Source organism: Rhododendron vialii, chromosome 11a, assembly GCF_030253575.1.
Source record: "Rhododendron vialii isolate Sample 1 chromosome 11a, ASM3025357v1".
NCBI lineage: Eukaryota > Viridiplantae > Streptophyta > Magnoliopsida > Ericales > Ericaceae > Rhododendron > Rhododendron vialii.
The window spans coordinates 8767060-8839148 of NC_080567.1; the positions used below are offsets into that span (position 1 = coordinate 8767060).

General features: G+C 44.3%; 3 protein-coding genes across 3 annotated transcripts; 2 read left to right on the forward strand and 1 right to left on the reverse strand.

Annotated features, from left to right (window-relative positions):
- The first annotated feature begins 32211 nt into the window (after positions 1-32211).
- Positions 32212-33875, forward strand: LOC131307582 (FCS-Like Zinc finger 2-like). The gene is made up of 2 exons (XM_058334175.1): positions 32212-32607; positions 33292-33875. The coding sequence occupies exons 1-2, from the start codon at positions 32282-32284 to the stop codon at positions 33482-33484; spliced, it is 519 nt and encodes a 172-aa protein (XP_058190158.1). The 5' UTR covers positions 32212-32281; the 3' UTR covers positions 33485-33875.
- A 5827-nt stretch (positions 33876-39702) lies between these two features.
- Positions 39703-40689, forward strand: LOC131306830 (uncharacterized). Its single transcript, XM_058333260.1, has 2 exons — positions 39703-39955; positions 40033-40689. Exons 1-2 carry the CDS (start codon positions 39821-39823, stop codon positions 40687-40689), a joined length of 792 nt encoding a protein of 263 aa, XP_058189243.1. The 5' UTR covers positions 39703-39820.
- A 2460-nt stretch (positions 40690-43149) lies between these two features.
- LOC131306832 (uncharacterized) lies at positions 43150-46348 on the reverse strand. The gene is made up of 3 exons (XM_058333261.1): positions 46049-46348; positions 43757-45580; positions 43150-43650 (listed from the first exon to the last, which is right to left on the reverse strand). The coding sequence occupies exons 1-3, from the start codon at positions 46346-46348 to the stop codon at positions 43150-43152; spliced, it is 2625 nt and encodes an 874-aa protein (XP_058189244.1).
- Between the last annotated feature and the right edge of the window lie 25741 nt (positions 46349-72089).

The following is a 72089-nucleotide window of genomic DNA, read 5'->3' on the forward strand; positions in this document are numbered from 1 at the left end:
ACTCGTACGGTATTGAACCGTTTTGGTGTGGTTTGGTACCGTATGGATGTACTCGTACGGTATTGCACCGTTTTGGTGTGGTTTGGTACCTTATGGATGTACTCCTACGGTATTGCACTGTTTTGGTGTGGTTTGGTACCGTATGGATGTACTCGTACGGTATTGCACCCTTTTGGTGTGGTTTGGTACCGTATGGATGTACTCGTACGGTATACTACCGTTTTTGTGTGGTTTTGTACCGTATGGATGTACTCGTACGGTATTGCACCGTTTTGGTGTGGTTTGGAACCGTAACGAAATACTCGTAATGTATTGTACCGTTTTTTTGTGGTTTGGTACTGTATGGATGTACTCGTACGGTATTGCACCGTTTTGGTGTGGTTTGGTACCGTATGGATGTACTCGTACGGTATTGCACGGTTTTGGTGTGGTTTGGTACCGTATGGATGTACTCGTACGGTATAGAACCGTTTTGGTGTGGTTTGGTGGTTTGGTACCGTATGGATGTACTCGTACGGTATTGCACTGTTTCGGTGTGGTTTGGAACCGTAACGAAGTACTCGTAAGGTATTGTACCGTTTTGGTGTGGTTTGGTACCGTATGGATGTACTCGTACGGTATTGCACCCTTTTGGTGTGGTTCGGTACCGTATGGATTTACTCGGACGGTATTGGACCGTTTTGGTGTGGTTTGGTACCGGATGGATGTACTCATACGGTATTGCACCGTTTTGGTGTGGTTTGGTACCGTATGGATGTACTCGTACGGTATTGCACCGTTTTGGTGTGGTTTGGTACCGTATGGATGTACTCGTACGGTATTGCACCGTTTTGGTGTGGTTTGGTACCGTATGGATGTACTCGTACGGTATTGAACCGTTTTGGTGTGGTTTGGTACCGTATGGATGTACTCGTACGGTATTGCACCGTTTTGGTGTGGTTTGGTACCTTATGGATGTACTCGGACGGTATTGGACCGTTTTGGTGTGGTTTGGTACCGGATGGATGTACTCGTACGGTATTGCACCGTTTTGGTGTGGTTTGGTACCTTATGGATGTACTCGGACGGTATTGGACCGTTTTGGTGTGGTTTGGTACCGGATGGATGTACTCGTACGGTATTGCACCGTTTTGGTGTGGTTTGGTACCGTATGGATGTACTCGTACGGTATTGCACCGTTTTGGTGTGGTTTGGTACCTTATGGATGTACTCCTACGGTATTGCACCGTTTTGGTGTGGTTTGGTACCGTATGGATGTACTCGGACGGTATTGGACCGTTTTGGTGTGGTTTGGTACCGGATGGATGTACTCGTACGGTATTGCACCGTTTTGGTGTGGTTAGGTACCGTATGGATGTACTCGTACGGTATTGAACCGTTTTCGTGTGGTTTGGTACCGTATGGATGTACTCGTACGGTATTGCACCGTTTTGGTGTGGTTTGGTACCTTATGGATGTACTCCTACGGTATTGCACCGTTTTGGTGTGGTTTGGTACCGTATGGATGTACTCGTACGGTATTGCACCCTTTTGGTGTGGTTTGGTACCGTATGGATGTACTCGTACGGTATTGCACCGTTTTGGTGTGGTTAGGTACCGTATGGATGTACTCGTACGGTATTGAACCGTTTTCGTGTGGTTTGGTACCGTATGGATGTACTCGTACGGTATTGCACCGTTTTGGTGTGGTTTGGTACCTTATGGATGTACTCCTACGGTATTGCACGGTTTTGGTGTGGTTTGGTACCGTATGGATGTACTCGTACGGTATTGAACCGTTTTGCTGTGGTTTGGTACCGGATGGATGTACTCATACGGTATTGCACCGTTTTGGTGTGGTTTGGAACCGTAACGAAGTACTCGTAAGGTATTGTACCGTTTTGGTGTGATTTGGTACCGTATGGATGTACTCGTACGGTATTGCACCGTTTTGGTGTGGTTTGGTACCTTATGGATGTACTCCTACGGTATTGCACCGTTTTCGTGTGGTTTGGTACCGTATGGATGTACTCGGACGGTATTGGACCGTTTTGGTGTGGTTTGGTACCGGATGGATGTACTCGTACGATATTGCACCGTTTCGGTGTGGTTTGGTACCGTATGGATGTACTCGTACGGTATTGCACCGTTTCGGTGTGGTTTGGAACCGTAACGAAGTGCTCGTGAGGTATTGAACCGTTTTGGTGTGGTTTGGTACCGTATGGATGTACTCGTACGGTATTGCACCGTTTTGGTGTGGTTTGGTACCTTATGGATGTACTCGTACGGTATTGAACCGTTTTGGTGTGGTTTGGTACCGTATGGATGTACTCGTACGGTATTGCACCGTTTTGGAGTGGTTTGGTACCTTATGGATGAACTCGGACGGTATTGGACTAATTTGGTGTGGTTTTGTACCGGATGGATGTACTCGTACGGTATTGCACCGTTTTGGTGTGGTTTGGTACCGTATGGATGTACTCGTACGGTATTGCACCGTTTTGGTGTGGTTTGGTACCTTATGGATGTACTCGTACGGTATTGAACCGTTTTGGTGTGGTTTGGTACCGTATGGATGTACTCGTACGGTATTGCACCGTTTTGGAGTGGTTTGGTACCTTATGGATGAACTCGGACGGTATTGGACTAATTTGGTGTGGTTTTGTACCGGATGGATGTACTCGTACGGTATTGCACCGTTTTGGTGTGGTTTGGTACCGTATGGATGTACTCGTACGGTATTGCACCGTTTTGGTGTGGTTTGGTACCTTATGGATGTACTCCTACGGTATTGCACCGTTTTGGTGTGGTTTGGTACCGGATGGATGTACTCGTACCGTATTGCACCGTTTTGGTGTGGTTTGGTACCGTATGGATGTACTCGTACGGTATTGCACCGTTTTGGTGTGGTTTGGTACCGTATGGATGTACTCGTACGGTATTGAACCGTTTTGGTGTGGTTTGGTACCGTATGGATGTACTCGTACGGTATTGCACCGTTTTGGTGTGGTTTGGTACCTTATGGATGTACTCGGACGGTATTGGACCGTTTTGGTGTGGTTTGGTACCGGATGGATGTACTCGTACGGTATTGCACCGTTTTGGTGTGGTTTGGTACCGTATGGATGTACTCGTACGGTATTGCACCGTTTTGGTGTAGTTTGGTACCTTATGGATGTACTCCTACGGTATTGCACCGTTTTGGTGTGGTTTGGTACCGTATGGATGTACTCGGACGGTATTGGACCGTTTTGGTCTGGTTTGGTACCGGATGGATGTACTCGTACGGTATTGCACCGTTTTGCTGTGGTTTGGTACCGTATGGATGTACTCGTACGGTATTGCACCGTTTTGGTGTGGTTTGGTACCGTATGGATGTACTCGTACGGTATTGAACCGTTTTGGTGTGGTTTGGTACCGTATGGATGTACTCGTACGGTATTGCACCGTTTTGGTGTGGTTTGGTACCTTATGGATGTACTCCTACGGTATTGCACCGTTTTGGTGTGGTTTGGTACCGTATGGATGTACTCGTACGGTATTGCACCGTTTTGGTGTGGTTTGGTACCGTATGGATGTACTCGTACGGTATTGCACCCTTTTGGTGTGGTTTGGTACCGTATGGATGTACTCGTACGGTATACTACCGTTTTTGTGTGGTTTTGTACCGTATGGATGTACTCGTACGGTATTGCACCGTTTTGGTGTGGTTTGGAACCGTAACGAAGTACTCGTAAGGTATTGTACCGTTTTGGTGTGGTTTGGTACCGGATGGATGTACTCGTACGGTATTGCACCGTTTTGGTGTGGTTTGGTACCGTATGGATGTACTCGTACGGTATTGCACCGTTTTGGTGTGGTTTGTTACCTTATGGATGTACTCCTACGGTATTGCACCGTTTTGGTGTGGTTTGGTACCATATGGATGTACTCGTACGGTATTGAACCGTTTTGGTGTGGTTTGGTGGTTTGGTACCGTATGGATGTACTCGTACGGTATTGCACCGTTTCGGTGTGGTTTGGAACCGTAACTAAGTACTCGTAAGGTATTGTACCGTTTTGGTGTGGTTTGGTACCGTATGGATGTACTCCTACGGTATTGCACCATTTCGGTGTGGTTTGGAACCGTAACGAAGTACTCGTAAGGTATTGTACCGTGTTGGTGTGATTTGGTACCGTATGGATGTACTCGTACGGTATTGCACCGTTTTGGTGTGGTTTGGTACCTTATGGATGTACTCCTACTGTATTGCACCGTTTTCGTGTGGTTTGGTACCGTATGGATGTACTTGGACGGTATTGGACCGTTTTGGTGTGGTTTGGTACCGGATGGATGTACTCGTACGATATTGCACCGTTTCGGTGTGGTTTGGTACCGTATGGATGTACTCGTACGGTATTGCACCGTTTCGGTGTGGTTTGGAACCGTAACGAAGTGCTCGTGAGGTATTGCACCGTTTTGGTGTGGTTTAGTACCTTATGGATGTACTCGTACGGTATTGCACCGTTTTGGTGTGGTTTGGTACCTTATGGATGTACTCGTACGGTATTGCACCGTTTTGGTGTGGTTTGGAACCGTAACGAAGTACTCGTAAGGTATTGTACCGTTTTGGTGTGGTTTGGTACCGTATGGATGTACTCGTACGGTATTGCACCCTTTTGGTGTGGTTTGGTACCGTATGGATGTACTCGTACGGTATTGAACCGTTTTGGTGTGGTTTGGTACCTTATGGATGAACTAGGACGGTATTGGACTAATTTGGTGTGGTTTTGTACCGGATGGATGTACTCGTACGGTATTGCACCGTTTTGGTGTGGTTTGGTACCGTATGGATGTACTCGTACGGTATTGCACCGTTTTGTTGTGGTTTGGTACCTTATGGATGTACTCCTACGGTATTGCACCGTTTTGGTGTGGTTTGGTACCATATGGATGTACTCGTACGGTATTGAACCGTTTTGGTGTGGTTTGGTGGTTTGGTACCGTATGGATGTACTCGTACGGTATTGCACCGTTTCGGTGTGGTTTGGAACCGTAACTAAGTACTCGTAAGGTATTGTACCGTTTTGGTGTGGTTTGGTACCGTATGGATGTACTCCTACGGTATTGCACCATTTCGGTGTGGTTTGGAACCGTAACGAAGTACTCGTAAGGTATTGTACCGTTTTGGTGTGATTTGGTACCGTATGGATGTACTCGTACGGTATTGCACCGTTTTGGTGTGGTTTGGTACCGTATGGATGTACTCGTACGGTATTGAACCGTTTTGGTGTGGTTTGGTACCGTATGGATGTACTCGTGCGGTATTGAACCGTTTTGGTGTGGTTTGGTACCGTATGGATGTACTCGTACGGTATTGCACCGTTTTGGTGTGGTTTGGTACCTTATGGATGAACTCGGACGGTATTGGACTAATTTGGTGTGGTTTTGTACCGGATGGATGTACTCGTACGGTATTGCACCGTTTTGGTGTGGTTTGGTACCGTATGGAGGTACTCGTACGGTGTTGCACCGTTTTGGTGTGGTTTGTTACCTTATGGATGTACTCCTACGGTATTGCACCGTTTTGGTGTGGTTTGGTACCGGATGGATGTACTCGTACGGTATTGCACCGTTTTGGTGTGGTTTGGTACCGTATGGATGTACTCGTACGGTATTGCACCGTTTTGGTGTGGTTTGGTACCGTATGGATGTACTCGTACGGTATTGAACCGTTTTGGTGTGGTTTGGTACCGTATGGATGTACTCGTACGGTATTGCACCGTTTTGGTGTGGTTTGGTACCTTATGGATTTACTCGGACGGTATTGGACCGTTTTGGTGTGGTTTGGTACCGGATGGATGTACTCGTACGGTAGTGCACCGTTTTGGTGTGGTTTGGTACCGTATGGATGTACTCGTACGGTATTGCACCGTTTTGGTGTGGTTTGGTACCTTATGGATGTACTCCTACGGTATTGCACCGTTTTGGTGTGGTTTGGTACCGTATGGATGTACTCGTTTGGTATTGCACCCTTTTGGTGTGGTTTGGTACCGTATGGATATACTCGTACGGTATACTACCGTTTTTGTGTGGTTTTGTACCGTATGGATGTACTCGTACGGTATTGCACCGTTTTGGTGTGGTTTGGAACCGTAACGAAGTACTCGTAATGTATTGTACCGTTTTTGTGTGGTTTGGTACTGTATGGATGTACTCGTACGGTATTGCACCGTTTTGGTGTGGTTTGGTACCGTATGGATGTACTCGTACGGTATTGCACGGTTTTGGTGTGGTTTGGTACCGTATGGATGTACTCGTACGGTATTGAACCGTTTTGGTGTGGTTTGGTGGTTTGGTATCGTATGGATGTACTCGTACGGTATTGCACCGTTTCGGTGTGGTTTGGAACCGTAACTAAGTACTCGTAAGGTATTGTACCGTTTTGGTGTGGTTTGGTACCGTATGGATGTACTCCTACGGTATTGCACCATTTCGGTGTGGTTTGGAACCGTAACGAAGTACTCGTAAGGTATTGTACCGTTTTGGTGTGATTTGGTACCGTATGGATGTACTCGTACGGTATTGCACCGTTTTGGTGTGGTTTGGTACCTTATGGATGTACTCCTACGGTATTGCACCGTTTTCGTGTGGTTTGGTACCGTATGGATGTACTTGGACGGTATTGGACCGTTTTGGTGTGGTTTGGTACCGGATGGATGTACTCGTACGATATTGCACCGTTTCGGTGTGGTTTGGTACCGTATGGATGTACTCGAACGGTACTGCACCGTTTCGGTGTGGTTTGGAACCGTAACGAAGTGCTCGTGAGGTATTGCACCGTTTTGGTGTGGTTTGGTACCTTATGGATGTACTCGTACGGTATTGAACCGTTTTGGTGTGGTTTGGTACCTTATGGATGTACTCGTACGGTATTGCACCGTTTTGGTGTGGTTTGGAACCGTAACGAAGTACTCGTAAGGTATTGTACCGTTTTGGTGTGGTTTGGTACCGTATGGATGTACTCGTACGGTATTGCACCCTTTTGGTGTGATTTGGTACCGTATGGATGTACTCGGACGGTATTGGACCGTTTTGGTGTGGTTTGGTACCGGATGGATGTACTCGTACGGTATTGCACCGTTTTGGTGTGGTTTGGTACCGTATGGATGTACTCGTACGGTATTGCACCGTTTTGGTGTGGTTTGGTACCTTATGGATGTACTCCTACGGTATTGCACCGTTTTGGTGTTGTTTGGTACCGGATGGATGTACTCCTACGGTATTGCACCGTTTTGGTGTGGTTTGGTACCGTATGGATGTACTCGTACGGTATTGCACCGTTTTGGTGTGGTTTGGTACCTTATGGATGTACTCCTACGGTATTGCACCGTTTTGGTGTGGTTTGGTACCGTATGGATGTACTCGTACGGTATTGCACCCTTTTGGTGTGGTTTGGTACCGTATGGATATACTCGTACGGTATACTACCGTTTTTGTGTGGTTTTGTACCGTATGGATGTACTCGTACGGTATTGCACCGTTTTGGTGTGGTTTGGAACCGTAACGAAGTACTCGTAATGTATTGTACCGTTTTTGTGTGGTTTGGTACTGTATGGACGTACTCGTACGGTATTGCACCGTTTTGGTGTGGTTTGGTACCGTATGGATGTACTCGTACGGTATTGCACGGTTTTGGTGTGGTTTGGTACCGTATGGATGTACTCGTACGGTATTGAACCGTTTTGGTGTGGTTTGGTGGTTTGGTATCGTATGGATGTACTCGTACGGTATTGCACTGTTTCGGTGTGGTTTTGAACCGTAACTAAGTACTCGTAAGGTATTGTACCGTTTTGGTGTGGTTTGGTACCGTATGGATGTACTCCTACGGTATTGCACCATTTCGGTGTGGTTTGGAACCGTAACGAAGTACTCGTAAGGTATTGTACCGTTTTGGTGTGATTTGGTACCGTATGGATGTACTCGTACGGTATTGCACCGTTTTGGTGTGGTTTGGTACCTTATGGATGTACTCCTACGGTATTGCACCGTTTTCGTGTGGTTTGGTACCGTATGGATGTACTTGGACGGTATTGGACCGTTTTGGTGTGGTTTGGTACCGGATGGATGTACTCGTACGATATTGCACCGTTTCGCTGTGGTTTGGTACCGTATGGATGTACTCGAACGGTACTGCACCGTTTCGGTGTGGTTTGGAACCATAACGAAGTGCTCGTGAGGTATTGCACCGTTTTGGTGTGGTTTGGTACCTTATGGATGTACTCGTACGGTATTGCACCGTTTTGGTGTGGTTTGGTACCTTATGGATGTACTCGTACGGTATTGCACCGTTTTGGTGTGGTTTGGAACCGTAACGAAGTACTCGTAAGGTATTGTACCGTTTTGGTGTGGTTTGGTACCGTATGGATGTACTCGTACGGTATTGCACCCTTTTGGTGTGGTTTGGTACCGTATGGATGTACTCGGACGGTATTGGACCGTTTTGGTGTGGTTTTGTACCGGATGGATGTACTCGTACGGTATTGCACCGTTTTGGTGTGGTTTGGTACCGTATGGATGTACTCGTACGGTATTGCACCGTTTTGGTGTGGTTTGGTACCGTATGGATGTACTCGTACGGTATTGCACCGTTTTGGTGTGGTTTGGTACCTTATGGATGAAGTCGGACGGTATTGGACTAATTTGGTGTGGTTTTGTACCGGATGGATGTACTCGTACGGTATTGCACCGTTTTGGTGTGGTTTGGTACCGTATGGATGTACTCGTACGGTATTGCACCGTTTTGGTGTGGTTTGGTACCTTATGGATGTACTCCTACGGTATTGCACCGTTTTGGTGTGGTTTGGTACCGGATGGATGTACTCGTACGGTATTGCACCGTTTTGGTGTGGTTTGGTACCGTATGGATGTACTCGTACGGTATTGCACCGTTTTGGTGTGGTTTGGTACCGTATGGATGTACTCGTACGGTATTGAACCGTTTTGGTGTGGTTTGGTACCGTATGGATGTACTCGTACGGTATTGCACCGTTTTGGTGTGGTTTGGTACCTTATGGATGTACTCGGACGGTATTGGACCGTTTTGGTGTGGTTTGGTACCGGATGGATGTACTCGTACGGTAGAGCACCGTTTTGGTGTGGTTTGGTACCGTATGGATGTACTCGTACGGTATTGCACCGTTTTGGTGTGGTTTGGTACCTTATGGATGTACTCCTACGGTATTGCACCGTTTTGGTGTGGTTTGGTACCGTATGGATGTACTCGTACGGTATTGCAACCTTTTGGTGTGGTTTGGTACCGTATGGATATACTCGTACGGTATACTACCGTTTTTGTGTGGTTTTGTACCGTATGGATGTACTCGTACGGTATTGCACCGTTTTGGTGTGGTTTGGAACCGTAACGAAGTACTCGTAATGTATTGTACCGTTTTTGTGTGGTTTGGTACCGTATGGATGTACTCGTACGGTATTGCACCGTTTTGGTGTGGTTTGGTACCGTATGGATGTACTCGTACGGTATTGAACCGTTTTGGTGTGGTTTGGTACCGTATGGATGTACTCGTACGGTATTGCACGGTTTTGGTGTGGTTTGGTACCGTATGGATGTACTCGTACGGTATTGCACGGTTTTGGTGTGGTTTGGTACCGTATGGATGTACTCGAACGGTACTGCACCGTTTCGGTGTGGTTTGGAACCGTAACGAAGTGCTCGTGAGGTATTGCACCGTTTTGGTGTGGTTTGGTACCTTATGGATGTACTCGTACGGTATTGCACCGTTTTGGTGTGGTTTGGTACCTTATGGATGTACTCGTACGGTATTGCACCGTTTTGGTGTGGTTTGGTACCGTATGGATGTACTCGTACGGTATTGCACCGTTTTGGTGTGGTTTGGTACCGTATGGATGTACTCGTACGGTATTGCACCGTTTTGGTGTGGTTTGGTACCTTATGGATGTATTCCTACGGTATTGCACCGTTTTGGTGTGGTTTGGTACCGTATGGATGTACTCGTACGGTATTGCACCGTTTTGGTGTGGTTTGGTACCTTATGGATGTACTCCTACGGTATTGTACCGTTTTGGTGTGGTTTGGTACCGTATGGATGTACTCGTACGGTATTGCACCCTTTTGGTGTGGTTTGGTACCGTATGGATGTATTCGGACGGTATTGGACCGTTTTGGTGTGGTTTGGTACCGGATGGATGTACTCGTACGGTATTGCACCGTTTTGGTGTGGTTTGGTACCGTATGGATGTACTCGTACGGTATTGCACCGTTTTGGTGTGGTTTGGTACCGTATGGATGTACTCGTACGGTATTGCACCGTTTTGGTGTGGTTTGGTACCTTATGGATGAAGTCGGACGGTATTGGACTAATTTGGTGTGGTTTTGTACCGGATGGATGTACTCGTACGGTATTGCACCGTTTTGGTGTGGTTTGGTACCGTATGGATGTACTCGTACGGTATTGAACCGTTTTGGTGTGCTTTGGTACCGTATGGATGTACTCGTACGGTATTGCACCGTTTTGGTGTGGTTTGGTACCTTATGGATGTACTCGGACGGTATTGGACCGTTTTGGTGTGGTTTGGTACCGGATGGATGTACTCGTACGGTATTGCACCGTTTTGGTGTGGTTTGGTACCGTATGGATGTACTCGTACGGTATTGCACCGTTTTGGTGTGGTTTGGTACCTTATGGATGTACTCCTACGGTATTTCACCGTTTTGGTGTGGTTTGGTACCGTATGGATGTACTCGGACGGTATTGGACCGTTTTGGTGTGGTTTGGTACCGGATGGATGTACTCGTACGGTATTGCACCGTTTTGTTGTGGTTTGGTACCGTATGGATGTACTCGTACGGTATTGCACCGTTTTGGTGTGGTTTGGTACCGTATGGATGTACTCGTACGGTATTGAACCGTTTTGGTGTGGTTTGGTACCGTATGGATGTACTCGTACGGTATTGCACCGTTTTGGTGTGGTTTGGTACCTTATGGATGTACTCCTACGGTATTGCACCGTTTTGGTGTGGTTTGGTACTGTATGGATGTACTCGTACGGTATTGCACCCTTTTGGTGTGGTTTGGTACCGTATGGATGTACTCGTACGGTATACTACCGTTTTTGTGTGGTTTTGTACCGTATGGATGTACTCGTACGGTATTGCACCGTTTTGGTGTGGTTTGGAACCGTAACGAAGTACTCGTAACGTATTGTACCGTTTTTATGTGGTTTGGTACTGTATGGAAGTACTCGTACGGTATTGCACCGTTTTGGTGTGGTTTGATACCGTATGGATGTACTCGTACGGTATTGCACGGTTTTGGTGTGGTTTGGTACCGTATGGATGTACTCGTACGGTATTGAACCGTTTTGGTGTGGTTTGGTGGTTTGGTACCGTATGGATGTACTCGTACGGTATTGCACCGTTTCGGTGTGGTTTGGAACCGTAACGAAGTACTCGTAAGGTATTGTACCGTTTTGGTGTGGTTTGGTACCGTATGGATGTACTCGTACGGTATTGCACCGTTTTGGTGTGGTTTGGTATCGTATGGATGTACTCGTACGGTATTGCACCGTTTCGGTGTGGTTTGGTACCGTATGGATGTACTCGTACGGTATACTACCGTTTTTGTGTGGTTTTGTACCGTATGGATGTACTCGTACGGTATTGCACCGTTTTGGTGTGGTTTGGTATCGTATGGATGTACTCGTACGGTATTGCACCGTTTCGGTGTGGTTTGGTACCGTATGGATGTACTCGTACGGTATTGCACCGTTTCGGTGTGGTTTGGAACCGTAACGAAGTGCTCGTAAGGTATTGTACGGTTTTGGTGTGGTTTGGTACCGTATGGATGTACTCGTACGGTATTGCACCGTTTTGGTGTGGTTTGGTACGTTATGGATGTACTCGGACGGTATTGGACCAATTTGGTGTGGTTTTGTACCGGATGGATGTACTCGTACGGTATTGCACTGTTTTGGTGTGGTTTTGTACCGTATGGATGTACTCATACGGTATTGCACCGTTTTGGTGTGGTTTGGTACCGTATGGATGTACTCGTACGGTATTTGCACCCTTTTGGTGTGGTTTGGTACCGTATGGATGTACTCGTACGGTATTGCACAGTTTTGGTGTGGTTTGGTACCGTATGGATGTACTCGTACGGTATTGAACCGTTTTGGTGTGGTTCGGTGGTTTGGTACCGTATTGATGTACTCGTACGGTATTGCACCGTTTCAATGTGGTTTGGAACCGTAACGAAGTACTCGTAAGGTATTGTACCGTTTTGGCGTGGTTTGGTACCGTATGGATGTACTCGTACGGTATTGCACCGTTTTGGTGTGGTTTGGTATCGTATGGATGTACTCGTACGGTATAGCACCGTTTTTGTGTGGTTTGGTACCTTATGGATGTACTAGTACGGTATTGCACCGTTTCGGTGTGGTTTGGTACCGTATGGATGTACTCGTACGGTATTGCACCGTTTCGGTGTGGTTTGGAACCGTAACGAAGTGCTCGTAAGGTATTGTACGGTTTTGGTGTGGTTTGGTACCGTATGGATGTACTCGTACGGTATTGCACCGTTTTGGTGTGGTTTGGTACGTTATGGATGTACTCGGACGGTATTGGACCAATTTGGTGTGGTTTTGTACCGGATGGATGTACTCGTACGGTATTGCACCGTTTTGGTGTGGTTTGGTACCGTATGGATGTACTCGTACGGTATTGCACCGTTTTGGTGTGGTTTGGTACCGTATGGATGTACTCGTACGGTATTGCACAGTTTTGGTGTGGTTTGGTACCGTATGGATGTACTCGTACGGTATTGAACCGTTTTGGTGTGTTTGGTGGTTTGGTACCGTATGGATGTACTCGTACGGTATTGCACCATTTCAATGTGGTTTGGAACCGTAACGAAGTACTCGTAAGGTATTGTATCGTTTTGGCGTGGTTTGGTACCGTATGGATGTACTCGTACGGTATTGCACCGTTTTGGTGTGGTTTGGTATCGTATGGATGTACTCGTACGGTATAGCACCGTTTTTGTGTGGTTTGGTACCTTATGGATGTACTCGTACGGTATTGCACCGTTTCGGTGTGGTTTGGTACCGTATGGATGTACTCGTACGGTATTGCACCGTTTCGGTGTGGTTTGGAACCGTAACGAAGTGCTCGTAAGGTATTGTACCGTTTTGGTGTGGTTTGGTACCGTATAGATGTACTCGTACGGTATTGCACCGTTTTGGTGTGGTTTGGTACCGTATGAATGTACTCCTACGGTATTGAACCGTTTTGGTGTGGTTTGGTACCTTATGGATGTACTCGTACGGTATTGCACCGTTTTGGTGTCGTTTGGTACCGTATGGATGTACTCGTACGGTATTGCACCATTTTGGTGTGGTTTGGAACCGTAACGAAGTACTCGTAAGGTATTGTACCGTTTTGGTGTGGTTTGGTACCGTATGGATATCATCGTACGGTATTGCACCCTTTTGGTGTGGTTTGGAACCGCAACGAAGTACTCGTAAAGTATTAAACCGTTTTGGTGTGGTTTGGTACCGTATGGATGTACTCGTACGGTATTGCACCATTTTGGTGTGGTTTGGTACCGTATGGATGAACTCGTACGCTATTGCACCGTTTCGGTGTGGTTTGGAACCGTAACGAAGTACTCGTAAGGTATTGTACCGTTTTGGTGTGGTTTGGTACCGTATGGATGTACTCGTACGGTATTGCACCGTTTCGGTGTGGTTTGGAACCGTAACGAGGTACTCGTAAGGTATTGTACCGTTTTGGTGTGGTTTGGTACCGTATGGATGTACTCGTACGGTATTGCACCGTTTCGGTGTGGTTTGGAACCGTAACGAGGTACACGTAAGGTATTGTACCGTTTTGGTGTGGTTTGGTACCGTATGGATGTACTCCTTCGGTATTGCACCATTTCGGATTGGTTTGGAACCGTAACGAAGTACTCGTAAGGTATTGTACCGTTTTTGTGTGATTTGGTACCGTATGGATGTACTCGTACGGTATTGCACCGTTTTGGTGTGGTTTGGTACCTTATGGATGTACTCCTACGGTATTGCACCGTTTTCGTGTGGTTTGGTACCGTATGGATGTACTCGGACGGTATTGGACCGTTTTGGTGTGGTTTGGTACCGGATGGATGTACTCGTAAGATATTTCACCGTTTCGGAGTGGTTTGGTACCGTATGGATGTACTCGTACGGTATTGCACCCTTTTGGTGTGGTTTGGTACCGTATGGATGTACTCGGACGGTATTGGACCGTTTTGGTGTGGTTTGGTACCGGATGGATGTACTCGTACGGTATTGCACCGTTTTGGTGTGGTTTGGTACCGTATGGATGTACTCGTACGGTATTGCACCGTTTTGGTGTGGTTTGGTACCGTATGGATGTACTCGTACGGTATTGAACCGTTTTGGTGTGGTTTGGTACCGTATGGATGTACTCGTACGGTATTGCACCGTTTTGGTGTGGTTTGGTACCTTATGGATGTACTCGGACGGTATTGGACCAATTTGGTGTGGTTTTGTACCGGATGGATGTACTCGTACGGTATTGCACCGTTTTGGTGTGGTTTGGTACCGTATGGATGTACTCGTACGGTATTGCACCGTTTTGGTGTGGTTTGGTACCTTATGGATGTACTCCTACGGTATTGCACCGTTTTGGTGTGGTTTGGTACCGGATGGATAAACTCGTACGGTATTGCACCGTTTTGGTGTGGTTTGGTACCGTATGGATGTACTCGTACGGTATTGCACCGTTTTGGTGTGGTTTGGTACCTTATGGATGTACTCGGACGGTATTGGACCGTTTTGGTGTTGTTTGGTACCGGATGGATGTACTCGTACGGTATTGCACCGTTTTGGTGTGGTTTGGTACCGTATGGATGTACTCGTACGGTATTGCACCGTTTTGGTGTGGTTTGGTACCTTATGGATGTACTCCTACGGTATTGCACCGTTTTGGTGTGGTTTGGTACCGTATGGATGTACTCGGACGGTATTGGACCGTTTTGGTGTGGTTTGGTACCGGATGGATGTACTCGTACGGTATTGCACCGTTTTGCTGTGGTTTGGTACCGTATGGATGTACTCGTACGGTATTGCACCGTTTTGGTGTGGTTTGGTACCGTATGGATGTACTCGTACGGTATTGCACCGTTTTGGTGTGGTTTGGTACCATATGGATGTACTCGTACGGTATTGCACCGTTTTGGTGTGGTTTGGTACCTTAAGGATGTACTCCTACGGTATTGCACCGTTTTGGTGTGGTTTGGTACCGTATGGATGTACTCGTACGGTATTGCACCCTTTTGGTGTGGTTTGGTACCGTATGGATGTACTCGTACGGTATACTACCGTTTTTGTGTGGTTTTGTATCGTATGGATGTACTCGTACGGTATTGCACCGTTTTGGTGTGGTTTGGAACCGTAACGAAGTACTCGTAATGTATTGTACCGTTTTTGTGTGGTTTGGTACTGTATGGATGTACTCGTACGGTATTGCACCGTTTTGGTGTGGTTTGGTACCGTATGGATGTACTCGTACGGTATTGAATGGTTTTGGTGTGGTTTGGTACCGTATGGATGTACTCGTACGGTATTGAACCGTTTTGGTGTGGTTTGGTGGTTTGGTACCGTATGGATGTACTCGTACGGTATTGCAACGTTTCGGTGTGGTTTGGAACCGTAACGAAGTACTCGTAAGGTATTGTACCGTTTTGGTGTGGTTTGGTACCGTATGGATGTACTCGTACGGTATTGCACCGTTTCGGTGTGGTTTGGTATCGTATGGATGTACTCGTACGGTATTGCACCGTTTCGGTGTGGTTTGGTACCGTATGGATGTACTCGTACGGTATTGCACCGTTTCGGTGTGGTTTGGAACCGTAACGAAGTGCTCGTAAGGTATTGTACTGTTTTGGTGTGGTTTGGTACCGTATGGATGTACTCGTACGGTATTGCACCGTTTTGGTGTGGTTTGGTACCGTATGGATGTACTCGTACGGTATTGCACCGTTTTGGTGTGGTTTCGTACCTTATGGATGTACTCGTACGGTATTGCACCGTTTTGGTGTGGTTTGGTACCTTATGGATGTACTCGTACGGTATTGCACCGTTTTGGTGTGGTTTGGAACCGTAACGAAGTACTCGTAAGGTATTGTACCGTTTTGGTGTGGTTTGGTACCGTATGGATGTACTCGTACGGTATTGCACCCTTTTGGTGTGGTTTGGTACCATATGGATGTACTCGGACGGTATTGGATCGTTTTGGTGTGGTTTGGTACCGGATGGATGTACTCGTACGGTATTGCACCGTTTTGGTGTGGTTTGGTACCGTATGGATGTACTCGTACGGTATTGCACCGTTTTGGTGTGGTTTGGTACCGTATGGATTTACTCGTACGGTATTGAACCGTTTTGGGGTGGTTTGGTACCGTATGGATGTACTCGTATGGTATTGCACCGTTTTGGTGTGGTTTGGTACCTTATGGATGTACTCGGACGGTATTGGACCGTTTTGGTGTGGTTTGGTACCGGATGGATGTACTCGTACGTTATTGCACCGTTTTGGTGTGGTTTGGTACCGTATGGATGTACTCGTACGGTATTGCACCGTTTTGGTGTGGTTTGGTACCTTATGGATGTACTCCTACGGTATTGCACCGTTTTGGTGTGGTTTGGTACCGTATGGATGTACTCGGACGGTATTGGACCGTTTTGGGGTGGTTTGTTACCGGATGGATGTACTCGTATGGTATTGCACCGTTTTGCTGTGGTTTGGTACCGTATGGATGTACTCGTACGGTATTGCACCGTTTTGGTGTGGTTTGGTACCGTATGGATGTACTCGTACGGTATTGCACCGTTTTGGTGTGGTTTGGTACCTTATGGATGTACTCCTACGGTATTGCACCGTTTTGGTGTGGTTTGGTACCGTATGGATGTACTCGTACGGTATTGCACCCTTTTGGTGTGGTTTGGTACCGCATGGATGTACTCGTACGGTATACTACCGTTTTTGTGTGGTTTTGTACCGTATGGATGTACTCGTACGGTATTGCACCGTTTTGGTGTGGTTTGGAACCGTAACGAAGTACTCGTAATCTATTGTACCGTTTTTGTGTGGTTTGGTACCGTATGGATGTACTCGTACGGTATTGCACCCTTTTGGTGTGGTTTGGTACCTTATGGATCTACTCGGACGGTATTGGACCGTTTTGGTGTGGTTTGGTACCGGATGGATGTACTCGTACGTTATTGCACCGTTTTGGTGTGGTTTGGTACCGTATGGATGTACTCGTACGGTATTGCACCGTTTTGGTGTGGTTTGGTACCTTATGGATGTACTCGTACGGTATTGCACCGTTTTGGTGTGGTTTGGTACCTTATGGATGTACTCGTACGGTATTGCACCGTTTTTGTGTGGTTTGGAACCGTAACAAAGTACTCGTAAGGTATTGTACCGTTTTGGTGTGGTTTGGTACCGTATGGATGTACTCGTACGGTATTGCACCCTTTTGGTGTGGTTTGGTACCATATGGATGTACTCGGACGGTATTGGATCGTTTTGGTGTGGTTTGGTACCGGATGGATGTACTCGTACGGTATTGCACCGTTTTGGTGTGGTTTGGTACCGTATGGATGTACTCGTACGGTATTGCACCGTTTTGGTGTGGTTTGGTACCGTATGGATGTACTCGTACGGTATTGAACCGTTTTGGGGTGGTTTGGTACCGTATGGATGTACTCGTATGGTATTGCACCGTTTTGGTGTGGTTTGGTACCTTATGGATGTACTCGGACGGTATTGGACCGTTTTGGTGTGGTTTGGTACCGGATGGATGTACTCGTACGTTATTGCACCGTTTTGGTGTGGTTTGGTACCGTATGGATGTACTCGTACGGTATTGCACCGTTTTGGTGTCGTTTGGTACCTTATGGATGTACTCCTACGGTATTGCACCGTTTTGGTGTGGTTTGGTACCGTATGGATGTACTCGGACGGTATTGGACCGTTTTGGTGTGGTTTGTTACCGGATGGATGTACTCGTATGGTATTGCACCGTTTTGCTGTGGTTTGGTACCGTATGGATGTACTCGTACGGTATTGCACCGTTTTGGTGTGGTTTGGTACCGTATGGATGTACTCGTACGGTATTGCACCGTTTTGGTGTGGTTTGGTACCTTATGGATGTACTCCTACGGTATTGCACCGTTTTGGTGTGGTTTGGTACCGTATGGATGTACTCGTACGGTATTGCACCCTTTTGGTGTGGTTTGGTATCGCATGGATGTACTCGTACGGTATACTACCGTTTTTGTGTGGTTTTGTACCGTATGGATGTACTCGTACGGTATTGCACCGTTTTGGTGTGGTTTGGAACCGTAACGAAGTACTCGTAATCTATTGTACCGTTTTTGTGTGGTTTGGTACCGTATGGATGTACTCGTACGGTATTGCACCCTTTTGGTGTGGTTTGGTACCTTATGGATCTACTCGGACGGTATTGGACCGTTTTTGTGTGGTTTGGTACCGGATGGATGTACTCGTACGTTATTGCACCGTTTTGGTGTGGTTTGGTACCGTATGGATGTACTCGTACGGTATTGCACCGTTTTGGTGTGGTTTGGTACCGTATGGATGTACTCGTACGGTATTGCACCCTTTTGGTGTGGTTTGGTACCGTATGGATGTACTCGTACGGTATTGCACCGTTTTGGTGAGGTTTGGTACCGTATGGATGTACTCGTACGGTATTGAACCGTTTTGGTGTGGTTTGGTGGTTTGGTACCGTATGGATGTACTCGTACGGTATTGCACCGTTTCAATGTGGTTTGGAACCGTAACGAAGTACTCGTAAGGTATTGTACCGTTTTGGTGTGGTTTGGTACTGTATGGATGTACTCGTACGGTATTGCACCGTTTTTGTGTGGTTTGGTATCGTATGGATGTACTCGTACGGTATAGCACCGTTTTTGTGTGGTTTGGTACCTTATGGATGTACTCGTACGGTATTGCACCGTTTCGGTGTGGTTTGGTACCGTATGGATGTACTCGTATGGTATTGCACCGTTTCGGTGTGGTTTGGAGCCGTAACGAAGTGCTCGTAAGGTATTGTACCGTTTTGGTGTTGTTTGGTACCGTATGGATGTACTCGCACGGTATTGCACCGTTTTGGTGTGGTTTGGTGGTTTGGATCTAACGTCGGAGTGATTGAGGCATTCAGGAGCCCTAAGCATGGGTGCGATTACGTGTCGTGGTTGTTAGCCCAATAAAGCTTTGGCCATGATCCTGTGTGACTAGCTATGGTTCCGTTGGAAGAGCTGAAGGAGTCGACCTTGGAAGCCGTTCAAATGACGAAAAGAGCCGGTGACGCAAAAACCTCCAACTTGGTCGAGGTATAAGGGGGTTGACATTCTCCCGTTGGTACGATTTTTGTTCTCTTTCTCCTTACTGTTGTTCTCCATGGTCTGAGGGCATAGCATATTTTAAATTGGTGGGAAGGATACATATATTTTTATATATATGTTTTATTTTTATGAGTTTTATGCTTTTTGTAAAAAATTTCGTATTTAGTAGATCAGTTCTTCCGTTATTACAAAATTAGTGGATTAAAACAATTTGGCACATGCTCATGAAGTGTTATTCGCAAAAGTTCGTTAACGCAAATTTTGTATTTCGCAACTTGCATGAATGGATTAAGGTGGAATTCACGACGTTTGAGTATGTTTTGGTCAAGTTTTGCCCATATCCCGTATTTGTTCTCCTTACGTTCGTAGGTAGATCATCTCATGTTCATACCTAAGTGTGTTTATTGTTTATTTTGAATCAATTTGGAATCTATGGTGCACTTAGAATATGATACAGGGCCTTTTTGTATGATAAAACCACATATGAGTGTTATTGTCCTTATTAAAAAACCAAGTCCGAGTCATTCCTACTCTTAACCATAGGAAGCCGGATGTTTGGTTGGATTGGATTGCTTCTCAACGGCTGATTGGCAAGTTCTCAAGGCTCCGAGTGACGTTTCGGGTGTGTGTGAGGTGCATATGGGTATTGGCATTGGCAAAAAGGGTCGGAAATGGAGGAATGTAGGGGAAACAGAACCGTATCGATACGGTTCATGGCGTATCGATACTTCATTAAAACAATGGGTTTTGCATTTGCAGGCTTCAGCGTATCGATACGAATTTCAGGAGTATCGATACGGGTAACTTATAGAGTTCAGGGGAAACAGCCTCGGTATCGATACGGTGTTTGCGTATCGATACGGTTCTTAAATCTGGGTTTTTAAAGCAGATCGAGGTCAGCCTTTTCCACTTCCATACATCTCTCCATCTCTCCTCACCTCCATAACCGCCCCCTTTCTTCAAAACCCTAGTCCCAAAACCTCAAATCCATCGCCAAATCACATGAATCCTTCACCAAAACCACTCCAAATCACTTTCTCTCCAAGTTTCAAGCACCAATCCGTGGGCTCAAGTACCAATCCCCAAATCCAAGGTAAATCTGACTCTCCCTTTCTCTCTTTTCGTTTTTCTTGTCTCACCCACCAAGAACCCATAAAACTCTCATTTTTTCCACCACATAAACCCTCTCAAACCAATTCCTAACATCAATTTCACCCCCACTCATCCAAAATCTGAACCCTAACTTTTCCCCTTCCAAATCCAAAAAATTTTAGAAAATTTTCCCCAAATTCATAATGCCAAGGCTCAAGCGTGCTGCAAACAAATCCCCGAGGGCCCGAGGTCAGAATGTGGCCTCTTCCTCATGTCAACCTGAAGTTGAGGAGGGGGATGAGGTTCTTCGTGACATTGAGGAGGAAGAAGAAATGATGGAGAATCCGGAACAAGCGGCCCAGGTCGGTTCTAGGAGGAAACGGACGTCGGAAGAGGTTAAAGCTGATAAACAGGCTAGGTGGGAGAAGAGTTTTGTGAAGAGGGGAGTTAAAAACGAATGCCACGTCGACGTGGAGAGCATTGGGCCAAACCACATTTGTGTCCAGCAAATCACTGCTCAAGGTTTGGCTTATTTCTTTAGCGAAAATCTTGGGTATATTAAGGGTTTAGTGGCTGATTTTTATAAAAACATGAAAGTTCCCGAGTTGGGGAAAATAGAGGAAAAGGCGGCGAGAATTACTTCAAAAATTAGTCGGGTCAATATTGTGGTAGACCCCGATGTGGTTGCTCAGGCTTTGAACTATGAGCGACCCCCTGCTGCGTCTGTAAATGTGCCAAGAGAAAATTTTGTCTCGAGAGATGAGGTTAATCAGGCTTTATATACGAATCCGGCGAAAGCTAAGCGTCCTCATATTCCGGGAAAATTTAAGGATGAGTACCGTTTGATTAATCAGTTTGTGCATCATAATTTGAACCCGAGGGGTACCAAGAATAAGCCGACAAGGATTGAGGGTGAAATGCTGTATTTTTTCATGGAACCAGGGAATGTGTTTGATTGGGCTAAATATATTTTCCGTCAAATGGTTGAGTTTAAAGTCAATGTACCAACTTATACAAGGATGCCATATCCGTGCATGGTTACCAAAATTTGTTTGGAGAAGGGTGTTCCGAGAGATGCATACAAGGAGTGGGGTAAACTCGAGCGAAGAATTCTTAATAGTAGCATCCTAACTAGGAGTGCTTCACAGTCTCGAGGGGCTTTGGGAGATGAGGGTGTTCGCGGTGGTAGCTATCTCACTACAATGCCGCCTAAACGTGCTAACCAATCGGTGTGGCAAAAGCTACTTTTCTGCCAGGGCGTGGCAACTATGAACAGCCATCGCAAGCTTAAAAAGGAGATTCAAGAGAATGCTAGGAGGCAGGAGAGAATCAATCACAAGTTGGACTATATGTTGAGGAGGCAAGAGGGGTCTACAAGTGAGCCTTATGCACCGTTGCCCATTGACAAAGCTGAGGACAGTGATGACTTTGCCGGAGAGGAGCCGGAGTCGGGTGATGAGGAGTAGTCGGTGGTTTAGTTTGAAATCCCTATACTTGGTCAGGGTGCTTGGTGGTTGGCAGCCCATCTATCCTATCTTGTTTTTACTTTCATTAGTGAACTCATAATTAGTAGTTTAAAAAGTTTTCTTCGTTTTGGCCGGCATGTGGCCGTTGACTTGGTAGTTTAGTATTGGTGGCGGCCAAGGGTAGATAAACCGAGCCAGTATATAGCCACCACCCTTTTTGCTAACCGTTCTTTGTTAACCAAGGTCAATATAAGCTTAATGAAGTCCTTAGTTGATCCATAGTGTGCATTTATTCCGTTTTGATTCATTTGTTGATGATGTGCATATTTAGTTATGGCATGCTTTCTTTTGGTACTTTAGTCTATGGTTTGTAGCTCCCGATTCTGTTTAAAGGTGCTCTCCTCATATAAGGCATGGTTTTTGTTTTTTCTCCATTGCCTAGTTTTGAGCCCTTTCCTTGGGATATGGTTTGTAGCGTGCAATTGCATTTGTGTTGCCTTTATCCTCCTTTTCGTTAAGGATACAGATTTTTGTACTTGGCTTGGAATGTGCTCAATGCTAGGTGAACCATTTCAGTTTTCAGCTGTTAGTTGCGAGTGTGGAATAAATTTGTTTTTAGAACTCTTGCTAGCTATAAAAAAAAATACATGAGGCTAAGTTGTTTTGTCGGAAGGATTGCATAGTTAGTTAGTTTTAGTATTATGTTTTGTTGCTCGGGACTTGCAACGTTTAAGTTGGGGGGTGTGTTAAGCACCCCATATTGTAGATATTTGGTGCGCCTAGTTCCGTGTTTATATCGTTTATTTACTGTTTATTTGCCGTTTTTAGTGATTTTGCGCTTAAGGTTTTCTGTTGAGCATTTCAGGCAATACGTAAGTTTATGGCGTGTTTTGATGTCACAGGCAACCCTTGAGGGAATCCGAGAGGCAAGACCTCATCCGAGAGCAGCCGTCGGTCTTTGGGGATGAATGAACGGAAAGCCCGAGCATGCCGAGGGCCATCGGGTGTCAAGACAGGGCTTGGGAGGTGTGATTTTCCCAGAAGCATCTCGGTATCGATACGGTGATGCGCGTATCGATACTTCATTAAAATAGAGAGCATCGAGAAATTCAGCTAACAGGGTATCGATACGCTGTTATCCGTATCGATACGGTTCATAGAGTATTGATACGGTCCTTCTACGGGGGAACCTGGAAATCAGAGCAAGGCTGCTCGGTATCGATACGGTTAGGGAGTATCGATACGAATAACTCATCGACATGCTTTTTGACAGATTTCAACTTTCCATTTGGGGCGTGTTTCCACTTTTTGGATATTTTCTGATATTTTTGAGGAGAGAGAATGCCTTTTTTGTATAAATAGTCATCACTTTCTCCCCCTCCTTTATCATCAAGTCCATTACTTTCTTAATGGGAACTCCATTAATGTCTTTTTAAGCTTTCTTAGTTAATTTCCTTGAGAACTCAAGTAAGTCTTTCTCGTTTATTGTTTTGTCATGTATTAATGTTGTAGCTACGAATTAGATCTTTCTTAATCTCAAGTTTATTTTCGTTTCTATCGGTTAAATATCATGTCACATTTTTATACTTTCTTTTGTACTTTAGCTATGGTTGAGTAGTTGCTAGGTTGAGTCTCGGGATACTCTTTCCCAATGAATTAGGTGGTTATTTGGTTCTCGAACCCTCGAGCTTAAAATCATGGTTTTCAGAATTGAACTAACCTAGCCATTTCGGTCTAAGCGAGGGGTGTTAACTCCTTAATATGTCGTTTAGTCAAGCGGTCTTGGCAAGCGGCATATTGAGGGCTTGTGGCCTCCTACGTGTTAGATACATTAGCAAAAAAAAAAAAAGGGTTTGTTTAGCTCCGCTTAATCATATCTTTATTTAAACATAATCGTTAAAGCTAAATCTTTCGGGCATGAGCACGCGGTCGTGACTCTTGCTTGAGTTATATTGAGAACCGGTAACGGCCTAAGTCAAGGGTTAGACGATTCCTAGACTTGCCTCTTTTAGTTTATAAAGCTCTTTTCTGGTCTGTTGCTTTAGCCTTTCCACCATTCAAAGCAAAACCAAGTTGGCCGTCTTAAACGCAACAAACCACTATATAAAACCTACAATCCGATTAAGTTATATTCGAATTCTTTGTGGTACGATCCCGGTCTTGCCAGTTTATTATGCTACCGACGATCTAGCCCTACGCTTGGGGTTTTCCAACCTTATATTTGAAGGCGAGGTTCGGAGCCTAAGCAGAGGCAGTTCATGCGCCTCAAGGTGGAGTGAAAAAGCCTGCGGGTAAGTGTTTTCACTGCAAGCAGAAAGGACGCTGGAAGAAGGAATGTCTGGTTTTTCTCAATAAAGTGAACAAACAAGGTAAATCTTTTTCACTAGTTGTTGAATCATGTTTAGCAATGTTAGCTACTAGTACCTGGTGTGTAGATACGGGAGCCACTAATCATGTTTGCAATTCATTGCAGGGGTTCCAAGCAACCAGAAGACTCAGTGATGGGGAGATTTATTGACACATGGGAAATGCTACGAGAGTGCCAGCAGTTGCAGTAGGAAATGTTTTTTTAAATTTTAGTAGTAATAGGAGTTTAATTTTGAGAGATTGTCTTTATGTTTCTACTATTAGAAGAAACTTGGTTTCAGTTTCTAAGTTAATAAAGGATGGATATTTGGTTTATTTTAGTGACTCTATGGTTATTAAGTTAAATAAACGTTTTATCTATTCTGGTTCATTGGTGGATGATCTCTACATTATTAATCCTATATTTCCTACAGTGCAACTGCATGAATTGAATAACACTAATAATTTACCATGTAAGAGAAAAGAGCCTTCTAAATTAAACCAAACGTATCTTTGGCACTTATGTCTTGGTCATATAAATCTGAATAGGATTTCTAGATTGGTTAGAGATGGATCTTTAGGTTCATTAGAAGTTAAGGAACTTCCAGTCTGTGAATCCTATTTGGAAGGTAAGATGACCAAAAGGCCTTTTTTCAGCAAAAGGATATAGAGCCAAAGAGCCGTTGGTATTGCTTCACTCTGATTTGTGTGGGCCTATGAATGTCAAAGCTAGAGGTGGTTTTGAGTACTTTGTCACTTTTATTGACGATTACTCAAGGTATGGATACATTTATTTGATGCGTCGTAAGTCCAAATGCTTTGAGAAATTCAGGGAGTATAGGGCAGAAATGGAAAAGCGTTTGGGTAAATGTCTCAAGACACTACGATCTGATCGTGGTGGTGAATAACGCTTGGGAGAGTTTAGGGACTACTTGTCAGCTGAAGGGATTACATCCCAGTTGTCAACTCCAGGTATTCCACAACAAAATGGTGTAGCAGAGAGGAGGAATAGGACTCTTATGGATATGGTAAGATCAATGATGAGTTATTCAGATTTACCAATTTCGTTTTGGGGACATGCACTAGAAACACCTGCGTATATTCTTAACTTGGTACCATCTAAGTCAGTACCATCTACACCCACAGAACTATGGACTGGGCGCAAACCTAGTCTGCAGCATGTTCGGGTTTGGGGTAGTCCAGCACATGTGCTGAATGGGAACGCAGATAAATTGGAATCGAGGATAGAAGTTTGCTTGTTTGTAGGGTACCCTAGAGGAACGAGAGGTGGACTATTTTATAGTCCTACGGATAAGAAGGTCATTGTTAGCACTAATGCTCGGTTCTTAGAAGAGGACTATGTGATAGACCACAAGCCTAGAAGTAAAATTGTTCTAGAGGAATTGAGAGGAGAGAGACCGGCACAAACTTCTTTACCACCAATAGTGCAGGAGAAAATGCCACAAGAGACATCTGTAGAGGCACCTATTGACACACTAGTACCTCGTCATAGTGGGAGGGTTATTGTTCCACCCAGTCAGTATACATTGTTAGGAGAGTCTTTTGACATGATCCCTAATGATCAACATGCCGAACCTTGTAACTACAATAAGGCACTTCAAGATAAAGATGTGGAACTTTGGCAAAAGGCTATGAAATCAGAGATGGAGTCTATGTACTCTAATCAGGTCTGGGATCTTGTAGAGCCACCAGAAGGGATTAAGCCCATTGGATGCAAGTGGATCTACAAGAAGAAGAGAGGGGCGGACGGGAAGGTGCATACCTTTAAAGCTAGGCTTGTTGTGAAAGGGTATACTCAAAAAGAAGGGATCGACTATGAGGAAACTTTTTCGCCAGTAGCCATGCTTAAGTCCATCTGGATTCTCTTATCCATTGCGGCTCATCTCGATTACGAGATTTGGCATGTGGATGTCAAGACCGCGATCCTTAATGGAAATTTGGATGAGTGTATCTATATGGTGCAACCAGATGGATTCATAGCAAAAGGTTAGGAGCACATGTTGTGCAAGCTCACGAAGTCTATTTATGGGCTTAAGCAGTCATCTAAATCTTGGAACATTCGTTTTGATCAAGCAATCAAGTCTTTTGGTTTTGATCAATGTCCGGATGAGTCATGTGTGTACAAGAAGCGCAACGGAAAAGTTGTAGTGTTTCTACTACTATATGTCGATGATATCCTGCTCATCGGAAACAATGTGAGAATGTTATCTTCAGTGAAAGTGTGGTTATCCGACCAATTCGAAATGAAGGACTTGGGAGAAGCTGGTCACATCCTAAGGATTAAGCTTATATGATATCACAAGAATAGGATGTTGGGCTTATCACAAGCTACTTATATCGATGTCATTCTAGCCCGTTTTAGCATGCAAGATTCCAAGAAAGGGCATCCCTTTTAGACATGGAATCAACCTATCCAAGGATCAGTGTCCTAAAACACCTGAGGAAATGGAGAAAATGAAGGCAGTTCCTTATGCCTTGGCAGTAGGAAGCCTTATGTACGTTATGTTGTGTACTAGACCTGATATTTGCTTTGTTGTTGGCATGGTTAGCAGATTTCAGTCTAATCCAGAGCAAGAACATTGGAGTGCAGTGAAACATATACTCAAGTTTCTTAAAAGAACTAGAGATCATATGTTGGTGTTCCAATCAGATAGTTTGGTACCTCATGGGTATACAGACTCAGACTTTATGTCAAATAGGGATTCCTGAAAGTCTACCTCGGGATATGTGTTTACCTTGGGAGGTGGAGCCATAAGTTGGAGGAGTATCAAACAATCTTGCATTGGTGATTCTACCATGGAGGCAGAGTATGTGGCAGCGTCTGAAGCAGCCAAAGAGGTTATTTGGCTCAGAAACTTTTTGTTGGATCTGGAAGTGATCCCTTCAGTGCAATCAGTCATTACACTCTACTGTGACAATAACGGTGCAGTTGCTAATTCAAAGGAGCCAAGGACTCACAAGAAGGGCAAACACATCGAGCGTAAGTATCATCTGATTCGAAAGATCGTGTAGAGAGGTGATGTTGTTGTGACCAAGATTGCATCGACGAACAACCTAGCAAATCCTTTTACGAAGAGCTTACCGGCTAAGACTTTTGATAGTCACGTAGAGGGAATGGGAGTGAGATGCATGACAGTATGGTTTTGAGTCTTAGTGGGAGTTTGTTAGGAGGTAATGTAAAAGTTATGTTTTTATATAATGAATTAATATTAATTATTACTAAGTTTTATCCCTTTTTTATGAGAATCTTTTATGGGCAATATTTACATGATATTTTTGTATGTTGTGCATGTGTGTCTTTTATTCTACATAGTAGATAATCCAGTGTGCAGAGTATGACTTACACACAGAAGATTGGATTATCGGTTCTTGTGGAATATAAGTTATGGTTCACAATCTTAGATGAAATTTGACACACCATCGATAGGACTGTATCACAATATTTTTGTAGGTTTGTCTTGACTACAGAGAGTGGTACTAATTACAACTCATTGTGCTAGTATACTTCGTGTGTACTGAACAGGACCGCATTAAGGTAATTGTCTTTGTACTGACTTTATAGGACAATTGGAACCTCATGATTATTATGAATGCTTATGCTCTTAATCCAAAGATAATTATTAGAGGTATATATTTAATGTTGTTAATTTTGATTCATTAAAGAGTGAGATCTTTATACAGACAATAGTCTCGGTGAGTTGGGTTGCAACATTATATATATGACAACTATTAATTATTAATGGAATTCACGTCCCGATAGGGATTGATGATACCCCTTGAGTAAGCTTATAAGTTTCGAATATGTCAAACCCTGCAGGTGGATTTTGTATCTGACATATCGAATAAGTTAAGCGGATAGTCTCAAAATAAGATATTGATTAAGTGGGAAATTGTTAGTAATTTATTTTAATTAACGGATTTCTGTAATCTTAACGTGAGAAGATTAATAAGTATTTAATATCATGGAGCTCGTAATATAATTGAGATAAGAACGGGAGTGCAATTATAATTCTGTAGTAATGTGAATTATAATTAGTGAAATAAGAAATAGAATCCTGGCAGGATTAGGTTTTCTTATTTACACTGGGAGCCTAGACTTATTACTCTTTAGGTCCCTATCGTAGCCTTATATATATACTTTATGCTCTTTAGGTCAAAATGACGTTTTTTAATTCACAAAATAGAGGCAGGCTTAGAGAGAGCTAATAGATCACTAAAGAGTCCACACTTGGTTCGTGTTCTAGATGTGCAGGGAATACGATAGAAGATCGTAAGGTACGGTCGAACAGTATTTGTGGTTTATAACAAGGCGTGCTATAACAAGTTCAACTAGTGTTCGTGTCGCAAGGAGTTAAGGTAGTACCCTAATTCCGCCTTGTAGGGTTTTACAATTTTTATTGTCTAATCTGTACGCATCATTAATGGGTTTTGGGGATTCAGTTTCCCAACACAAAAAACCTATTCTAAGGGATTTTTTGGTTTGATACATCAATTTTGCCCCCATAAAGTTCCCATCTTTCTGATGTGTAGACATTTGCCGCCCAGACAAATCTTCTCTCTTTTGATTAAAAAAAAAAGAGAGCCAAAATATCCCTTGTAGGGACATAGGAGCGAGGACTTTTTAGGGCAATGAGGTCCCAAGGACGGTGACAATAGTAAAGCGACGCGGATCAATGGAGCGTGGGACCATCTTTGTAGAATTGACGGTTCTAGAACCTATTGAGCTCTTTAAAAAGGACGCGGGGCTCTGCTGCCCAGGGTGGGCAGCAGCCCCTACCCACACTCACACACACTCATACACGGCACCGTTTTATCAAATGAAAAAAAAAAAAATTCTTCCGCTTGCAATCCTATGGAACGGAAACATGATTATGAGAGCCTTAGAGTTAAAATTTAATTATGGCTCTTTAGAATAATATGATCAGAATAATAAGATCTTCACGTCAATTCAAACGGATTGAAAATTGGAGCACTTAATTTTTTAATCTTATTTTTTAATATATAAACGGTCTAAAAAATTAAGTGTGCCACTTTTTAATTCGTTTGAACAAGTACGAATATCTTATTATTCTAATTATATTATTCTAAAGCATCATAATTAATTTTTGTCTCTAGGACTCTCATAATTAAGTATCTGCTCTTTATTTAGGATCCTGTAGATCAGAAACGTGATTATGAGAGTCCTATAGACAAAAGTTAATTATATCTCTTTAAAATAATATGATTAGAATAATAAGATATTCGTACTTGTTCAAACGAATTAAAAAGTGGCACACTTAATTTTTTAGACCGTTTATATATTAAAAAATATGATTAAAAAATTAAGTGCTCCAATTTTCAATCCGTTTGAATTGACGTGAAGATCTTATTATTCTGATCATATTATTCTAAAGAGACATAATTAAATTTTAACTCTAAGGCTCTCATAATCACGTTTCTGCTCCATAGGATTGCAAGCGGAAGAGTTTTTTTTTTTTCTTTGATGAAACGGTGCCGTGTGTGAGTGTGGGTAGGGGCTGCTGCCCACCCTGGGCAGCAGAGCCCCCGCATCCCTTTAAAATAAGCCCAGAAAAGGAAACAAAGCCAAGCATCTCATGTGCGGGGTGTCAACCGCAGTGAAAAAATTGTAGATTTTTATTTGTGATTGAAAAATTGTTAGGTATTTTAAGTAGTGAATAAGTTGTTAAGAAATGTCAAATTATTTTTGATAGTGAATAAGTTGCTGATCATTTCTGAATAGAGTTAATGTAGCAAAAATAGTGACTGTCGACAATTTTTTTATTAGTTGAAATGAGATAATAAAATGCTGAAAGTTTTTTGCTAGTAAAAATAAAATGATAAAATACGTTAAAGGTTTTGTGATTTTTGTTAATTGAAATGGGGCTGCAGCTAAGGTCGAGGGTTAACTACCCGACCCGACCCACGCTAAAGAACACCGATTCCTAGTTCCAGGCTTCAGGGGTTTACCTACATCCTAGTATTATATGCCCCCAGATTTGAAGTTAAATTAGGTAATCACAATACAAAAACTGTTTTTGTTGGTTTCAAAATTTTAGTGCACAAAAGACTTATACCATATGTAATGTTGAAGACTTTTATACATTGAAGTTTTAGCAACAAAAAAATAATTTTAGCATTATCATTGCTATTAGTAATAGAAAATAGCCATCCCATTTGACCAGGTCTATTTCTTTTCTTTTTTTCCTTGACAGTTAGAGGTGTTAAAGTCAGCTTTAGTGCACTTCAATTATCTCATTAATTTGGTATATTGTCTACAAAATAAATCACTAAATTTCGACAATTCTTTCTTCTTCTCTTTTGAAGAATAACTATATTTTTTGATCATGCTACGCATATGTGATCAACCTTATTATGTACATATCAATAATCATACGACATGAACGGTTTAAACAAGACTTACCCTTCTTTAACCTCAAGGAATTTGGTTAAGTGGACATGAGAAATCAAATATTTAAGTGATTGTCTTCAAAGAAGTTGCATGTTCATTCTATGAAAGACAAGCATTCTAAACCTTGGCATTACTAGAGAGTTTGTTCGGTCACTAACCTTTTTTTACCAAATGAAGTAGATTATAGCCCTGACTTACATAACAGAGTTCATTTCGAATATTTTAGACATGCAAAGCCCAACTAATAATCTAACTAATGTAAAATGAGAAAACACAAGGTAATCTATGTTTTTTCACCCCAACTCAAACATTGAGTTTAACGCAAATAACGACACTCACAATAAGTGAACTCCTAAAACTAGTTCGGTTATTAATTTAAAGACTAAAAAATTAGTCGATGTGTGGACAAGTTGATCCGAAAATACTGTATGGTCTTAAAAAGTACTACGTACTTTTACTCTTCTTAAAACAGCACGATGCAATTCGGATTTGGAACAACAGAGAATCCGAGTCCTCCTCGAACCCCGCAATGGTTTTGCCCTTTTTTGAGTGAAGCTACAGTTACCGACAGGGAGTTCCCGACCAAAATCCCGACCGTCCGCAGGGCCCACTCCGGCCACCAGACGGCCGATCCGAGCCGTCCAAAAATTTAAAAAAAAAATCGAGTGGGCCCACGCGTGAATTAATAGCATCCGACGTGTGTAGGTGGCTGATCCAAACATTCCATTTTTTTTGTTTGGATCAGCCACCTACACACGTCGGATGCTATTAATTCACGCGAGGGCCCACTCGGTTTTTTTTTCTAGAATTTTTGGACGGCTCGGATCGGCCGTCCGGTGGCCAGAGTGGGCCCTGCGGGCAGTCGGGAGCTCCCCGTCGGTATCCTCAGACTTTCTGTTGCCCTTTGCGGAGTCAGATCCTGTCCAGTATGGGGTTACCCTCCAGTCCGGTCCAGTTCGGCCTTTTGTGGGCCTTTTTTGGGTCCACAACAATGATCGGAACCGTTCACATTTTAGAGCTCGTTGAGACCAACGATCATACCAAAAATCACGTTGATCTAATACCGTTTGGTATCATTTCAAAATGTATTAAGTTTCGAAAAATTTTGTTGAAGGGTTGTAATCCTGTGTTTCTCACCTTCTTTTTAGACAACATTAATGCATTTTGAAATGATACCAAACGGTATTTGATCAACGTGATTTTTGGTATGATCGTTGGTCTCGACAAGCTCTAAAATATGAACAGTTCTGATCATTATTGTGGGCCCGAAAAAGGTCCACAAAAGGCCTAACTGGACGGGACTGGAGGGTAACATACTGGACGGAATCTGAACCCGCCCTTTGCTATGTGCCTACTGCCTAGCCTAGTGCCTACCTTTCTCTCTCCTCTTTCCTTTCTCGTTTCCCTTTTACCCCACCACCAGCACTTCTTTATAACCCACCTCTCCCCTACCACCTTCCCCCAGTCTCTCGCTCTCTCTCTAAAACTCCAGACCCACGCTAGTGAGAAATGGACTCCACAGTCGCAAGAAGGTTCTGTTTCATAGAAGAGGACGACGGCCATGCCTCTCTAGCAGAGGCTAGTTTCTCAGGAAACCAACACCACCACCCTTTCTTCCTCTCCAGGCCTCTCTATTACAATACTCTCTCCTCTCAGTCCAAAAATAGCCTCAGAAACCTCTCGTTTTCTTCTTCTTCTTCTCCGAGATCTGGGAGATTTCAGGATTCTGGTAAATTCTACTTTGAGGAAGTAGTAGTACACCAGCCCTATTTCTTGGAGGCTTGTTCCCTTTGCAAAAAGCCCCTCGCCGATAACAAAGACATCTTCATGTACAGGTTTGTTGTTTCTCCCCTTCCTTTTTCTCTCTCTCCCTCCTAATTCTTCTCTCTCTGTAACTGATTCAGAATACCCAGATTCAGATTTTCTTGTTTTCTCTGCTTGTAACAATTTCACTTGAGGCTAATAAAATGGATTGAATCTGGAGTGAATACTTTCTGGGTATTTTCTATTTTGGCTTCAGGAAATGAGAAAGAAAGGTGTCCTCCCAAATCTGGGAAATTTTTAAAAACTGGTAACTTTGATCTGTTTCAGTTTTCCTTCGATTTTCATGATTGCTAAATCGGGGAAATTTTTCTCTTTTGGACTGGAAAACATGATTTTATGATCGTGGCATATTGATTTGTCACTTTTCTTCAGTTAAAATGGACAATACAGATTATTCTTTAAATAAAATATCTTTTGTTTTTTTAAGTATATGTTGAAACCTTGTGCTACAATTATCAAACCACTTAAGTATTTTCTCTGATGATATGCTCTACAATCAGTTATTTTCGACAATAATTGATTTATGCACTTAAATCCACAAAATAAACGAACCAAATAATCAAAAAGAGACTCTACAATCGCAGTCTTTGGAGATGTTTACTGTTAATTTGGATTTTCGTTGTTTTTGTTTATTCATGATATGATTTGGTACTGATTAAATTATGATGTCCTTGAATTTTTCGATAAATTTGCAGAGGGGACACTCCATTCTGTAGTGAAGAGTGCAGGGAAGAGGAGATAGAGATAGACGAAGCCAGAGAGAAGAAATGGAACCTCTCTGCTACAATGAAAGCATTGAGAAAAGACAAGAAGAAGAAATCAAAATCCACCTCTCCAAACAAGGCCCAAGGCTACCCTTATCGCTCTGGCACTGTGGCAGCCGCTTAAATCAAATGAAAAAGGAAAAAACAAACGAACAAACTTCCTGGTTACTTTTCCACCCCCATTAAATCAGTGGAAATGGAGAATCCATGGTTTTTGTGATTCTGTTCTTTAAAGAGGAAGGGCCATCGGAGAGGAGGAGATCTAATGAGGAAGACCCATTTTGAAGATTTTTTGTTTTTATTTTTAGTCAGTGTAGTAAAATGTAAATTGCTATATGAAGCTTGGTTTTTGTTTCCTTGTGAACATCTTGGTTATGGCTCTTTTTGGTGGTGTGTTTTCTAAGGTTCCTTTTTTGGGCATATATCGGTACAGAGAAAAAACTGATGCATGAAAATTTCATGCCTCAAAACATGAGTGCTTATATATGAGGCTGAGGCTTGGTTATTTTTGTTTCTGTTTCGTATGGCTGTTTTTTTGTGGTGAGCATCTCCGGTCCTTGCTTCAAAGTTCAAACCTTTGAATCCAATTAGAAAATGGAGTAAAATCGAACCCAAATCCAGCTCCAGTCATTTACCTAAAAGCATACCAAATTGAGTTTTACTCAAATTTTTTATCCAAATCAAGGGAGAACCAAATCTAGATCAAATGTGCAATGGCTAGTTTTTGGGTCGAAGAAAATTTGGTCAACCATGGTAGTAGCTGGTGGTGGTGAGACTTAGAGCCTGTTTGGATGAAGAGATGAAGGGGGATTTGGGACGAGGGGTGATTTCTTCTCCAGCTTTCCCTCTTCTCCGGTGTTTGGGAGTGAAAATGGGACGGGGGATTTGTGTGGGCAACGTGCCTTTTAAAAATTCCGGTTTTAAAGAGGGCCGGATCGAGGGAGCGCTAGCGGGACGAACGCTCAATTCAGAGTCGCCACTTGGGTTTGAAAGTCCAACACCCAAGGAACCGAATTTGAAATGCTGTATACACAATTTGATTTGAAAAAGTGAAACTACCAGTCCGTCATAAGCGTATCTGGGTTCGGGAGTCAAGTTACGAGAGAGGAAGGATTTTAAGGCATCTCTCTCGCCCAATTCGGAGATTAGTCTCTAATTAGGCATTTTGTGAAAATATTAAGATTCTTCTTTATTAATCATTTTTTAGTCAGTTAGGGTAGGAAAACAGTTAAAACGAGGATTAAAATTGTAATAACTTGCAGGATGTGATCAATGGCATGGAAAACATAATACAATAAGCAATAAATGAGATAAAGGTCAAATACTGCTAAAATAAGCCAAAACAGTGCCTTAATTAGAAAATTGGTATGAACATGGACCACCTTGCATGCAATGATCTACGTGCATGCAAGGGGACCTGCGCGTGCCAACTTCGAACCAACGCGCGTGAGTTAGCCTATCTTAACAGGTTTGATTTTATCTCCTTTCTGGGCTCTGGAATGACCAGTGCTCACCAAAAACCAAACCAATCAGTTTATATGTACAGGGGACTATATAATTACAAATAGGACGAATATAATTAAAATAGTGTATTCAGGAAATTGGGAAGAGTATAAATTATATACGGAGTGCCTGTGTAGAATGAAATGAGCGCCAAACAAATACAGATAGGTTTTTATTTACCATAAGGGATCCAGTTGTCATAAAAATCCAAATAAGTTTCATTTACAAACAGCAAACAAGGAAATTTCTTTCCCAACCACATACTGCACGTAAATACGAACATATCATTAGGCATAGTGTGCGAATCAGTAAAAGGACCATTCCAGTTACTGCACGTAAATACGAACAACATAGCATTATCTCAGGGTCCCTTAGCTCAGTGATTTGGTTCCAAACATGTCCCATACATATTACATCAACGGACATACGTAACGTAACAAACATAATTCATAACCCAAAACATCGACGAAGACATCAACCGTACGAACTGCAAAGGCCCCAAAATTAGTCAATGGATAATTACAAATATGACCACAATTGCAGCCAGCAAACACCAAACCAATCCATTAGTTATACTTTTCATAAACCGAGCATGTTGTTCGAGCAGCTCAACCTTCGTTTGAAGAACAGCAACATGTGATCCGTCGTTCGTACTAACTTCATGGTATCCATCATCGAATGAAGGCCGAGAATTAGTTTGCCAGGTTATGGGCTAACACCACCAAAAGAATTTACACCTTCCTACTGTTTTTGAGCAAGAAAAGTACAAACTCCCCGAGTGTTTCGACTTATGCCCTGCAATCCGCAAGTCTGCCCACATCCCACTATCACAGTTTGGCGTTGTTGGGTCATAAAGAGGACTGTCAGGGTTGTCCCCATCATCACCCCTGTTATTAGTGCTCGAAGAAGACATTTGGGCACTACAATTGTAACAGAAATGGATAAATTTTCACCAAATGCAAACTTTTCACTAAATGCAACGGCGAATGCTCAATCTTTCATAACAGAGATAGTTCACAGAAAATAACTTAATTTTGACGAGAGAAGGCAAAAGTGTTTCAAAGTATTACACCCAGTAGATAACAATACATATGGGTTTCATACCTGGTTAAGGTAGATGCGGTGGTGGATGGCGGCGAAGGATAGACGGACAGAGGAAGGGTGGAACTGAAACTGTCTTCTTAAGAGAGAGAGAGAGAGAGAGAGAGAGAGAGAGGAGGAGTAGGAGAAGAAGAAGAAGAAGAAGAAGAAGAACAGGAGTAATTAATAAATAGGGGGGAGATTTTTAAAAATTTGGACCTCGGCGGGAATTTAAAAAACTATTTTGGAGGGAGTTTTTAGTGGGAGTAGTAGTACAACGCAAGTTTCCACTTTATTGGTCCCCTTTAATTTACTATGCAGTACAACAAATGGATTTACAAATGTTTTCTTCCGAAAATACTTATTTACTGGGAATTAAATTAATAAATACATATAAATTTGAACTGATAATTACTTTTAATTAATTTTTTCGTGAGTTTGTCACACACTTGTTGTACTCGACGAGGTCTACGAAGTGAACGTTTCCGATAGTCGAAGCAAGACCAGAGCGGTGGCGTTTTACCATGCACAGCACGCCGAGCACCAAAAGGCTGCACAACACCTTCCCCAGTCCGTATTTACGTAGTAAGGACATTCAAATGATTAGTTTCCCTTATGTAAGTTTACATCAATGGGTCCTACGGGCAGTACGTTGTCCAATGCATGGTTACAAAATTGAATCACATGCTTACGTGTAGTGCTGCGAATTTGGTCGTCCATCTCTGCAATGGACGGCTCGGAGGAATTATGCAAATAATCTTCTGTGTGGCCCGTGATATCTGGTTCCAGTCCTTCCTCCGCTGGTTCAGTGGCTTTCTAGCCTTCTCCGCCTAACCTGCACAGGGAGCGCACGACTAAGACTTGGCTGGGGGTTGCCTGGCAAGGCCCTCCGGCGAGAGGATAAGTATGTGAAGGAAGAAAGGGAAGAGACTAGGGTTTTGAATGGGTATTCGCGTGTATTAGTGCATACCTTTCCAGAGGCGTTATCCTTCAGTATTTATAGAGTCTCCCTGACTTGCTCTCCAAGCACAGCCACGTGCCTTGCGCGGGCTAGGCGATGTCACCGTGACGTCACAAAACAGATCTGGTAACCACTTTTGGGGGTGAGCTGGCATGATCCATGTGCGCTCATGATTATCCCTGGCGTAACTGTCTCCGCACGTGGGTGGGCGCGTGGCCGCGCGGGTGGCCGAGCCTAGAAGAACCTGTCGGTTGCCTAACTTGAAGGGAAGCCGAGCCCGAAGGGAATTCGGGCTAGGCGACATAGTCCGCGGGGCCGCCCCCAAATGGTGGCCGAGCTTGGCGTAGATCCTCTCCGTCGCCGGACGCAAGGCAAAAGCAAAGCCGACGACTGGTATGCCTCGGCTCAGGCCGAGCCCAGATGGAGTGGGTTAGCTGCCCTTGCGGCGGCCGGCGGTGGCAGAGGAGTAGAGGTGGTCCATGGTGGAATCACAATTAAGTTCGGCCTGCTACAATAGCTCCTCAATCTCAGCCGTCGCCGAGTGCGCGGTTGGGATTGATGTTAAACTTTGGTCGAGTCTTCTTAACGCCGAGCATGGATCACGGTTACTGGACAGAACTTGGCCGAGCCCAAACCTTTTTCAACAAATCGTCATGGACATGGACCAATGGAGGCGCGCCAGGTGTCCATCTCTCGCTGGGTACGGCTGACAGGGGGATGGTTGGCATGCGTAGGGTTCTGCCAAGCCGTCTCATCAGGCCACGCATCAGGTGCTCAATGGCTGTAAGTTCGGCGGTGCAATGATTTGGGCGGGAAACTCGAATTCCCAAACCCTACCTCTATATAAAGAGCTGGGGGTAGAGAGAGAAGTCATGATCACTTTCTCTCTCTAAACCTCCATTGCCAGAGCTCCGCTCCTTGCTCATTCATCTTCCAGTCTTGATTCCCAACAGATTCTTCACCAAATCTCGTCGAAATCCCCAGGTATGCGTTCAATACATAGTTCTCTCTTCTTTCCTGTATCTTTCATGCTCTTTTTCGTCATTTTTTTTGGGTTTTTTGGGGGTTTTCTGTTCTGTGTGAACAGTACGAGGGTTGAGATGAACGACTGTTCATCTTCGCCTTCATCTTGTTCTTCCGAGCCCCAACTCCACTATTTGTTGGGTTTGGCTGACGCCGAGCCCCATAGTTAGGGTCCTAAATTCTCCCGAGATTGAATCCCTATAGGACGAAGATAGGGTGGGCCAGTAGGGTAGCCGAGCGTAGGGAGATCCTCATCCGTCGCCGACGATAAGGTTTCTCATCATTTTCTTTGTGTTGATAGGTCTGGCTCACCCAGCCATAGTCATTTCTTCCGACTCTGAAAGCTCGGGGGAAGATTCTGGAGACTCGATAATCTGCGGGTGCTTGGAAAAACATAGACGCCGACACCAAATATCGTCCATCGCCTCAAACATGTCTACCGACTCCAATGACTCGAATGCCGAACGTGTTTTCGAGTACGGTGCCGACGAGTTCGATACTGAGCCTGAGATATCGTTCACAACATCAACACACTCTGAGGCCGAGCCTCACCTGGGGCCGGAGGCCGAATCTAGATTCGTCCCACAGGCCGACGCCCCCACCTCTGTACGTTCCGGGCACAGTGAATCCCAATCCGGGGGTAGAGGGGTCGCCGATCTCTATGAGAGGGGTCAGGTTTGCCCTCACGCTCATTTCTTCAGCGGAGACCCTAGGGAGTGCCAAAATTTTTGCCGAGAATACAGTATTCCCGACGATGTTGTAATCAGTCAAGTGGCGAGCAACAGAATAAAGGACACGAGGGGAGACCATCCCGAGCACATCACCGTCCCTTTGATGGCGATATGTGAGGCTGGGTTGAGGTTCCCTCTCCACCCTTTCTTGAGGGAACTTCTGGCTCGGTTCAGCATCGTCCCACATTACTTTGCTATCAACAGCTACCGAATAGTAATGTCGGTGATCAAGTTGAAAGAGCTGCACGACCTTGAGTTCACCGTCGCCGACCTTTTCCACACCTACATTATGTCTAGGCACGGCCAGATCTAGCGTCGATACTTGTCGACACACAGCAAGAAACAACCACTAGTGGATGGCTTGCCCGACACTGACAAATGGGCCAATTTTTATGTCGAAGTGAGCGGTAACTTTGAGTTCGGCAACCAGTCTAACCGTAGATTCATCGTTCCAAAGATCAAAGACTTCAGAGGTAGCTCGACCACCTTTGTTGCAGCCGAGCCAGGACATTTTTTTTTTCCCGACCGTTGACTGTTGTTTTTTCTTGTAGATCACCGGGCCATCACAAAGACTCAACAGCCTCTGTCCGTCGAGGCGCACATCGATATCCTCTTGTCACAAGCTTGTAGAGACGCGCCGACGCTCCTCGGTTACGAGCCGTCCTACAAGGGAAAGCTCAGGAGACGGGGAAAGGAAGCGGGGCCGAGCACAGAAGGTCAGAGCCGAGGGAAGAAGGCGGGGCCGTCAGGGGGCAGCAAGCAGCTGAGGGTTAAGTTGCCAACGTTCAGGAAGCCAGCAGAGTTCTGGTTCAAAGAGAGTCGGCAAGCCGAGCTCCCGGGTATTCATATTCCGCTTCAAACACTCGTGACCAAACATACCGGCGAGATGGGCCGACGTAACGTTGTCCGCGTGAATATTAAGGACGGCAAAGCCATCCATCAGGAGTCTGGTTTGGCCGAGCCTGCTGAAAAGAGGCAGAAGCTCACTCATGACTTTTTCCCAACAAAACCACCGACTCCCTGTCCGAGCGTGTAGGAGAGGACCGAGTCATCGGCCGCTGGTGGCTCAAAAGCAGTCCAAAAGCCTTTAGGTTTGGCTGATGCCATCGCTGCTCAGGAGTTCTCTCCCTCTTACGCCTTGGCCGAAGGCAGGGTCATCACCATGGAAGATTCTGTCAAGGTTGAACCGAGGCTAGCCACTGCGGTGCTCCAAGGTTTAGCTTTGCCGAAGGATATGGACAAAATTCCCGAAGGCCTCCAGCCGAGCTTAGTTCATGCAAGTGCTTACCTTGTCCAGGTTTGATCCGAACCCAGTCCTCTTTTATTTACCATCATTCTGCCGTTGAGTAAGCTAACGTTCTCTCTGTTTAATAGGCCGGACAAGCCTTGCTCCGCTCATCCATAAATGCCGAGCTCGTTCTTGCCGAGCGCACTCGCTTTCACGAGGACTTGAAGGTCGAGCATGAGAAGGTGAGGAGCTACAAGGGAAGCCTTAAAATGGCGAAAGCTCAGATCGCCGAGCTGGAGAAGGAAAGAGATGAGATGGAGGAGAGGATGAAGAAGGCCGAGCACGAGGTGGCCAAGGTTTTGAGAAGAGAGAAGTGGAAGATGAAGGAGGTAGACAGTGCGGCGTATCATGCTGGTTTTGATCGAGCTGGGGCCGAGTACATGCAGGAGGCTCGGTCCATGGTAAATGACGCCATCAAGATGAGGGTCCCCATCGCCTACCGAACGGGATATAAGGACGGCGTGAAGGCCGCTTGTGGAGTTATGCAGCTGGAAGCTGATATGAATTTGACGAAGTCAATTCCAGCTCCTGTTACACCCGAGCTCGTCCTTCCGTATACCGAAGAAGAGTGCGCACCCCTCCCACCTGAGGAATTTCCCGAGAGCGAAGATGATGTTGAAGACCTAACCGACGCCGACGTCGCTGCAGAAGACTTGACAGGCTTGGAGAAAGATGGTGATGGTGGCAAGAAAGCTGTCGTTCATGCCGAGCAGGAGCCTGTGAACGTTGATAAGGATGCTTAGGCTGAAGCTGCCGCTGCCAGTGGTGGTGCTGATGTCGACGCAGACGCAGCTGGAACTGGAGTTAATGTTGTAGAGGCTGCCCAAGGTTGAGGAAAGTTGCCCGCAGGTGCCGGTTTCAGGCTAGTCGGTCACCGTAGTTAACTGCCTTTTATTTTTCGTACTTGTTAATTTTGTGTTTGTTGAACTCTTGGACTGGGCGGATCCGAGTTTGGATTTTGCCGTTCCAGATGTAATGGTTGTTGGCTATGAACGTTCTGCCGAACTTGAATGCATGATGTTCTCTTTTTAATGGATGACTTATCTTTTGCAATGCTTGCTTGAATTTGACATACTTGCTCGTTTGAAATTGTTTGAGTTTATAGTTATTCGTAGCCCCCACTTTGGTCTGGGTTCGGCTTAATAGTAGGTATGTTGGCCATTGTAGAAGTGGCTAGCTGTAGGTGATTGCCGAGCCTTGACCAAAGTATAGTAGAATGGAGTGGAGAGTGTGCCGAGCGTGGTGTTGTGCTCGACTATTTTGCTAGTTTAGTGGGTGATGCTTAGGTTAGCCGCCGAGGTTTGTGGAGTGTCCGTACCTGTGGTTTAGGGCTCGGCCAAGGTGCCAGCCCCTAGGAGAGGTTATGAGGTGTTGTAATGTTTGTGGGTGGGTGTAACCGGGCTGTGGCCGACCTCATTGTCTTGCCAAGCCAAACCGAAGCCCAAATTCCAGCCATATTGTGTGTCTTTGGGCTCGGTGGACCTGATGTCCGTTTTGCTTCTTTGGGCAGTAATAGTGGCCGAAGCAGAGGCGTAGGAGCCGTTTGTGGGTGTGAGCGAGGTCAACGTTTGTGGTTGGCCAAGTAAGCCGAGGTAAAATATAAAGTAAGGAAAAGGGATTTGGAATTGCAAATGACAACTGCCAGATAAAATTTTGTTGACTTCCACAAACATGAAGTACAGGTTGAAATGTAAAGACTTGGGCTGAAGCCAATAAAGAAAAATAGGATAGGCAGTGGCCGAACATGAGGCACACTGTTGGGATTTCGGCTACATGTATGCCTTCTTGAGGTTCTGTGCATTCCATGGGTTAGTTAGAAATTTCCCATTCATGTCCTCCAGCACGTAGGCACCTTCACCAGCAATCTTGATGATACGAAAAGGTCCTTCCCAGTTGGGCTTGAATTTTGTTTCCTTGCTGGCTTGCACAACTTTTCGCTAAACCAAATCGTCGGGCTTGAACTTTTTGACTCGCACGCTGCGGTTGTATCCCTTGGCCACCTACTGCTGGTATTCAGCGAGGTGCAGGCGAGCGTCATCACGCTTCTCTTCTGCCAAAATCAGCTCTTGTGCCATAGTGTCGTCGTTTGTTTTGGGGTCAAATGTTTCTTTTCTGAGAGTTGGAAACTTGGACTCCAACGGGATCACGGCTTCCATGCCGAACGCCATTGAAAATGGTGTCTGGCCAGTTGAACGCCTTGGTGTAGACCAGTAGGCCCACAGAACGCATGGCAATTCTTCAGCCCATTTTCCTCTTTTGGAGTTCAGCCGACGTTTGATGCCGGCGCAGACGGTTTTGTTTGTGGCCTCTGCCTGGCCATTTCCCTGGGGGTAGGCTGGTGTGGAGTTGAAGAAACGTATCCCAAACTCGGCACAAAGGTTGGTGAGGTCTTTGCCGACAAACTGAGTTCCGTTGTCAGAGACAATGGCGTATGGGACGCCGAACCTGGTAACAATGTTTCGCCATACGAATCTTCGGACATCAGCCTCAGTTATCGTTATGAGGGGTTCAGCTTCAACCCATTTGGAGAAGTAGTCCGTTGCTGTAATCAGAAACTTGAAGCCTCTAGGAGCCGTTGGCAGCTTTCCCACGATATCAAGCCCCCATTGGGCAAAGGGCCAAGGGCTAGTGATGGGGGAAAGGTTCTGGGCAGGCTATTTCGGGATAGGTGAAAATAGCTGGCACGGTCGGCATCTGCGGACAACTTCTTCACAGTCTTTCTTCATGTTCTTCCAAAAGTAACGTTGACAAAGGGAGCGGCCGCCGGAGTGGCAGCCGCAGCTGCCTGAGTGAAGTTCTGTCAGAATTTCAGATACTTGGGCAGGGTGGACAACGAGGAGATACGGTCCAGAGATGGATTTCTTGTATAGCTGGCCGCTTTCAGAAAGCCAGTAGTAAGCGGCCTTGTTTCTCACACGGTAAGCCTCCTTTTTGTCTGTGGGTAGGGTGTCGTGCTGTAGGAATGCAACGATCTCATCCATCCAGTTGGGACCGAGTTCGACATTGAGTACCTCTGGAGTGGGCTCAAAAGAAGGGCGGTCAATGCTACCGAAGTTGATGGTTCTGAATTCTGAGGCTGTGGATGCTGACGCGAGGCCTGCAAGTGCGTCCGCGTGTGCGTTGTGCTCGCGGTTGATCTGTTCGATGCTGAAATTGCGAAACTGAGAGATGAGCTCAGCTGTCGTGGCTTGGTATTTCAACATTCAAGGGTCCCGAGCTTCATAGTCACCGAGTACTTGGTTAACGATGAGTCGGGAGTCGCAGTAGACAATGAGGTTGGTGACTTTCATCGCGATGGCTGAGCGTAAGCCAGCGAGGAGGGCTTCATATTCAGCTTCATTGTTGGTGGCTGGGAAGTCGATGGTGAGGGAGCTTTCAGGAAGTGTTCCACAAGGTGAGACCAAGACTACCCCCGCTCCGGCTCCGTTGCTGTTGGAAGCCCCGTCGACGTTAAGTCGCCAAGTCTCGCCTTGAAAAAGGTGCCATGGCATGGTCACGGAGCTATGTTCGGCAACGTCTGGTGGGGTTGGAGCATTGAGTGCCGCTGTGTCTGCTGGAGTGAGTTCTGCTATGAAGTCGGCCAACACCTGGCCTTTAATTGCCGTTCGTGGCTCAAAGCTGATGTCGAAGTTCGCAAGTTCAACAGCCCATTTTGATACCCGGTTGGAGATCTGCCTTCCGAAAGAGAGCTTTGAGGGGGTGTTCTGTTAAGATGGTGATTGGGTGAGACTGGAAGTAGTGCAATAGTTTCCTCGCCGCCGAGACGAGAGCAAGGGCTAGTTTCTCCAGCAGAAGATAACGTGTTTATGCCGGAAGAAGAGTTTTGCTTGTGAAGTATATCGGCTTCTCTTCAGCCCCTTCCCGGCGAACGAGTGCAGAACTGACCGCATGGGCGGAGACAGCAAGATACAAATATAGGGTCTCGAATTCTTTTGGCTTTACCAGTAGTGGGCCCGAGCTGAGGTACTCTTTGAGTTCAGCCAAAGAGGAGTCACACTCTGGTGTCCATTCGAAGCTGCGTCGGCTCTTGCCTTTCAATGCATTGAAGAAGGCATGGCACTTGTCGGAGGACTTGCTAATGAACCGGTTCAAAGCGGCTGCCATTCCAGTGAGCTGTTGTACTTCCTTGATTGTTCTTGGTGGCCGCAAATCTGTGATGGCTTTAATCTGGTTGGGGTCGGCTTCAATACCGCGCCTGGTGACCAAATGTCCGAGAAATTTCCCAGCACTTATGCCGAACGCACACTTCTCGGGGTTTAGGCGGAGCTTGTATAATTTAAGAATGTCGAATATTTCCTTCAGCTCCTGGAGATGGTTGCTCTCCTTCTGGCTTTTGACGACAAGGTCGTCGACATAGGCTTCCAAAGTGTGGCCAATTTTGGCATGCATCATCTTGAATATGGCACGGTTGAATGTGGCGCATGAGTTTTTGAGGCCGAATGGCATGACGCGGTAACAAAAAATGCCGTAAGGGGTAATAAAGGCTGTTTTTTCCATGTCATCTGGGTCCATGGCTATCTGATGGTAGCCACGGTAAGCGTCGAGGAAGCTTAGCCGAGCATGTCCTACTGTTGCGTCAACCAGTTGATTGATCTTGGGAAGTGGGAACCAATCCTTTGGACAAGCGTAGTTAAGGTTGGTGTAGTCGACGCAAACTCGCCATTTGCCATTTTTCTTCTTAACAACCACCGTGTTTGAAAGCCAAGTTGGGTACTCCACTTCTTGGATGGCATTAGCTTCCAGTAGGCGCTTTACCTGTTCTACGACAGCATCGGCATGTTCGGTGGCCGAACGTCGCGCTTTCTGGACTACTGGCTTTGCGTCCTTTCTGACGTTGAGAGAGTGGCAGATAAAATCTGGGTCGACCCCTGGCATTTCGTTGGGGGTCCATGCGAAGACTTCTATGTTGTCCTTTAGGTAGCGGAATGTTTCTTCTCGATCGTCATCGCTGAGTGAGGATGCGATTAAGAAGAAACGTGAACCGTCTTCATTGAGGGGCAATGGAATTAGGTCCTCTTCGGTTTTGTCTTCAGCTCTCTGGCCGACGTCGTCTATCACGGCCATGTCGGGGACTTCAACCCATTGTACTTGTTTAGCCTTGGCAGAGTTGTGGACAGCCGAGATGTAGCACTTTTTGGAGGCTACTTGGTCACCTCGCAGATCTTCCTGTCGTCCATTGGAGCCGATGAAGCGGACAACCTGGTGGTAGGTCGAAGCGATTGCTTGCATGTCATGAAGCCAGGCTCGGCCAAGAATTGCGTTATACAGGCTCGGCACGTTGACGACGATGAACTCAACGGTCAACGTTTTCGAACTTGCGACGACCGGAAGGAAGATTCGACCTAGTGGCCAAACCGGTGTTCCGTTGAATCCGATGAGAGGGACCTCGGCGGGTTGTAGGGCTGATTCTGGGAGGTCAAGCTTTTTGAACAAATCATAGTACATCACCTCTGCTGAGCTTCCCTGGTCGATGAGGATTCTCTTGACATCGTGGACTCCGATTTGAACGGTAACGACGAGAGCATCGGAGTGTGGAGTATGTACGAACTCAAGGTCGCGCTCAGTGAAAGTTATGGTCCACTTGGGCGTTTCTTCTGGACGCGGGCGCTTTGACCCGGGTCCTACCACAAGTACCTGTTTAGAAGTGGAGGCGCGATCGAGGTCGGCTCAGAGGTGTGCTTCAGATTCTTTTGTCACTAGGCCGTGGATGACATGTATCGTCGGTTGTGGTTCATTGAGGTTGGGATTTCCGACAGGTGGGCGGGCGGGTGTTTTTGCTCGATCAATGTATTGGTCGAGATGTCCTTGGGCCGCCAAACGTTCCAACAATGCCTTGTATGGAGCACATGCCGTTGTGTAGTGGCCGAGCTCATTGTGATACGAGCACTTCTTCCTCGGGTTCTGATCCGCTTGGCCGTTGTCCGTGCCGAGCTTGCCTTGCGGCCACTCGAACCATGGTTGCCTCATGATTTCCTTTAGGAAGGACCAGATGGGTTCTTTAAAGTGGGTGGTTTCGGCCACGTAGTCGTGCTCTTTTGGCTGGCGTTTCTTCCCTTCTTTGATGTTGTTGACGTGTTTCTTTGGCTGGGATTGTTGAGTTACGATTGGTGTCTGCAGCTGAGGGGTTGTTGTCGGCAGGCAGGTTGTTGAACTGGGGATCCCTTGAGCGGCTCGGTCCGCGTAGAACTCTTCAAGGGCACAAAATTGTTCTACGACACGCATCAATTCTCCCATGCCGTGCGGAGGTCGAATAGCCAGTTCGTCGAGTATTTTGCTGCCAGATTCCAACCCATTTTTGAAGGTGCGCGCGGCCCAGTACTCGTCGATTCCAGGAATTTCATTGAAAAGTTGCCAGTAACGCTCGGCGTAGTGTCTGAGTGTTTCGTTTGGGAGCTTCCTCATCTGGGACAAGGACTCAGGCTCCTTGGCTGTCCTGTTACTGGTGATGAAACGAGTGTTGAAGGCGCGTTCAAGGTCGGCCAGGTTCCGTATGGATCCAGCGGGCAATTTGTTGAACCACTGGAGTCCAAGGGAGCCGAGGCTGGATGGGAACGCTTTGCATTTGATTTCGTCCTTTGTGGTGCATAGCTCAATGGTTTGACGGAAGTGGATAAGATGGGTGTAGGCTTCGCATGTGGTAGGATAGAACTTTGTAAACTTTGGTAGGTGGAAGTTGGGTTCGGCCGTAGTGTTGATTATGTGGGGTGTGAAGGGAGAAACACCAAGATCCTTCAGCTGCCGCTCAAAACCGGGGTGCAGTGGTTTGCCATGCTCATCCGTCTTTGTCCTCTTGGAGTCTCTATCCGGAGACTTTTCATGGTTTCGATGCCGGAGTTTGTCTCGTAAATCTGCTGTCACCCGGCGATGTTCGTCAACCGTTTTTCCTCTGTCCTTACGGGATTGGTTTCGTTGTTCGGCTCGTCAATACGCATGCCCTTTCCGTTCCGTTGAGCCTGGTTACTGTTGTCGAACTTTTCTGCAGGGATTTCCCCGAGTCGTTCAGATACATGGCGTCTGGTCCCCACGGAATCTCGGCCATGGTGGGAAAACGTTGTGCGAGAGAATTCTGCGCGACCAGTCGAGTATGTGCTTGTAAACGACTCGGTATCCCTAGTGTTGGTTCGATCGTGGTGGCCCTTTGAGCGGTGTGTTCCAGATGTCGTGTTTCGCTTGTAGAGTATGATCTCCCTCGCATCACCTGGATCTGGTGGGATACCAAGGCGGTCCTTGACGGAGCCGAGGTGGGAGGTTTCGTGAGGACGTTCTTGTGGCGGTGGTGGGGGTGGTGTTTGCTTTCGTCGCCTCCCGCTTTTGCCTCCCGTCGATCTAGATGTAGCGGGAGCGGCGTCTTGCTGCATTTGTTGTTTCATTTGAGCAACTTCCGCTCTCAGAGCTGCCAACTCGTTGTCCCTATCTTCGTCGCGACGTTGTAACAAACGAATGTAGGCCGTTGTTACGTCGTCCGCCACTGGGGAGAGGCCTGAACTAGGGGGAAGTGAAATGGACATGTGCCTCTCTGAAAACGGTGTAAGGATTGTGTTTCCATTGGCGTCTTTGGCCCCTGAGACGGTGACGTCTGCTAGATCTCCGCCCATGGTAATCGAAGCCGTAGTGGTTGTTTAAAGGAGGAGAGGATGGGCTGAAGGAGGTTCGAGCCGTTTTCGTCAGAAGTTAATGGTTCACGTCGGGTTCACCAATTGTGTGGCCCGTGATATCTGGTTCCAGTCCTTCCTCCGCTGGTTCAGTGGCTTTCTAGCCTTCTCCGCTTAACCTGCACAGGGAGCGCACAACTAAGACCTGGCCAAGGGTTGCCCGGCAAGGCCCTCCGGCGAGAGGATAAGTATGTGCAGGAAGAAAGGGAAGAGACTAGGGTTTTGAATGGGTATTCGCGTGTATTAGTGCATACCTTTCCAGAGGCGTTATCCTTTAGTATTTATAGAGTCTCCCTGACTTGCTCTTCAAGCACAAGCTCGTGCCTTGCGCGGGCCAGGCGATGTCACCGTGACATCACCGAACAGATCTGGTAACTGCTTTTGGGGGTGAGCTGGCATGATCCATGTGCGCTCATGATTATCCCATGGCGTAACTGTCTCCGCACGTGGGTGGGCGGGTGGCCGCACAGGTGGCCGAGCCCAGAAGAACCTGTCAGTTGCCTAACTTGAAGGGAAGCCGAGCCCGAAGGGAATTCGGGCTAGGCGACATAGTCCGCGGGGCTGCCCCCAAATGGTGGCCGAGCTTGGCGTAGATCCTCTCCGTCGCCGGACGCAAGGCAAAAGCAAAGCCGACGACTGGTATGCCTCGGCTCAGGCCGAGCCCAGATGGAGTGGGTTAGCTGCCCTTGCGGCGGCTGGCGGTGGCAGAGGAGTAGAGGTGGTCCATGGTGGAATCACAATTAAGCTCGGCCCGCTACATCTCTTGTTATTTATTTTCGTACATTATAATCTTGTCAAATATGCTCAAACCGCCCATAGGGATCCTCCGAAACCCCATCCAAACCAAATTGAAGAGTAATTGGGCCCAAGCTTTATTAAATGGGTTGCAGGCCGTTACCTATTTGATTTAATTCAAGTGGGCTTATTTCACTTTCGCATAGCCCAGTGAATTTTTATCTCAACAATTCTTCATTTGATAGCCCAATTTAATTAAATATTAACGGGAATGGTCTTCCATCACTTGTCTACGACTAGGTGACAAAAATGTGTGTAAAACAAAAGTATGATGCACAAATTGTACCAAGTAAATCAAAGATGAATCTGACCGAGCTATAGACCACGTCGATGGCGTTTAGAATACTTACACAAGGGGTATCCCTATTTAATTACATCATACCAAGTGCCTACAATTACAAAGATATTTTGTACGATACAATCCAAATCCGGTCCCAACAATTACAAGTTCCTGTCATTTTTGTACACATTTGCAAAATGGTTTTTTGCATGAAGTTATCAAAACTACAAAAACCCCCGTATGCTTAAACAAATGAATATGGTAACCCCTTGAAGAGAAGTGCTACAATACACACCCCTTATTTGGGTGTGTATCATATGCACCCTCTTTGATTACCATTAGATGCTTGAAAAATGATCTGAACCCTTTAAAATGTTACGATAGGTTACTAACAAAAAACTTATTACCAGTGCAACAGGTAAACCCTGTGAATTAATAGTTGGGCCATAAGTTTGGGCTGAAAGAAAAATTAAGCCCAATTGTATTTTTGATAATTAATTTATGTTAAAAATAATAATTTTATTTTTTATAAACTTTGAAGCTAAAATTATTTCAAGTGAAAATAATTCACTTCTTTAAAATAGGTTCTCAATAATTACTAAAGGAAAAAGATATTATCATTATCATAATGTAATAAAAAGTCAAGTTAAGGCATTTTTTATTGGATTTTTAAAGTGTTTCATATTTGTAGCCAATTTTTTTTAAATTTTTTTGAAATATTATGATGTTTAATATTTTTCACAATATCTTTGATTGCATAGTGAACTTTCACATAAATGATCCAACTAAAAGGAATAACGAAGTCAATCATCTGTATTAATAAGTAGGAAACACTAACAAAAAAAGTTAATGGGTGATCAAGAGAGTGATAGTGACGAGATAAATTTACCAATACATTTTAGGTTATGTGTAAAAGATAACAATATTTAGGACGTGCTATTTATTTTTTGGTCAGTAGACGTACTACTAGTGTTTTGTGAATTAGTGCAAGCATCCGAATTACAAATAACTAATACTCGTATTTGATAATGTAATCGATTACAAGTGTTATCGATCAATACCAATCAATTACGTAATTGAAACCGCAAAGAAATATAATCTATCATGTAATCAATTATTTGTGTTATTTAGAACAATTGATTTTTAAATCTATTGCAATGTTTTTTTTAAACTTATTTCGCAATTGATTAGAGGACTTACTAAGGCCCATCAATTAGCAAATCGATTGAGTAATCGACTTCACATTGTTACCCAATCGTACTCAATTCAATTACAAAATCGATTATATTGTCTAATCGATTACATAATAGAATTGATTACATATTCGATTATGATGTCTAATCGAATATGTAATCAGTTTCAAAATCAATTACTATATATTTGATTATAATGTCTAATCAATTGAAAAATCAATTATAAAGTCTAATCGATTATGGAATTGAACATTCACATAATAGATTACATATTTGATTAACTACCGTTCAAAAAAAAATTAATTAATTAATCGATTGCACAATTGATTATAGAAAAGTTATGAAATGGACTAAAATGTTACGATTCCGTAGTGAAAATGTTACGAACTAAAAATGTTACGATTTTTTTTATAAAGTTATGAAACACACAAAAATACTATGATTCTAAAAATGTTATGAATCTGTTGCTAAAAAGTTATGATTCATTCGTAAAAGTTACGATATGCACAAAAATGTTATGATTTGTAAGAAAAATGTTATGAATCAAAAGTTACAAATTTTTGTATAAAAGTTACGATAGACATAAAATGTTATGAATGACCGGTTCAGCAGGTAATTTTTTATGAGGTGGCACAATATAGACCATACAATAAGTGCATATGATATGCACCTTAAAGGGATGTGAATTGAAGATTTCTCCCCCCTGAAATGATACCACTTCAAAAGAATTGCTAACCACTTAACTGTTTCATAGCACATCAGAGTTGGATTGGTACTTTAGATACCTCTTTTTTGCCCCTTCCAGTGGCACCTCCTCTACCAACTCCTCTTGCAACAACAACTCCCCTACCACCTCCTCTTCCTCTACCAGGTCCTCTTCCTATGGCAGCTCCTATTCCCATGCCCTTGCCTATCATTACATCACCACCTGTACCTTGCCCTCGTCCTCTTCCCATGCCCTGAGAATTGGATATCTCGATTTTAATGACTGAGTTAATTGTAAACGAATGAATATATTTATGATAGACATCAAAATATATAATACCTCAGCACTTCCCTTGCCTTCACCAGTTATGCTTTGACTACCCCTTCCCCTTCGTTCACCAGTTGTGCCTAGTCCACTTATGTTTAAACACATCTCCCTTTCCCTCTCATTGTCACTATCATCTGACCATAACGGGTCATCAAGATAAATATGTATTTCAGCCCCTAATCCATACATGTCAAACATTTCAGCCATAGCCACATCTTCTTCAATTTGAACTAACCTTGTCTCTCCATTATTTTCTGTGAGTTTGTGGAACACCCTTACTAGATTGGAACATCGAATTTCATTGATTACATCTCGGAGATCAAAAAAGGACATTCTACCAGTAATAGGCCTACATTCTGCTACCTGTCCACCAATATAACTGAAAGGTGTTTCCACTAGTTTCCCCCCAAAATGAGTAAGCAAGGTTGTAGACACCCCAATCTGGGCTTTCAGATTAGTTTACTTTCGATTTTTGATTCCCCAATGATGAAACGGATCAAGAATACCTCGGGAATGTCGAGTGTTTGAGCTTTGAGTGTTTGCAAAACCCTTGAACCTAATATAGCCAAAGCCACTTCAAAAGCCAAAAAATCTATTGGCATGTGTTGGTTGAGAACCTGCGACGCGGAGATCAACTTGACAAGTGTTGGTCAATGGTCAAAGCTTGACCGCTGACCAACGCGTGAGTAGTTGGTACACACGCGTGCTACTCCCAAACCCGCGCGCGGGGGTCAAGCTGCCAAGTGTGGTCAACAGTCAAAGCTTGACCGTTGACCCACGCGCGCCAGGGTGCAACCAACGCGCATCAGTCAAAACCTGTCCCCATCACCTTTATGGGTTGGTAAGCTTAACCACCAAGTAACTCTTAGCCAGCCTCGTGGACTGGCTGAGCTCCTCTCTTTGCACCATATCTACCTTCCTCTCTCCCTATATATACCTCCCATGGTTCTTCCATTAAAAGCGTTCCAAAAAAATATTCAAAGGGTTACAAATTCAAAGGGTTCCAAGTTTTCAAAAGGGTTAGAAAAATCCATACACCTTGGGTTCCAAATTTTCAAAAGGTTACAAACTTCTAAAGGTTTTCAGAGTTCCAAGGGTTTAAAGGGTTCAAAGTCTTAAAGCCTTAAGTTTCAATCACTCAAGAACATAGCTTGTTCTTTGCTTCTACCATTCAAACACCCCAATCAACCTCAAAGCTCAAACACCTTTCAAACTCAAAAACCAAAGGTATAGCATACCTACAATTTTTCTGTTCTGATCCCGGAGGGGGGCTGGCAGGGCCAAAGCTGGTAATCAGTACCAGTCCTGACCCTAAAGCTGGCAAGGTTTCAAAAACCGTTGTGGTTGGAATCAACGCGCGTCGGTCGTTTATTTGCGCGCGCCACTCTGTGTGTAACGGCCCCAATTTTGGGTACGTTAAATAAACATTTTATTGATAAAACCATATGGAGTCTAGCTCATTATTACAACAAAACTCCCACAAGAGTTCAATAAATACACAAATGAAGAGGGTTCTAGGGTTCCTAACTACAGCTCCACCTGCTCCTCCATCCTAGCCAGCTCCTCAACTCCAAAAGCCTCTAAGGTGTACTGTTCATCTTGATCATCTACAAGGTCTGACACATTATACCGGCGTCGCCACCAATATAATATGTCAGGGTCACCAAAAGGTAATACCGTGAGCTACAAAAGCTCAATAGAGTAACCCATACTCACTAACCCTTAACTTACAAATAATACATCATAAAGTCAACAAATTCCACATAACACATGTTAAACTAGCCCAAATAATTAACAATGACACATCCGCATTCGATATTCAGTCATCGTTGGTGTCCAAGAGTTATGAGTTTCTCCTACGCGACATCTCGTAAACTGTGTCTCGTCTTCCTTATTTTATAACCCATTCATTATTTCAAAAACTCATTTTTAACACGCCCAACCTCGGTTCAGCCGTTCGGGTTCCCGAGTATCCTCACAATGGTTCCGCCGTCCCGGGTTCCCATTGGCACACAATTGCATTGGCTCCTCTCCACGGATAACCAAGCCATACCTCACCATGGTTCCGCTGCTCCGGGTTCCCATGGGAACGCACACAACCTCACAATGGTTCCGTTGATCCGAAATCCCATTGGAACACACACAACCTCACTATGGTTTCGCTTTTTCTGGATTCCCATTGGAACACACACAAGCTCACTATGGTTCCGCTTTTCCGGATTCCCATTGGAACACACATAACCTCACAATGGTTCCGCTTTTCCCAGATTCCCATTGGAACACACACAACCTCACAATGGTTCCGCTTTTCCGGATCTCCATTGGAACACACACAACCTCACAATAGTTCCGCTTTTCCCGGATTCCCATTGGAACACACACACACACATTCCCACAATGGGCAAGTCCGGCCACATTGGGGTTTCAAAACTTTTTCTCCTTTTCAAAACACACCTTGTCATTAACACACCCTAGGCGTCATGTTTCTACTTTCTTGATTTCCGTGTCTCGTTCTCATGCATAGACTCCGTGGTAGGACTTTTTCACAATAGTAAACTTAAATCATTCATTGAAATCTTGAAACGCAACTAGCAAGATCATCCAATTCTATATTAGTAATCATGCTCATAACCATCCTAAAGATCAAAATACGAATACTTCTATCAACGATAAAGTCTTATCTTTCGAAAACCGTTCTTTCTTCCTTTATGGAAAAATTCAAAACAACATATGTTTATTGTAGTAAAAGTCAATTTATTCAACATGTTCATACCACCATTAGCAAAATGAGTTTGTTAACCATCATGCATTCTAAACATAATAAACGATAGATAACCTTATCTTCTTTAAAAATACTTCAAGTTATACTTTGAACTAAAAAGTAGGGACATCCTATTTCTTAACATATGGATCTACACTATACTTGGGTTTAATGGACGAGGGACTCTACATATACTTAGAGATAGTGTATATGGGACTCTACCTTACTTCTTGGCGGTAGGGCGGCTACAGAAAGTAAGTCAGTGATCGAGCGGAGTAACTTCCTACGGAATGCTTATGGTAGCTTCGAAAGAGAAAGGTTTCTCTTGAAACTAGATCTTGACTACTACTACTACTACTACTACTACTACTTTTGGATCGAGAGGGTGGTCGGGTGGCGGTTTAGTGGCGGCTTAGGATGAGTTTCTTGAAGAACACAAGAAAAACTTCAAGAACAAAAAGAACTAAGCAAGAACAAAAGAAGAATACAAGTTTTTTTTCTAGAGATAGAAGTTGCTAGGTGAAGGTGTGAGTTGAATGCTTGGACAAGGGTCCTATTTATAGCCAAATTTCTCTCTCTCTCTCTCTCTCTCTCTTCCCATGGCCGGCCTCTCTCTCCCTCTCTATATCTTGGATTTTCTCTTTTTTTATTCAACTTGTCAAGCTTTCTTTGAAAGATCAATGCCTAGTTCTAGGCTTGCATGGCTAGATTTTGGTACTTTGGATTTGATTTTGGAAGATTTGGTGGAGGAAAGGAGGGGTTGCACAAGATTTGGTGTTTAAATAAACATAAAAGGACAATAGGAGATAGATTTGCTAGGAAAGTAAATAACCATACATATGGAAAAGATCATGGAAGATCAATGTCAAGGTACAACCAAATATTTCTTTCTCTCTCTCTCTCTCTCTCTCTCTCTCTCTCCTAGTACAAGTACATATATATATTCATCTATGTACAAATATATATATATATATATATATATATATATATATATACAATAATGTACTTAGAGTACTATGGGATTTAAAACTAAGATTTTCCTAATAAACAATACAATTAAACACATGTGTACATATATATATATATATATATATATATATAAATAAGATCAAGTACAAAAATATATATATTAGTATGTGCTATGCAATCTATGAAGATTTCCAAATCCAAATAAAAAATTATAAGATCAAAATTCCCTATTAAACTAATCCAATTTAGCACATGTCTCCCATTGAAATAATAACCTAGTGTACCTAGGAAATCTTAGGGCAATATATAAAGTACATACATATATGTATATAAGTATGGCTAAGGGTACAAATTACTAGATTTCCAAATCTAATATCCCATTAAAGAATTCCAATTAGGCACATGTGTCATTAAACTAATAGATTATGTACTTTAGGAAATCTAGGCTTTTATATAATATGATACACAAGTACACATGTCCATATATTTAAATATATAAATAAGTACCAAGTATCTAATAGAATATAAGGCTAGGATTCTCTTATTATTAAAATAATCATAAAGTACTAGTACTTAAGTATTATTAAAGTACTTTAGAAAATCTAGGGATTAGATTTACCCATATATTTTAATGCATATAAGCACATGGGAAATCTATGGAGGGATTATTTAATAGATTCATGTACTTTGTTGGAAGAATGATTTTATTACCCAATGGATAATAATTTCCCTTGCGGTTAATGACCAATGGGTAATGGAGAAAATGATATCAAATAATAAAGAATGCATATTTGTCCTTTGCACATGGGAAAATACACCAATATAATACTATATCTTACTATATCATTGTACTTATCAAATATTCTAATGGAAGGCCTATTGTCCAATGGACAAAGATTACCCTAACAGTTATTGACCAATGGGTAAAGGTTAAAGGTTCAAAGGGTTCCACTAGGGTTCGAAAGGTTCAAAAGGTTCAAGAAGGTTCAAAAAGGCTCATCTAGGGTTAAGAGATAGTAACTAAATGAATTGGTAGTTAGGTCCCTCTAACTAATTGGTTAGGATCTAGCTATACTTGCCAAGTAGAATCTCCAGCCAAGAAATATAATTTTAAAAGGCTAAAATTCTAATTATGACGGATTTTTAGGAATTAAAAGGGATTTCAAAAGCAATCCAAGTAATTAAAAATAAAAATTCAAATTTTTAACGAATTTTTTACTTACTAAAAATCAGGGTTGTTACACTATGGCTGCACGCACAGGACCGTATGGGGATTGGTTTCCTATTGTTTTACGTCTTTCACTTTGTATAGATCATTGTTAAACATGTAAATAACCAGTTTACTGCTTTCTTTTGTTAGAAATGCTAGTTGTATTTCAATATGCATATCTGCTACTATGGAGTACCCCTGGAATCATTCTGGACTTGTCCTAGAACCCAGGATGAGCAAAACCAAACATTGGAAGGTTGACTCATACCAAAGCGCATCAAGGCGCAATACGCGCACGCTGGTCAATCCTTGACCAGTGAGTGGTCTTTGCTTTGGTAACTTGGCCTTAAGCCACTGTTTTGTTACCCACACTGTTTATGGGGTGTTTTGTTAATTTGTAGGGCTTTTCAGCCTTTAAACTGCTTAGAACTGCTTATTATGCTGCCTGTAAACTGCTTGGTTTGTCTTGGGTGTGCACTGGACCTTCCAGAGCCCAGAGGGTTTGAGAATAAGAGCTATGGGCTTAGGATTACTGGCGCGTGCAGGTCTTGTTATGGCGCGCGCAGGTGTGAACAACTTGCTGTGACTTATTCAGTGCATGCTGTTTCTTCCTGCACAAGTCACTTCAAAACAGGGGCTTTCCAGTCTGTTAAAACTCCCACAGTAGTCTGTTTTCATCGTATACTAACTGTTCATCCATGCTATCATTCACATCCTGCAAACATGTTACAGCTTTAATCCCCATTAAATTGTTCCCCTCCCCTAAATGGCTAAAGAATTGATTAATCAAACAGAATCACAATTGTTTTCGCAAATGCCTAAGTAGAGACCGATCTTCGGATTGGGCGAGAGGGGTGCCTTAAAACCCTTTCCCTCTCGTAACCTGGCTTCCGAACCCATCTATGGTTATGACGAACTGGTACCTTCACTTTTTCAAATCAAACAGTGCAACGAGCATTTCAAGTTTGGTTCCTTGGGTGTCGAACCTTCTAACCCAAGTGGCGACTCTGCATTGAGCGCTCGTCTGCCAAAAAGCGCGCTTATCGATCCGTCTTTTTCGGGGCAGGCTGCCCATAGTGGCAACTCTGCTAGGGATAATCGAACCAATATTAATCTATACTTAGAGTTTAATACACTTATGAACAATCTTTTAAGAGTCTGTCAAAATGGCGAGCTTCGCACTGCTGAAGGTTGGAATGGTGATTTAACAGGACCTCGTGTCCGGCCAATCCGATCTGAGACTTTTTTGATTGATCATTTGTGTAGTTTCCTCTAAAGATGGAATAAATAAAGTGAGCTAAATTTGAAAAAGGCATTTGCGAATTTGCGATTCTGTTCCTTTAATCAACTTTTTAGCATTCTCATTTACATCGATGTTGGATAGCCGCGTTGAAGCGTTTTAGCAAGCCGGCACGGTTTACCGGAGCCCGAAGACCCCGAATGCCCAACAACCTTCGACGATGATAAGTCATTCTACCGTTCGACTGTTGCTCTGCGATTACGCGGGTAGTGGGAGGTATATCTTGGCTTTAGTCCGAGGAACCCGTTACAAACCAAAACAGGCCTTTGCATATACAAAGCATTAGAACTCTCCAAACTAAGATAGGTACCTACAGGGTAAGATCTATTTGCATCTAACCCCATATACTGTCTACGTGTTACTGATTTCCCTATCGCATGCACTGTACATACATACCGTTTTGCGTAGGAGCATGTTTAGGGCGGTTTCTAGGTTGTTGCTCTTTCGAGTCTGTCTTATGCTTATTAGGACGCTGCCATGACCCGATGAAGAGTCGTGCATCTCGATGGTGCACGTTGCTAATTTTCAAAGTCCTTAGATCAACAAGACTTTGGGAAATCAAGACTTTCTAAGTCCTTATCTAAACACCCGATCGAGGTTTCAAACAGAAGACAAGGAACAATAGGGAGAATGTCGTGATGCTTATACCACCTTGGTTATCGTGCGCAGCACGTACAATGTTTAGGCTATGGCACTGTGTTGCCTATGCCGCCCCGGTTCTGGTATCATGTCATCTACACCGAGTTGTTCTGACTCCAAAGTTGAAACTTTGTGAATGGAATAGTCAAAGGCTTAGACTATTTTGACATCTTTAGTGTTAGTTGATTCAAACAAGGATACACCCTCGAAAAGAATTCTGAGGATTTTGGCAGCGTCGGAACATCATGAGACAGACTCATCTTTAGTTATAGAGTCCAGGAGGGCACAAACGACGATGTGTGCTTTGCATTCTAACTGCTGCAGGAACCTCACTGAGTTCTCATTTACTTTGCTGTCCAAAGCTCTAGGCCATTTCACTAAAAGGAAGAACCAAACCTACCTGGGAACGTCTTCAAAATCCGTGTCAACGATTCATCAAGCTAGAAACCCCGTTAGTTGCATTGGAGGCTTCTCCAGGTTCATTGTTGGCTGCCCTATAGTCAGGTTCGCCATTGATATTGCAAAAAGCCACGCCGTCGGCTTCCCCATCATCAACTTCTTCTTCAGGCTCATCAGAAAAAGTTGTCATGGCAGATCAGCCGTAACCACCCACTCTGGAAACCATGCTCATGAACCTCTAGAATAGTATCACTTCTATGTAGCAGAGGACCACTCAGACTAATGCTAACATCACTCGTTTGAATGACCTTATCAACACTTGTCTTCCACCAGTGCCAGTGCTTGAAGGGGAAGGCGAGGACGATGAGGATGTTCATGAAGAACCTGTCTTTGTCGAGGATCCAAATCATGCAAGGCATCTCATTGTTCAGCCCATCTCTAGAGAGGCTCATGTGTTGGCTCCAAACCCCAATCTGGTGGCTGTTAGGCCTGTTTAAGACCTTGACATGGCAACTCTCATGGCCAAGATGGCTAAGCTGGAAGAAGCTGTCTCAAAATTTGAGAAGATCAGCACAGGACGAATTGACCTGGATCGTCTCTGCCTGTACCCCAATGCTAGGCTTCCCGACAAATTCAAGATGTCTGACTTGGTTAAGTTCAACGGGAGCGATGATCCCAAGACTCATCTCTTTGGCTACCATGCTGCAATGAAGCTCCTGGGTGTGGAAAGTGAGGCTATGTCTCAGTTGTCCCCGCAGACTCTCTCCGGACCTACTTTCCATTGGTTTCTGTCGTTCGACATCTCCAAAAGAAGAACTTGGGAAGACATAGGGGCTGCCTTTGTTGCACAATACAATTACTACTCTCAACTCAAAATGACTACTCATGAGTTGGAGTCCACCAAAATGGAAGCAAATGAGTCCTTTGCGGATTTTGTTAAGAGGTGGAGAGCCAAAGCCGCATTAATGACTAATCGCCCGAGCGAGAGGGATCAACTTCGCATCATCTCCCATAATCTTCAGCCTGACTTCGCCAAGCACCTCGTGTTTGTTCAAGCATCTGCCAACTTTGAAACTTTCTTCGAGCCTGGCCTAGCCATTGAAGAGGCCCTACAGAGTGGAGTTCTGCAAAGAGGAGAATCCTCTTCTTCCTCTACTCAAAAAGCTAAGCCAAGGGCTTACTCTAGAAATAGCAGTGCATTGTTTGGCGATAGCAATTACGCCAACGCGATTACAAATGGGGACAACGCTGCTGCTTCCTCTAATCATGCCGCCAACATCAATCAGGTTCAAAACGCCCAAAGCTACCGAACCCGAACCGAACCTCGGAGCTTCTCTGTCTTCGAGACACCACTATTCGCAGTGATAGAGAAACTCGTCAAATCTGGGCATCTCAAACCTTTGACCCCAACTTCCCCGCCAAAAGTCCTACCTTCTAGTTACAATCCTAACCTCTTTTGCACCTTCCACCAAATGCCTGGCCATCCCACTGACACGTGCTATCGTCTTCGACATGAGATTCAAGATCTCATTGACAATGGCACGGTTCAAGCTCCACCAAAGCCCAACGTCATTTCCAACTCCTTGCCTCAACACCAGCTGACCCTCTGGTTGGTCAGATATCTATCACCTCCACTCAAATCAACCCTAGCTCCACCATATTAAACCTAGCCACTATATCGTCGCAGAAAGCTAACCCAAACCAATCGTATCCATCCCGTTCGAACCAGAAATTAACATGATGGCTATAGGTTGGGCAATTGAGGTCTTCACTACCAACACCTAGACTGACAGTAATGAGGAGCTTACAAAGGAGCGGACTAACGGACTGAGGTCCATTGTTCATGGGAGCACCGAGTAGGTTTGGTCGAAGAAGCTGAGGAAGCCAAAGTGCTGTTGCTTGGGCCTGATGTCCTCTAGATCTCACCTCTCTGTAAGGAAGCCAAGGGTAACTATAAAAGTTGCATTTTTCAAATCGCGTCTATTTTGCATTGACACTTTTGAGTCTGAGCCTAACACAGTGTCAGTCAAGTCTAGCTCTGAGTCGGAGGTTGTGCCTCCTGGCCCTCCATGTCGTAGCTTCTATTCGAGTCTTTTGCTGAACTTGGCAACCTTGAGGGGCTTTCTTATGATATGCATTATCTTGTTTCTAAGTACATCGCTGGCTTTTGAATAAACTGTGTTGACCTAGACGACGAAGGGGTAGATTTCGATGGGATCATCCCCAAGGAAATGTCTTCCCTCGCCAAAAAGGAAGACGAAAGGCATGCTCAGCCTATTAATTGAAATTGTAGTTTTCAATAAACTTGAAAGATAAGGTAGACCTCCGAATGGTTCAAATTGGTTCAATGTTGTCCCCAGAGGAGCATTGTGCCCGGTTAGACAGGCTCGAAGAGTTCATCAACATCTTGGCATGGACTCTCAAAAAACACACCTGGTGTTGATCCTGAGATAAAAAAGCATCAAATCCCTTTGTTGCCAGGTGCCAAACCATGTAAAGCAAAGCTCAGAAGGTCCAGCGCCTTATACCATGTTCAAGTTTGCAAGAACAGCGTTCCGCCATGCGCAAATTAGAAAGTGTAAAATGGCCTAGAGCGAGGCATTTTAGCCGAGGCGCTTTGGATCCTTCATTATCAAAGCCATCTTATCTGGGGCTGCAGCCAAAACATCATCGACCTTGACGGCGACGAATTCAATACCTTGGTCAACCTTGATCAATTCAAAAGCCTTTTCCCTGAGAGAAGCTCTTTGGGCTGAAAACCCCAAGGGTGGGCAGTTCCAAGCAAAAGTTAGAGCAGCCTACTAGACCAGGAACCTATGAAGCAGGTCTAGGCAAAAATAAATAGGCAATATTCGAAAGCTCGCTAGATCGAAAACCCAAATGGGCGGTTCTAGGCAAAAGTTAGAGCGTAAAAGATGAGGTAAAATACATGAGTGAACCTTAGCCTGAGCTACGTTTTGACCTGATTCCCTAGAATGGGATACGTAGGCAGTCTCTCTTTGAGACTCGGTCACAATCTATCAATATGATCCAAGGCTTTGGTATATCGCCGTGGTCGAGAAGAAGACAAGCTTCATCTGTGTAGAGGGGGGGGGGGGGGGGGGGGGGGAAACCTTTCGTCTTTCAATCTTATTTCAAACTGCTTCTTCAATTTCAAAGCTGAGCAAAAGCCTTAAAATATTTTAAGCATAAAAAACAGAATGAAATGCTTGCGAGGCCTAACGGCTCACAGTTTGTTCTAAGTTCAGCGAAGTCTAGTTTGAGCAGCTGCAACAGCTTTGTAGTCACGCGTGCTAGTTCGATACTCATGCGCTCATTCAATATGATGCGCGTTGGTCTCAAACCTGAGCGCGCTGCTGCAATTCGAGCAACAATCAATAGCAGTCAACTACTGCCTTGAATGTCATTCAAGGGGCTTTTGCGAAGTTTTGTCATGCCATGCAGGTCATGTGGATCTAATGTGACTACACGGGGGTGTCGGTTTTAGTTTGGGCCTAGACGAGTCATCCTTTGCCTCTTATGTCCGTTTTGTGACATTTTTCTAGCTTTTCAATCCATTGTCACATCGAGATGCTTTTCTCGGTTTCGTTTGTTCGTACGAGTCACTATACATTTGTTTGACCTTATGCAAGCGTCAGTTTTACCTGTCTAAGGGGATATTTTGAGTTTTGGCATATTAATGCCCAAAATTCATCATTGTCCATGTGTTTAAGGGTCCACGTTGTATCCTGGGGCTCTTTCTCCCTTTTTGTTTGAGCTAGGCGAGTCTGTACATATATGTGTGTCTGTGTGTCGACTCAGTTTGCTTGTCAATGCAAATTAGATATTAGTGGTTGGATTTTATATTCTCTTAAACACTTGCAAAAGAGAGTTAATAATCTAAAAAATGCAATTTTTACATTGCTACCCTCGCATCTATAACCCACAAGCTGTGGAATCTCTTGGACGGCAAAGGCATGTCAGCCCAAGGTCAAGCAAAGCATATCTCTGGGGCACGTCTGCCCAAGTATCAAAGAAAGGGCGCGCAGGCCCAATGCCGTTACTATATCAATTGGGCACGCCAGCCCACTCAATGTCTCTTTGTCTGGGTGCGCATCTCAGAAGCAAAGGCAGTGATGTACTAGGGCTCAGTGATAGTCCTTAAGTATCATTGTCCTCCTAGGAGCCACCCTTAGCTAGGGTCTGCATTTTCAGTTTGTGTATTCATATAGCATACGTCTTTGCATATTGTGTATATCAACTGTTGAAAACAGGAAGGTGGCCAGTTTGTGGGAGTTCATGCCCGAATGGTTTCCATCAAGACTTTGTTTGCCGACGGATGCAATTGAAAAATCTCCTGTGGTATCATTATCCTTTGTTTAGCAGAGGCAATGGAAATCTCCCTAATCCTCGATTTATTTGCCGATGGATGCGATTGAAAATCTCTTGCGCCATTGTTCTCATTGCAGGATGCGATTGAAAATCTCTTGCGGCTTTGTTCTTATAGCAGGATGCGATGATATCTCTTGTCGAACCAATCAACAACTGCATGATCTACCCGTCTCAATCAACGGCATCACAATTTGCCCATCCAAATCAACGAAGGCACGATCTGCCCTTCTCCATCAACGACAGTCGGTCCTGTCCAATCCTTCAATGGCGATCAGTCATATCGTCCGATTAATCCTCAACAGCGGTTAATCCCTCAGCGATGATCAGCCATATCATCAACGACGATCATCCATATCGTCCATCTCCATTCAGTGATGGTCAGTCATATCATCAACGACGATCAGCCATATCGTCCGTCTCCATTCAGTGATGGTCAGTCATATCATCAACGACGATCAGCCATATCGTCCATCTCCATTCAGTGATGGTCAGCCATATCATCAACGACGATCAGCCATATCGTCCATCTCATTCATTCAGCGATGGTCAGCCATATCATCAACGACAATCAGCCATATTGTCCATCTCCATTCAGTGATGGTCAGCCATATCATCAACAACGATCAGCCACATCGTCAATCTCATTCATTCAGTGATGGTCAGCCATATCATCAACGACGATCATCCATATCGTCCATCTCCATTCAATGATGGTCAGCCATATCATCAACGACGATCAGCCACATCGTCCATTTCCATCCATCAACGATGATCAGCCATATCATCAACAATGGTCAGCCATATCGTCCATCTCAGTCATTCAGCGATGGTCAGCCATATCATCAACGACGGTCAGCCACATCGTCCATCTCAGTCATTCAGCGATGGTCAGCCATATCATCAATGACGATCAGCCATATTGTCCATTTCCATCCATCAACGATGATTAGCCATATCATCTACGACGATCAGCCATATCGTCCATTTCCATCCATCAACGATGATCAGCCATATCATCAACGACGATCAGCCATATTCCTTTCAGTTCGTCAATGACGATCAGAATATCGTCCGCGTTCACTCCCTCAACAGCGATCAGAATATCGTCCTTTTAGGCCCCACCGACGATCAAAATATCGTTCGATGGTCCACCCATCCGCAACTAATCATTCCCTAGGAGAGTCCACCTCGGCTTGCCCCAAACGACTACTTCTACTTCAGTCTAGCTTCACACGCATCTTCCAGCAGCCTTATTGCTCTATCTCGGATGGTCTTTGATAAGGAGATTGGCTCAGATTCCCAACAGATGGAATTCAACCTGCCTGACACAACCTACCCGTGTTTTGTGCCAAGGATAGTTTGATCCCCAGCAACGACGGCCAGTCCCGTCCAAATTTGCAGCGACAGCCTATCTTGTCCAAATTCGATCAACAAGCGGCGATTCACTCATCCACTTCTACTTCCTTCCCCGGCAATGGACTGTTCGTCCATTTCTCCAATCAGGTTCCTTAAGTTTACAAGTCTACTTTGCTAGTATGCTTTGTTCTGGATTGCCTTGAGGGGTGTCTAGAATTCTTTGACGTTACTTGTACCAAGTCGATGGTGCTTCAAGTGCCGTCAAAGAGGGGTGATAAGTATAATATACCTAAAGAGCTCAGCACTACCAGGCCTACGGACCTGGGGAGTATGAGCTCCCTTCTCTCCAAGCTCTTGTAAAGGACCTACGAGGAACAGAGCAATAACCTTCCAGGTCCGTCCTACGGTCGAAGCTGGAAGGTAAGTCCTAGGACCAGCTCCGACTCCTAGCTCCCTTGAGAAGCTTAACCTCTACGGAATGATACGAAAGGTATACTTGTTTAGATAAAGATGCCACGACTGGAAGAAGGAATCCAAAGAGATAAGAGAAGGATGAGCCCAAAGGGTCAAAGATAAGCATAACCATGATTAAAGATGAGAGTCCTAGCCTTGACAGGAATCACATGGATTACTAGCTAAGATAGGACTCCACACTCCACAAAGAGGAGATCCGAAATCTACAAAGTATAGTCCAACAAGGACTCAAACTCCGAGAGTAAATGCCTATATAAAGATCACATCTCCACCTCCCAAAGGTACACAACTCTAACACAGAGAAATTCCATTAATTGACGAGAAAGTTCCTACTGACTTAGGCATCGGAGGGTGGTTGGCACGCCACCATACCGGTGACATAAGTTATCTTCTTGTTCTGCAGGTTCGGATCGGAGCTATCATCAAAGTTGCTTCATCAGTTGGCGCCGTCTGTGGGAAACGTATTTTTCCTTACGGTGAACGGCTTTGCATGGTAGAGACCCGATCAAGTAGATCAACAATGGCTTCAAACCCCGAACAAACGGGTATCGACGACGCTGCACAAGCCGCTACTGCGGCAAGAACTACTGCTGCTGCCAAGGCTGCTAAGGCAGCCGCCGCCGCCGAAAAGGCTGCAAAAGTAGCAGAGGCGGCTAAGACCGCTGCGATGAATTTGTCGGAAGGTAATCAGATCACCCCAGAAGCATTTGCCCAAATGCAAGATCAAATAAAGACCTTAACTCAAGGGTTACTGACCGCGAGGCAAGAAAACGCGAATTTACTGAAACAAATCTCCGAGTCAAGTATCCCTAAATTGCAAAATAGTCACCGTAATGACGATGAAGATATGGAGGAAGGCGAATCTAGCTAAAAGGAAAGCCAAAATCAAAGAAAGTATGGCAATCCACCCCTAGAGAAGTCGCCTCAAGAACAAGGGATGATACTCAAGATGCAAAACTAGATTTAAGGGTTAATGAAACATGTTAAAGCGCAAACCCCTGCCACGGTAGAGGAATTGGTGCAAAATACAGATTCACCCTTCACACCTGAAGTTATGAGACGCCCTCGTCCGAGAAAGTTTAAGATGCCCCAATTGGAGACTTTCAATGGTTCCACGGACCCATTGGATCATCTTGAAACATATAAATCCTTGATGCACTTACAAGCAGTGCCCGACGAGGTGATGTGCCGAGCATTCCCAGTTACCCTCAAAGGAAGTGCTCGAGCATGGTTCAACAAGCTCCCGCCAGGAAGTATACGTAACTTTAAAGAACTTAGCACAAGCTTTGTAAGTTACTTCATTGCTGGTCAACGCTACGGCAAACTAGCAACGCATTTCCTGACGATAAAATAAGGGAAATGGGAATCATTAAGAGAATACACCACAAGGTTTAATAAGGAGGTGGTCCAAATAGATGAAGCTGACGACAACGTGAGCATAACCGCCTATATTGCTGGATTGTATTCAGGGCAATTTCTATATCTTGTGTCCCAAGAACCACCAAAAACCATGGCAGAGCTCATGCTCAGAGCTCAGAAGCATATGAATGCAGAAGAGGCTGTCTATGCCAGGCGTGCACGTGATGGTTTTGATCCCCAAGTAGGGCCGTCACAGATTGGCGAATTCTCCCTAACAAACAAAAGAAGGCGAGAAGCTATCCGCAAATCAGGAGGAGAACCTAGAAATAAAAAGGTGGACTCAAGGTTATCCCCCAAAAGAGGGACAACCGGAGGACCTCCCCAAGGAAAATACAAACAGTTTACCCCACTCATAGCTACGGCAGAGCAGATCCTCAGCAATCTACAATACGATCCAAACCTCAAGTGGCCAGGAAAGTTGAGGTCCGATCCTAGCCGGAGAGCTAAGGATAAATACTGCAGGTTCCACAGGGACCATGGACATAATACAGATGATTGCATCGACTTGAAACAGCAGATTAAGGATTTAATTCAAAGAGGGAGACTTCAGCGTTTTGTAACAAAGAAACACCAGAAGCAACCCAGAAAGGAAGATGCAAACAAAGGGCGAGCAGATGGAGCTCCATCTCGGTCCGGATCCATTAGGGAGATCAAGGTCATTCATGGAGGATTTGCCGGAGGTGGAGAGTCCAGCCATGCAAGAAAGGCCCATCTGAGAAAATTGCGAATAGAGGAATATTTGGAGATCAACACGATTGACCGGCCAAACAAAATCCAGAAAAAGAGGAGATACCCATCATTTTCTTAGAAGAAGACCTCAAAGGGATTCAGACTCCCCAGGATGATCCTTTAGTCATAACCATTGTCATAGCAAATTACCTTACACGAAGAGTATTGATCGATAGCGGAAGTTCAGCTGATATACTCTACCTTCATGCATATGACCAGCTAAAGGTCAGACGAGAAAGGCTAAGGCCTATGGTGTCACCACTGGTTGGATTTGCAGGTACACTTGTTTATCCAGCCGGTCAGATAGCGCTACCAATTACTATGGGAGAGGAGAAAAATCAGATTACACGCATGATTGACTTCATAGTAGTCGACTGTCCCTCAGCATATAATGCAATTTTAGGAAGAACTACTTTGAACAAGATTGGGGCAATAATCTCCACTTACCATTTGATGTTAAAATTCCCAGCTTCAGAAGGAGTGGCCTGTGTCAGAGGAGATCAGAAAGCAGCACGGGAATGCTATCTTACCTCACTCAAAGGAGCTAATATCACCATGAATATAGAGAGTCTCGACACTCGAGATGAAGAGAAACTCCAACATGGAGAGCCCGTAGAAGAGCTTATTGAAGAACTCCTGGAGCGACAGCAATCAGGGAAGACGGTGAGGATTAGAACAGGATTAAATATGATTGCAAAATCAGAGCTGTTGCAATTCTTAAGAAAGAATAAAGATGTTTTTGCGTGGTCCCATGAAGACATCCCCGGAATTGACCCAAGGGTCATATCTCACAAACTGAATGTCGACCCCATTGTACGCCTAGTCAAGCAAAAGAAAAGAGCCACAGCTCCAGAACGAAGTGAGGCAGCAGCCACGGAGGTAGATAAACTCATTCAGGCAGAATCCATCCGGGAAGTTCTTTACCCTGATTGGTTGGCCAATGTGGTCATGGTGAAGAAAGCTAATGGCAAATGGAGAATGTGTGTAGACTTCACCGACCTCAACAAAGCATGTCCAAAGGATAGCTTTCCCCTCCCCAGAATTGACTCCTTGGTAGATTCCACTGCCGGACATGAGCTTCTTAGCTTCATGGATGCATTTTCAGGGTATAATCAAATCCAAATGCACGAGGGAGATCAAGAAAAAACTTCATTTATCACTGATAGGGGATTATATTGCTACAAAGTAATGCCCTTCGGTCTTAAAAATGCAGGGGCGACATACCAGAGGTTGGTCAACAGGATGTTTAAGCAGCAAATCGGACGCAATGTAGAGGTATATGTGGATGACATGTTGGTTAAAAGTGCTAAGGCACATAACCATGTCGATGATCTGGAAGAAACCTTCCAGGTTCTCAGAAAATACCAAATGAAGCTCAACTCAACAAAATGCGCTTTTGGAATCTCATCAGGAAAGTTCTTATGTTTCATGGTGTCTCAAAGAGGGATCGAAGCAAATCCAGAAAAGATTCGGGCTATACTCGCCATGCGTTCACCACAGAACATAAAGGAGGTCCAAAAGCTCACAGGAAGAGTCGCAGCTTTGAGCAGGTTTATTTCAAGGGCAACTGAGAAATGCCAAACATTCTTCAAAGTTTTGAAAAAGGCCTTTGAATAGACAACCACGGAGGAACTGGCTTTCATCCAATTGAAGGAGTATCTGGCGTCACCACCACTCTTGGGAAGGACTCAGGATGGGGAGAATCTATTCCTGTATCTAGCTGTTTCCCCTCACGCAGTTAGCACGGTTTTGGTTCGGGAAGAGCAGGGAACTCAACTCCCAGTATATTATACTAGCGGGGCATTACGAGGAGCTGAGTTAAGATACCCCAGAGCTGAAAAAATAGCCTTTGCAATGATAATAGCTACCAGAAGGCTACGACCATATTTCCAAGCTCACCCAATCAAAGTGTTGACAGACCAACCGCTTCGAAGGATTCTCCACTCACCGGAGACGTCAGGCCGACTAATTCAATGGTCAATAGAGCTTGGTGAATTTGACATAGAATATAAACCTCGAATTGCCATAAAGGCACAGGTACTGGCAGATTTCCTTGCAGAATACACATATCCAGAGCCGGAGGAGCTCAGCAGAGAAGAACCCAAACCTTGGGTCCTTCAGGTCGATGGATCAACAACTAAAGATACAAGCGGGGCAGGCTTAATTCTAACATCCCCGAAAGGACAACGCCTTAGCTACGCGCTCAGGTTTGAGTACAAAACAACCAACAATGAAGCCGAATACGAAGCCCTAGTGGTTGGATTGGAATTGGCAAATGCCGTTGGAGCTAGGCATATACTAGCCAAAAGCGATTCACAGCTAGTTGTGGGACAAGTCCTTGGGGAGTACACTGTCAAGGAGGGGATCATGCAAAAGTATGTGGATAAAGTAAAGGCTCAAGTTGCAAAATTGCAAAGCTTCAATATTGTCAGTATCCCAAGGGAGGAAAATAATGAAGCAGATTATTTGGCAAAATTGGCCACGGCTAAGGAGGATGCTATTCCACGGAATACGCCTGTAAGATACTTAGAGTTACCAAGTATAGCCTCCCTAGATACACAAGCTCAAACCATCAATTACAGTGATTCATGGACTGGACCCATAGTTGACTATATAACTAACGGGACGCTACCAGAGGATAAAATCAAAGCTAGACAGCTCAAGATCAGAGCTGCAAAGTACTTGATGATAGGTGACGTGCTATATAGAAGAAGTTTTTCATTACCTTACTTGAGGTGCCTCACCACAACGGAATCTTTGAAAGCAATGGAAGAGGTCCACCAAGGAATATGTGGAGATCATCAAAGTGGCCGCATGTTAGCTTACAAACTCCTCAGGATAGGGTACTATTGGCCCAACATGCAAAAGGATTGCAATTCTATGGTGCAAAAATGTGAAAGATGTCAATGCTTTGCAAATATCATTCATGGATCACCTACAGTTCTAACCCCAATGAGAGGACCTTGGCCATTTGCCCAATGGGGGTTGGACCTGATTGGCCCACTTCCGATGGCTGCGGGCCAAGTCCAGTATGCTATAATAGCTGTGGATTACTTCACAAAATGGGTTGAAGCTAAGGCACTCGCCACAATCACAGCGGAGGTTACCATTGATTTCTTATGGAAATTAATTATTAGCTGTTTTGGATTGCCACGAGTAATCGTTATAGATCGGGGAAAATAATTTGACAATGCTCAGTTTAAAGCATATTGTATATCCAAAGGAATACATGAGCATTATGCCTCAAAAGCTCACCCAAAAGCTAATGGGCAGGTCGAAGTTACAAATCGAACCATTAAAAAGGGATTAAGAAGAGGCTACGCGAGGCCAAAGGAACCTGGCCAAATGAACTTTATAATGTGCTATGGGCATATCGAACCACACCTCGAACAGCAACTGGAGAAACACCATATTCTCTTGCATTCGGGGCAAAAGCAGTAGTCCCCGTTGAAGTGGAACTCCTTAACTACAGGACTGCAAGCATCGACCGCCAAGAAAACCAACAGGATCTTAGGGCTGAGCTAGATCTCTTGGAAGAAACAAGAGAAGCAGCAATAGCCAAAATCGCCGTTTATCAGCAGAGGATCGTTAAATACCATGAAGCGCATGTTAAACCAAGAAGTTTTTGTACTGGTGATCTAGTTCTACGGAAAGTAGATCCTACTGGGAAAAAGGTGGGCAAACTCGGCCCAAACTGGGAAGGCCCTTATCAGGTCCTGCACCATGTCAAAGCTGGTGCATACAGGCTTGCAACCCTAAAGGGAAAAGAACTACCAAACTCGTGGAACGTGGAGCATCTCAAAAAGTACTACAAGTAGGTGCTTGTAATGGGATTATATTTTTTGCTTTCTAGTTTCGGTTATGTTTTTAGAAGACTTTTAGTTTTTAAGTATAGCTTTAGTAGAAAAATGTTTTAGGACCATGTGTTTTATTTATGATTCTGTGAGGCCAATAAAATCCCCACGAGGGACAGTTATTTACTTCTTCTCCTAAACGCATGATCAAAAAAGAAAAGCAGAAAGCAGAAAAATAAAATCAAAATTTTATTAATAAATCCACACCCTAAAGGATGTGGACAACATTTTTACATAAAACTTTATGGGTAAACCCACAAAGTTACAACCTAAACACTATCTCCCTCCCTTGGAGGGGAGGGAACAGGAGGGGCTGGCTGCCCTCGGAAAGCTGCCAACTGGTCCCAGTTGGCTATCAGCATCATGCGGACCGTCTTCTCCATGACAGAGATAGACTCTGCCATGGCCTCCACCTTGGAGGACAGCCCCTCAATGGTTGCCTTTAGATCTTTGAGCTCTTGACACAAGGATTGCTCTTCGTTCGCCATTATCAGATGAGAACTGCTTATGAAGTGAAATTGAACTTCTGGCATTCGGCAGTATTTATAACAAAATATAGGCGGATTACTAACCGCTTGCTAAACCAATTAGCACAATCGTAATTAAATCTGTGGGGTACAACCGCCGCTCTAAAACTGCCTAGAGTAATGGGAAGTTACACATCCGATTACCTCGGGTAAACAAAACGACGCAACAAATATTAAAATCCCAAGAGCCAATTTAATATCCAAGCTCTTAGACGTAGCACAGCTATGCAAAATGATGAGCTCAGGAAAAATATCCAAGCTCTTAGACGTATGATGAGCTCAGGAAAAATATCCAAGCTCTTAGACGTATGATGAGCTCAGGAAAAATATCCAAGCTCTTAGACGTAGCACAGCTATGCAAAATGGTGAGCTCAGAAAAAATATCCAAGCTTTTAGACATAGCACAGCTATGAAAAATGATGAGCTCAGGAAAATATCCAAGCTCTTAGACGTAGCATAGCTATGCAAAATAATGAGCTCAGGAAAAATATCCAAGCTCTTAGATGTAGCATAGCTATACATTCTACAAAACTACGATGAGTACCCACGGGGAAAACTAATAAGTATATCCATTGTTTGGACGCAAACGATGAATACACTTAGGGGAGTACAACGTAGTATACAGCAAACAGTTGGAATTAAATTCAACAAGGGGGCAAAAAACTGCAAAAGCAGTAGGTAAAAACCATACGGATTTACCATAAAAACACAGAATGAAAGTATTCTTCCATTTTGTCTATGTCAGCCTTCTAAACAGACTCATCACCAGGATCATCACCAGCAGCTATCAAGTTATAGAGTTAAGACCAAAACTAATGGCCACTCCAAAAGAAACACAGTCAAAATACGAAAGTATTAAAAAGTATTTAGTTACAAACCCAGACGAATTTAAGAAGTTTCAAAGGCAAGATTATCAAACAGCCTTTCCATCATTAGATGATGGACTAGGAAGAGTTGTTGCAGGGACTGGAGATTCGAGGGGAAGAGAAACTTTCTCTGGAGTCTGTAGAAGGGATACAATTGCTGAGCTGGGAATGGATGTATCTTTTGACGCTGCATCATCGCCATCCTCTTCCTCCCTACGTCCCCCCATCAAAGCTAGAGGGCGCTTCTTCATCATCAACTTCAAATTTTGAAAAATCCAAATTCGGAAAAGCTAAAGCCGCCCGACTCCTCATAGCT

Bases quoted from the DNA above. Each gene is read 5' to 3' on its own strand.
- LOC131307582 (XM_058334175.1), top strand. From the start codon at position 32,282: ATGGACTCCACAGTCGCAAGAAGGTTCTGTTTCATAGAAGAGGACGAC. The intron at 32,608-33,291 runs GTTTGTTGTTTC...ATAAATTTGCAG, and splicing joins AAAGACATCTTCATGTACAG to AGGGGACACTCCATTCTGTA.
- LOC131306832 (XM_058333261.1), bottom strand. From the start codon at position 46,348: ATGAGGAAGCTCCCAAACGAAACACTCAGACACTACGCCGAGCGTTAC. The intron at 45,581-46,048 runs GTAACTCAACAA...ACTTCTAAACAG, and splicing joins CTCAGCTGCAGACACCAATC to GTACTTGTGGTAGGACCCGG. The intron at 43,651-43,756 runs GCATAAACACGT...CCATCTTAACAG, and splicing joins CAAGCAAAACTCTTCTTCCG to AACACCCCCTCAAAGCTCTC.
- LOC131306830 (XM_058333260.1), top strand. From the start codon at position 39,821: ATGGAAGATTCTGTCAAGGTTGAACCGAGGCTAGCCACTGCGGTGCTC. The intron at 39,956-40,032 runs GTTTGATCCGAA...TCTGTTTAATAG, and splicing joins CAAGTGCTTACCTTGTCCAG to GCCGGACAAGCCTTGCTCCG.